The sequence below is a fragment of the Carassius carassius genome, chromosome 26 (genome assembly GCF_963082965.1).
Source record: "Carassius carassius chromosome 26, fCarCar2.1, whole genome shotgun sequence".
In the NCBI taxonomy this organism is placed as follows: domain Eukaryota; kingdom Metazoa; phylum Chordata; class Actinopteri; order Cypriniformes; family Cyprinidae; genus Carassius; species Carassius carassius.
In genome coordinates, this window is record NC_081780.1 from 4,473,156 (window position 1) to 4,545,244 (window position 72,089).

Consider the following 72,089-nt stretch of genomic DNA (forward strand, 5'->3'; position numbering starts at 1 on the left):
AAAATATGATGGCCCTTACTGATAGAAACAAGTAAACCCCATCACTACCTGGATTTGGCACCTAAAGTTACTGTATTAGCTTCTCATTTCAAGATCCTTTGCAAGTGTGACCTCTGCCCTCATATGATCTGAACAACATGCCAGTTAAACACTCTGTGAACTAATCAGCCTCAGAAACACTTTCAAAGGAAATTAATTATTTCTGAAAGAAAACATGAAGTTAGTCCTGCACATCTTGCCTTCGGTTAGAGATTAGAAATCATACTCATACTATATAATTCAAACCAGTGCTAGTTTGCTCTGAAAGAAAGGACCCCAGAAGTTAATTACACTCAGCTGTGAATTGAAACAATATCTAATTGCATTCTGGATTAATTACAAGCATCTGTGGTGTGCATGCCTAAACAAGAGCCCTCATAAATAACAGCAGGTACATCTACACAGATGGGAATTCTCTAGCACAGCCCTCTTTTTACTTGGAAAACACACTACTGTACTCCTAGTTTGGTAAGTCTTTGGCCTAGAATCGTAATACTTTCTAGTTATTAACCCATAACCGAAACTATTTATCCTGGTAGTAATATTTGTCTGGTGATCTGATCACAAGTGTCAGCTAAGACAAATCGCTATTTACACCTGGTATGTAATGCAGACATCTTAAAATCTTAAATTGCCTTCTGTGACCACTTCTGATTGGATTTCAAGGCCAATGTGTGTGTGTATATATATATATATATGTGTGTGTACTTTTGGCAGGTTTTGCTTTCTTTATGAGGGCCAAATGTCTCCAGATGTTTCCAGATATCCTCATTAAGACAGTCAAATCTGAGAAATGTGGCTACCTTGTTGAGCCCATGAGTAAAACCGCATCATAATGGAACTAAATGCAAAACTTTAGAGTGGATTTGAGCTTTGGGTTAGTTAGTCTATAGTGATTATAATTAGCTTAATTTAAGAACAGTAGATGCCAGTGGGAAGACCCCGTTATGTTTTCTTCATTTTTTTCTTCTGCATCTTTTGTAGGCTCTCTGTTTCAGACAGATCATCCCTTCACTCCCCTCCCGGGCACCGATCAACTGGCGTGTTTACATACAACACTCTTCAGTTTAAAGGAATTTGCATAGTCAAATCCCTTCTCATATTATAAATGTAATTAAATCTCTTAACACAGAGGCAACCTCTGAATGTTTTTGCTGCTGAAGCACTTTCCCCCCCGCTGTTTTACAATCAATTAAAATGATTCACAGTCATCGCCGAAGCACTCTGATCAGCATCAGCTGCGAGTTTATGATGTCCGCAAGACAGTCGCAATTAATGCGCACCCCGCCATCCCTCAGGCTGCCTCAGGAGGATCATATCTAACTTTGTGCAGACCTCAGTCAAAACTAAGACTTTGCACGCGTCAGGTTTGCATTAAGAATATTAATGCCCACATTAATTTTGTATTGACCTTTCTTGGCCGGCTTCATCCAGCAGTCCAAACAGAGAAAGAGGCAGTTTTAATTCCCCGGCTTGAAGGCAGAAAGCCTTCGGCTAATGAAAAAAGGCAGTCAAACAGAGCTGCTCACACAACATATTAAAATAGCAAGATCAATAGTCCACTCTATGATTATAGCCAAACATTCCCATATTCCCAAACAGCAGGAAGGGAAGAGTTCAGCCCTTTCTGTTGGATTCCAGCAAATGAAATCAATAGCATGACTTTAAGCTCAGGTACTGAAAGTAATAGGTTTTAAATATTTGTGATGTCTCCGGTGAACGTTTTGTGGTGGTGGTCTATTTTAGGATACTCTTACTGCAGGTATGTGCACATATTCGCAGTATTTATGCCATTCTCAGCAATATTCTGAAAGCTTGGCCTCATGTTGAAGCGTTTCTGTAGGATCGTACATTTCTACAGCAGGTTGGTGCCAATAGCCTCGTGGGCAGCGCACCGACATGTAGCGCCACTGCACTTCAGGTGTCCCGAGTTCGAGTCCTGGCTCGTGGACCTTTCCCAATCCCACCCTCCTCTATCTCACCCACTTCGTTTCCTGTTGACCTGTCCTATCTAAATAAAAAGCATAAAACATATATATATATATATATATATATATATATATATATATATCTACGGCAGGGAATCTTACTTTTTTGAGCTTCCAAATTTTTTGCAACCCATGTAAAAGTATTACCTAAACTCTTTAGCATCTCTGTTATTTATTAATTATATTAATAACTCATTTTGCAATTTTTTTTTAAATTAAATCAGCCTTGTCTTGTTCCATGAGTTGTGCTTTAAATTTAGTGTTTTTTTGTTTTTGTTTTTTTTGTTACTTCCTGCGACAAGCATTATTCATGCTAATGCAGCCCGTCCAACCTTAAGAAGAACACCTATATTATTATGCAGGGTTTCAGTCTGAAATAAAGTATATTTGAATCCAAATTATGTATAAGAAATCACAATAAATCTCAGAAAAGTTTGTGATTAGTTAAATCAATAAGACCTAGATGTCACATGAGTCCAAGCTGAGAAAGTCTGAAATCAACACATTAAATCTTAGCCTCTTAGGTGAATGAACACTTCTCAAAGTTCGTTTCATTAGTTTTCAGGTTTCACGTACGCAGGCCGTTGTGTTTAGTCACAAAATAAACTTCAGCAGTGACAAAGGGTACGAAAGAAGGCACGTTAAGACTTATGTTGTGTTTTTCTAAAGTCGACTTTCTGTGTAAAGATCACTCAGGAGAAATTACATTTCTGCTTTGATTTAATTAAAGCTAAATATTGGCCAATCGTCAATGGATGGCCTGGCAGATGCTTGACACTATAATTATCTCCTGAGGTACTTTGTCTTAAAGGCTGCGCTCGAGCGTGAAACCAATTCCAGCATTCACTCATCAGGGGCCACGGCGTTTGGCTGTCTTTTGCTTACCGCTTCTTTAAGTCGTTTCTGAATTGCACCATTGGATCAAACGGGACCACTTTGTGACTCGCATTGGCCGGGGAATTACAACCACGTTGCTGTTAATGAAGAAAATAATTCAGTCTGTTTGGTGGTCTAGTAGATGGTAATTCTGAGTGCAAACGTGTGCTATATTTTATTGTGAAGTTTGAAAGGGACTAATATCTAGACCCCAATTCAACAAAACAGCATTCACAACCCATTGACCTTTTTCAACTGATGTATTTGTGACTTCTATGAGGAAAAATGTATGGCGAGACATCAGCCATCCACTGGATCATAAAAAGGGTGTGTGAAACACCTGAATAGAAACACAGTTAGTTGTGGAAAAAATAATCAGTAAAAAAGCTTGCCGGGACAAAAAGAAAAAGTAGTTTTAAAAAGTGATTTTGATGAGAGCCAAAAAAAGTTAATAATAATATACGCCTAGAGGTCGTAACAGTTTAGTTTACCTTGATGTTATAAAATAACTGAAGTAAAACGAAAATAAAAACTATATAGACATACAAAAACAAAAAATACAAAATGCTTACTAAAACTTTAACTCAAATGAAAAGGGAAAATATGCAGTACAAATAAAATGAGATATGAATGATTACAAATATTAATAAAAACTACAGTAGTTTCTCAGTATTACTAAAATAACACTGGTGTAATATCTAATGGGGGACTGACTGATCATGTGATCTTTTAAATGGCGGTCTCCATCAGGTGACCTGCTCCATGTAAAATAAATCTGCTTTTATTGGGCTGCTGACACTTATTTCCACATTCAACATATTTTTCAAAGTATTCTTTTTTTTGGTTAACATTCTATCATAGAAGAAAAATTTGCGGATATGCATTTAAGAATCTTAATTTTGAGGTCAACTTTAATTCAGAGGGATTTAGAGGCCATGATTTGTGCTCCGACAGCCAGACGAATGCAAATGTTAGCAGATGTGGCCTCCCAGACCAGAAGTATTGTATTGCAGTGATGTAACTTGTAGACACTGCAATATGTTGCTTTTGATGGCACAGCAGCAGAGTGTTACGACAAGCTGAGAGTATCCACCCATACATGTTCTATACTTTTTGTCATTGACTTATCTACTCCCTCTCTCTTTCCCCCCCTCATTCCTTCTTTCTTTTCTTGAATTATTCAACAATGTCACAGCAGTGACCTGTCCCTTGTCAGCACTACCTGCAGTACCTGCAGCTCCGAGGCTGTGGTGATGTGAGGTCTGTCTCTCTTCTTTGCTTTCTCTCTCTCTCCTGGCTGTAATTTGTGTCGGTGACAGCAGGTTGACGACTGAGCGGCAGCATATGTTTGTGTGTGTGTGTGTGTGTGTGTGCATGCACAAGGCCTCCTAACACACATTTTCTCTCTCTCGCTGCCGTGTCATTGTGAGAAGCCTGGAGGAGACAGGCCACGGGTTTTTTAACCCAGCGCTCTGCCGTTCACCGCTGCGACTTGTCACATTAGTCAACTCAAATTTTAAGAAAATCAATTCCAAAGTTTAATTCGCTCGAATCCCATGCCTGTTCTTCCTCCGCACCTTGGCCACGGCGCCCCCCGCCACCCCCCAGCACCTCATGAAACAGACTCCCAAGGGGCACAAGTCATCAATCTTAAATCACTTCCTCAAAACTAATGGCGGAGCTCTGTGCCGGGCCTGCTAAATTGAATTATTAGTGGATTGACAAAAAACTGCTGGGATTATTTTAGGGACAGGCAGTGAGAGGCTTAATGACAGGAAGTGGCGGGGGAGTGGAAGGAAGGGAGGATGTGGCCAGAGTGAAGTAAGAAGAGAAACGATACAGAAGGGTATTCTCTTCCATCCGCAAATTATCGAGGCATGTTCACCTGTGCAAGCTGCCAGTCTTGGGCCGAAACGCACTCTCTATGCGAGTATGCGAACGCAGACGCTTCACACAAACAAGAATGAATTGCACTCTTGATGCACCACTAGGGGCGCTGGAGCGTGCATTAGCTTAACCTGTCCTTCTATAGTCAGTGTTCCCTTTCAGGTCAACTGGTAGAGAAATAATATGAAGTTTGACACATTTGTTGTTAACTACTGGAATAATACCAAATTTAAAGGCTGAAACGGTTTCACCATTTCAAGCAATTTGAAGCCACGTTATTGAAACAAAAAATATTATTAAATGCATCATCTAATTTTTTGTCTCTTTCTTGTCTCTGTAGATTCATCTTGCTTTTAACAGAGTGCAAACTTCACCACCTCCGCTTTATAATCTCAGGAGGAACAGGTGACTTTTTAGGGAGGTATGAGTGTTTCTTAATCATCATAAATGGAGAAGTTGCTAAAAATTGCATCCTTTTTAATGTGAGCTAGTGTTGAGAAGCAATAGTTGTGCCACTGATTACCACAGAATACTGTAATAAAAAAGCAATAAATACATTAGCATATGTAACATATTACTACTGAATTGACTCTGTCAACTAACTCTCTTTGAAAATGTTGATCATTTTATGTTTTCAAATATATCCAGACAGGCAGTTAGTCAGATGTTAGTTCAGTAACTCCTCTGATGAATTTAGAGAAGAGTTTGAGTCTTTGGATTCATTTAAATATCTGACTCAGAGTCTTTTCTTCTAGACTGGTTTGTTAACTCTTAACTTTGTTAATCTTGTTGACCGATTCATTAAAAAGAACCATTTTTTCATGAACCGTTAGATATTCTATTAAATGATATTGTAACAAATTGTACAATTTTTTTTTTCTAAAAAACAAAAATTATATGCAATGTCGATAACGTACTGTTTGCTTAAGAACAAGTGACTCTTATGAGCCAGTTGTTTTAATGGATAATATTTATCCAAGCACAGTTACTGAACATCTCAACTTCCTTACTGGCAGGATATTTATCTCAGTGTGTAAAGATATTAATTAAAAAAAGCGTCTTGTAGCAATAAATAACATTTTAATAAATTGTAAATGCTGTATAGTTTTAGTATGTAGTTAAAAACTGAATTCCATAGGAAAAGCTTGTGACTCCCATCACAACATGCCAATATTGAGTGGTTTGGGCATGTAAACTGATGTTGAGATGTATTTACAGGGGTTTTCCCTCTGCAGGGTCTTGTGTTGTGTATGAGTGTGTGTGTGTGTGTATAGAGTTACAGTACAGCTGTGCTCCCGGAACATGATGGTGATGGATGAAAGTTGCTCTCTCCCAGAGCGCGGCACTGAATTAAGTTGAAAGGTACTGTTGATTCTCCCCGTTACCGCCTCAGAATCAAGTTTGTTAGAAATTGATTTAAGCGAGGGGGGTCTTTTTGGAAAGAAGACAGCGATTTCCTCTTGATAGAAAGGGATGATTAGATTTGTTTTGTCTCTTTTCTTTTTTTTTTGCCTTTGCTGGTGTCAGCAAATCAGATCAGCTCTCCCTTGTCAACACAAGCTCCTTGTTGAGCAGTCAAAGCTAATTTGCAGACTTGCCACTTGTTATTTTTCGTCTTCCCCCGATACCCCCTTCCCTTTCTTCTCATCTGTCCATTGAGATGTTTTGATACTAAACGTTGAGTTATCCTGTGCCACCATTGAAGTATTGTGAGTGATTTGTATAGAATCACTGTTTAGCCTACACTACAAATAAAGGTTCTTTATTGGCATCTATGTTTCCATGAAGAACCTTGAAAAACATCCATGGAATCTTTATAGATGTTTTTATAAAATGTTCTTTACTCTAAGAAAATCATTGGTTCTTTTAATCTTTTGACACTAAAAAGTTCTTTGGAGAACCTAATGTGGTTCTTCTATGCCATCACTGCAAAAACGCAGTTTTGGAAAATTTTTAAGAGTGTGGATGAGTTAGAAGCAGTAAAGGGTGTCTGTCATCTTTCCTACCTTTTCTACAGGATGGTTTCCCTGGGGAAAACAGAGCTTCTGATTCGTCATTCATCACCGGTGGTTCTGGTCTGTTTTGCAGTCTCCAATGGCAGGAATTTATCTCCATCTCATCCATCTTCAGGCCAAAGTCTCACCTCAGCACTGCAATTAAACCTCAACCTCTTGTGCATTATAAACAAGTGGGCCATGTTAAACCGGGTTATCATATCTTCAGCTGTTCAATTTAATTCAAAGATGAGCCGTTACCTCCACCCTGTTTTTACCTTCGGCCCCATAAGGTGTCAGTCAATGTGTCATCAGGCTTCCCCTGAGCCGCCCCGGGACAGTGTCCTGTTTTGAAGACTTCAGTCCTTCCCATCACAGCGATGGGGACTGAAAGAGACTAGCGCCGTAAACCTTCATGTCTGTTCTGTCCACAAGAGATTTGTCAATACACTGAGCCATATAGGTTCTGGCAGGCTTTCTACAGGGACGGCATTTGCCTTGAAGTACTGTCTTTTCTCATCTTCAATGTCAGCCCGCAGGCTGGAAGACAACATATGTTCTCTTCATGTCCACCAAACACGGCCCTACCAGTCACATGACATATTATTGAGCTTAAACGCATCACATATTTCAGCTTTCTTCACTACTATGAGAACAGATGGCGCAAATTACCATCGCAGAGATACTTTTAACAAACATGCGGTGTCCTGGCACCGAAATGACAAAATCATTAATTGGTTTCGGGTACGTTGGTGATTTTTTGCACAGTGTGAAGGCCTGTCTGAAACTCACAGATGTAAAAGATTAATCTGTTGCCTTCAGGTAGGTGAGATGAAAATCAATGCCCATGATGACAACTCCTGACTGTTTGGAGTTGCTCTCCTCTTTAAACAGAAGAGGAAAGCTTTTCCTCTTCCTCCTGGGGAAGTCTCTTTTTTTGTCCTTGAACAGGCTCTGTGATGGTGACCCCTCTGGCTGTGGTAATTATGACAATTTGAGGAATGGCCTGCAACTATCAGTGCTTTCCTCTCATTTACTCAACGTGGGATTTAATTGATTTTACCACCCAAGAAGCCAACTAAGTATAATTATGTTATAAACCCTTTCTCTGTGTCGAAAGGGATTTTTGTGCTCTATTTCTTTGACATGCATCTTGCTGCACTAAAACTATAAATCATTTTTGTTGATTTTTAACATATTTGCTCTTTTCAGTATTGTGATTTTTATTTTTTTTTTATTTTTAATAATTAATGTATTAATAGGTAATTCAACATTATGTAATTAGTGTCATGAGATTATAAATATGAATCTTTTGTCTTCCATTTAATATTTAAATACTAATTACAGAATATAAAGCTTAATAAATTTGAGTAATAATAATGATAATCATTTTTGTATAGTGATAGTAATTGTTTTTGTTTTTTGTGTGTTTGTTTTTAATGAATTTGCTGTTTTCAGTATTGTGACACTTTTATCAATTAAATAATTTAGTAACAAGTAATTCTACTTAATCAGTGTCAGATCGGTTTCATGATATTTTAAATATGAATCTTTGAAGGTCTATATTTTTAGTTTATTTAAATGCTTATTATTAAATGTTTCATTATTTATTAGTATTACTGTATAAAGTATGTATTTGCAGTCACATTATTAAAAAGTATAATTTATTTTGTTAATGGTTGTTTTTAAAATCTAAATATTTTTTTTAATTAATCTAAAAAGAATCAGTATGGTTATATGATCTGAGAAACATTCAGCTATAGCAATAGTTAGTTTACTGATCATTATGAAAACATATTTGACCACTGAATGACATAATTGACTAATCAGACACTATTAAATAAATATTATAAAGTAATACTCAAGTATTTCATAGCAAGTTACTCCATTACCCACTGTGTATAAAAACGCAGTTCATTTTTAATATTCATTCAAGTATTTCAGTGCAGCCATAACCCAGAGTCCCACGTTGAGAGCTATAATCTTTTGCCTCTCTGGATGTGTGGAGCCCTTGTTAATGTTAAACAGAGATTAGCCCTTTCATTTGCCATACAGCTCAGTTCTCGCCCCCTCGTCTCCTCTGCCCCCTTCAAGTATTCAAAATTAATACTACCCTCAGCTCAGAGGCCACTATCTGATATTAACAAAGTAATAAAGAGAATGAATTTTTTAAAGCATATATTCTTAGAGGGTTAATATTAGACTGTTATCAATGAGAGGTCAAGTGATGTGGGGAATTTTGCTGTCAGTTGTAGGAGCTCTGCAATTTTGATAGCTTAGTCGTTATTCATTTAACTTTATTTTATATGCCTTAATATATGGTATATAGGTGAGCAGCCTTTTTTGCAATTAGCTTTTTTATGGTTGGTAATTATTTTTACCACCAATTTGTGAAGAGCATGCATTGTTTAAATGGATAAACAGATAACTTGGGTATATATAAGGATTTCTTGGTCAAAACGTCCAGTATTGAACAAGAACTTTATTACCCCTTTCTAGATACAAAGATGTGATGCCATCTTTCCTTCTGCATCTCCAGCATCTCCGTTCTTCTCACTTCTTCTTTTCTGTTGTCCTCTCTCTCCATTAATCTTTCTGAAAGGCCTAATATCATCCATCTCCCCAGTCGGCTATTCCCGAAGGGTAAATTACTCCAGAGGCCCGCGTGGCCCCGCTCTGTATCAGGTTGACCCACGTCTTGTTTGCCATTTTGTGTACGCCGCTGTTTATTTAACAAGGAGCAGAGTGAGAGGGCCTTCCAGAGACGGTCCTTTGATAGTAACTTTGACACCCGAGCTGAATAATAACCCTCATTATGGAGTGGCTGACAGCTCCTGAAAGAGCTGATTTATGAATATGCTGGGGGCTGAAGCCTGCTGCCTTTCCCTGCTCGCTCTCCACGGCTCCGCCGGCATCTCGGGCTGCCACCGTCCCTGTGCTTCCACCTTCCTCTCCTCTCCTTTTCCCCATGTTCTAGTGATTACAGGCATGTTACGTCAGGACACTGTAGGCAGATCTGAGAATCTGAGATCGGAAATCAATGGTAGTTGTCCATTGAGACCAAGAAATAAATGTATTTCCTCTATTGGTGTTTAGATGAAAAAGAAAACAATACATAGGATGGATAGATTTACATATGGATAGTGAAGTGACATTCAGCCAAGTATGGTGACCCATACTCAGAATTCTCGCTTTGCATTAACCCATCCAAAGTGCACACACACACAGAGCAGTGAACACACACACACACACACACACACACACACACACACTGTGAACACACACCCGGCGCAGTGGGCAGCCATTTATGCTGCGGCGCCCGGGGAGCAGTTGGGGTTCAATGCCTTGCTCAAGGGCACCTCAGTCGTGTTATTGCCGGCCCGAGAGTTTTAAGTAGAAATGGGGATGGCCAGGATGGCTGGATAGATGGGTGAAGAGATGGATAGATGGATAAAGACTGTAGAAGCAGATAAGTTGGTAGATAGATGGATGTATATAAGTAGACGGATTGGCATAGGGATGGATGGATTGCTGAATAGAAGAAGATTTGATAAAGAAATGGATATATTATCATTCTGATCTTTTATCAAAATGTATCTTGCTCATAATCAATTTTCCTTTTCAGATGACATCACCAAGCCCTTTTAACCCTTCCCTCCAGCCATCTGTCATGTGCAGGCCAGTTTTGATGATCCAAGTCATTTCCTGCTGGATAAAATGCTGTATTTTTTCTTCAATGGATACACTCTGAAATACGTCACATTAAAGTAAAATGAGTTGCAAAGTGTTACATATTTACTTTAAAGTTTTTTTTTCTTTTGTAGAGAGCAGTACTCTGCATTCATACTGTCAGTTCATGTTCAGTCAGTCAGTTCATAATCAAGTTAAGAATCTAAAAAGTGGCATTTTTCTAAACTTGCAACGATTTCTTTTTTATTTTTCAGATAGTTGTTCATGAAATTTTAAAACCACCCACGAGAATGAAGCCTTATACTGTATGTATTAACCCTTTTTAAATATCACCCATATCAAAGCTTGCCTAAATAAATGATGAGATATATATTTCTCTTTTTTTGACACCCCAGCAGAATCAATTAAGTGGAAGGGCAGGGATCTTTGGGAAGACTGCAGGTTTGGAAAGGCCTTGAGCCCGAGCTTTGGACACCGTGGAGGTGGGATATCCAGTGGATATGCATAAACGGGTTGAGGAGGATGAAAGCTGTTCAGCAGATAAAGCCATAGCAGCCTGTCGGAATCCTGCCAGGCTGGCCTTGATTTATGACCATCTCAGTCAGACTCCCTACCAAATCCACCCGCTACCTTTTTTGCTCAGTGGAAATGCTCATGTTTGAGCCGATAGTTCAACCAAAGTGCACACAAACACACCAGGTAAAGAAAAATCATTCATAGGACTTGTACCACTAGACTGCCGGTTTTGTCTTCAGAAGACAATAGCAAGAAGTGAAGTGAAGTGACATTCTGCCAAGTATGGTAACCCATACTCAGAATTTGTAGAAGAAGAAGAAAGACTTTTTTTAATGCCGCTCTATAATCACTGTATATAAGTCTTGTTTACATAGAATCTGCCATGTGTAACATTTATTCACCATACATTTATTTTGATGAATTAATAATATAATGTGTTATTTAGTCACATTTTATTTTAATATATTTCTTAGCAGTCATTAAACATTTTCTTTTCTTTTTTTCTTTTTTTCCTTTTAATTTAGAATTTCATTTCCTTTAATAAAAAAATACATTTAGGCCTTTACATAAAATGCCTGTGGTAAATTTTCAAATCAATCTACTCATTCTTAATCACATTTATATGAGTAATTATTGATTGCACCACAGCTGTGACAGAGCTTTCTTAAATCTTAAAGTTTAAACATGAAAAACTGTTCATGTTTTTCTTCTTTGTCGTTCTGCTTTTCCATAAATACTGTATGAAAACCAAAAAGCGGCACAAAAACTTAATTGACACCAAAGCTCAAACATGATGCCTATTATCAGTAGTCCACTCTGAGCCAAAAAGCACCTCTAGAGTAGCAATGCTGTATTATTTGGTGCTATTTTCGTGTCATTAGTGTAATAATGATGTGTGCACGGTTTCCTCAGGGACATGGTCTGGTTCGTCACACTGAATCTGAGGACACAGCCGATGTCTCTGAGTAGCACTCTGATGTTCCCAGTTTCTCCTCTCTCGCACAACATTAAAAAGTCTGGATAAAAGGTAAGGAATAGGCTTTATTAACTTTAAAAATGCATGATGTTTCTGAGAAAAGTGCGGTACGCCATCGAGAAATGTCCAAAAGCTTGACTACTTATTTCTCCTTATTTTTTTCCCTCTTCCTCTCTCCTTCTCAAAAATTGTAAATAATTGAAAACAGAGAAGGGAAGGAAAGGGGGGGAACACACCACGATTCTGACACACACTCTGCATAAACATCTCCTTATTAGTAACCCTAGATGCCCAGGGAGATCCTGCCGCCACACACACACGCAAGCGCCCTACAGAGAGCTCAGATGTCAGGGGTCAGTCTTCACCATTATAACCTCTACAGACGTGTCTTCCGGTCTTTCACAGGTGACTCATAACTGTGAACGATTAAGCAGTAAGGTCAGAGAGTTTGTGTAGTATTGTGAATATAGTCATGGCAAGGAAGCATTGTTAGGCAAAAGTGTTTCTTTGTAAATGTTTTGTCAGGTAACTTAAAAATTGCTTATATAGTCTATTTGTCGTACAGTATGCAGAGACACACACTAACATTAAAAAGCTTGGAAAAATAAACACTTTTTATTCAGAAAGGACAGGTAAAATTTATAACATGTGACAGTTACAAAAAGAGTTATCTTTTTAACATTCTATTCATCAAAGAGTCCTTAAAAAATATCACAATAAGAAGCGACAACAGTTTTCATCATTGATAATGATGAGACATGTTTTATGTTTCTGCATTGCACCACAGAAATTAATTGCATTTTAATATATGTGTATTCAAATAGAAAGCAGTTATTTTAAAAAAAAAAATTATAATTTTTTTTTTTGTTCAAATAAATGTATCATAAACACTAAAAAATCTTGCCAGCCCCAAACTTTTGAATGTCAGTGTAAATTTTGTTTCTTAACTTGCTATATCAAGTCTTTAGCATGACTAGAACAGCATATTGACCAATCAGATTCAGTTTTACAAGAAGTATTGAAACACACTGATCTGTGATTACATGTTTATTGATTTATACTTAACCTGTGAAGCCAGAGAGGAATGGCTCTAATAATTATTATTCAGTGGCTAAAGACAGTAACATCATGAAAGACACATCATGTCTGTGAAACCTCCCACTCGGTCGATTACAATTAACATAGTTGTATTGGCTGTCTATCATCCTATTTGATTAGGGTGCTTCTTTATGAAAATATACAATGTATTAATAGTGTTAAGACATTCAGATTCAGGCCAAGAGAGATCTTGGTCGACTGTCTTAAAAGAATACTTCTGAAAATGTACACCTGCTCAGGCCATCCAAGATGTAGATGAGTTTGTTTCTTCATCAGAACACATTTGGAGAAATTTAGCATTGCATCACTTGCTCACCAATGGATTCTGTGCAGTGAATGAACATCAAACTAATCCACAAGTAATACACACCACTTCAGTCCATCATTTAACATCTTGTGCAGTGAAAACCTGCTTGTTTGTAAGAAACAAATCAATTATTAAGACAGCGCTCTTATTTTCATTTGTGCCTAATTGAACATGGCATCTCCTTTGACTAAGGTCTGTACCTGGAAATGAAGGAACTGAACTTGATTTGACCTTTCAAGTCAGTCACTCAGTACTTATTCACAGAAAATGTGCTTCTCTGCTCCTTAGTAAAACAAATCATTATGTAGTTGCTATGAATCTTTACCTGTGATGGGAGTCTTTCTTCATCCCCCACACACTCCTCCTTTCTCGTCTGCACTGAAAGTGTCAGGTCAAATGGATAAACAGCGTGTATTTACCCATCGTCACGATACTGTCAAACATGCCTCTGTACTAGCGCTCGCTAGGGTATTTATGACTCTCATTCACTGTCTTCTATTTATTATTACCTACGTTGCCTTTATTATCTCATGGCCTCTCACTAGCCGGTGATACATGGACCATACTCTGAATTTTAATTTCAGAAACGTATGATTATTCCTGCCAGGGCCTTGTAAGAGGACGTCCTTCATGGTTCTCTCTCAGTGATGGATTATCACTCGGCCGGTTAATGAATGGGCCTCATAAGTTGTTAATGCTGTTTTAAGGTGCAGTTTCTAGCCAGTGTGACTCATGTTTTCTCTTATTCAACACTTTTTTTTGTAAGCATTTCTTCTGCAGATGCATTACAAACACACACACACTTTTGGAAATTTTTATCATAAGGAAATATTAACATTTTATTTTAGCTTAATTAAATATTTAAATGTATATATTTTAATTAGTGTCTTATTTCTGTTTATTTTTAATTAAAATATTTGTTTATTTTTAAAGTAATATTTTTTTTTCTGAAATTAATCATCGCATATCTTTCATTAATATATACACACACACACATACACACACTGTTTTAAGCTTTTAGCTAGTGTGATTTTTTTTTACCAGTGTAAAAAAAGTTTTCTCAAGTTTTCTCTTATTCAACAATTTTTACAAACATTTCATCTGCAGTTTGCACTATACCCAAACACAACTTTTTAAATTTTTATTGCTTTGATCATTTATTGCTCTGATTTGATTTTAACATAAATTTTATATTATTGTTTTTTATATATTTTAATTACTAGTGCATATTTTACATAACATTCATATTTGAATTCATATTTGATATGTTGCACATTTTTTTATTAGTTTTTTTGGTATTTGTATTATATAAAATATGTTTTTATATTTTTAGTAAAATATTTGCCTTTGAACATTTTTATTTCTTGGAAAGGACAGGAAATTATCCAAAGATGGCAAAACAAGAAATGTAAATGATGCAAGCCAGACTCGAAACTTTTGTATAAACCAGTTATAGCTGAGGGTGTTAATGTGAATACCATGGAGGATTGAAGGGTCAGTTTCACAATGTATCTACACAGAGCTTGCAACTGTGCTCCGTACTAGTCTCTCAGCACTCTGTCATGCATTTTATTGGCAGGTGCTGTAATCTTAGGATCCCCACAACACACCCAGCACATATGTAAGCTGTCAGCCTTCGAGCCTGGCCTAAATTACAGCATAACAGGCTAAGCTAAAAGCTCCAGTTAGAATATGGGATGCTTCAAAAAGCCCATGCTGGATGGCTAAATTACTGAGGGGCTATGTCAGAGCGCGAGGAGGGGGATGCGATTCCTTCCTGCTCCACTGGGTAGATTATTCTCAGGTATCAGGAGCCAAGAAAGAGGATTATTTCGGTGCAAATCGAGTTGTCAGTTTGGAAACTCCAGATACAATCATTTCCATATCGGGATAATTATGGGATCAGGAGGGAGGTTTGGGTTGAAAAGCTGGCACTGGATGAGCTATCACTCTCTAATGAAGGATTTTACACACTAAGGGTGAGCAAAGTGTCAACTAGAGTTCTCCCTGATCCACACCTTTTTTCTTCCATCTGTTTTAATAACAACGTGCCTGTCTGAGGCTGAGCCGGTGGAGGTCATAATTGTATGCTTTGTCTCTTCTTGTCTATTAGGGGGTTAAAAGTATCAGGAAAGTGGGTACCATTGACCTTTAACCTTTTTCACAGAGCTGTTCACATTAAAGACCCTGTTGTAAGAAAGGGTTCTTTGTTACGGCCTTACGGTGGCCACCACCACTGCACACTGGAGTATCCGCTCTCCTCATGTAAACAGAGCGCCGTTAGGGCATCCACACAGTAAGGTGAGATTTAAATAATGAGAGCATAGCATTATAGTTTTAGGGTAAAATAATGCAATCTATATCTAAAAGGTTGTTGAAAAAGTAGCAAAAATATAGCGATAAAATAGTTACATCTGTTTAATTTTAATAAAAATGCAAATATAAAGAAAAGTTTTATGAATGTACAATTGCTATTTAAAAGTCTTATTTTGCTGCACAATTTTCAATTTTTTATAATGCAAGGTAAATTAATTCAATTTGTACTAAAAGCCATTTGGAAAAGTAGCAAAAATATAGTGGATAAATCTGATAAATCCTTTTAATAAAAATTTAAATATTTCAAAAATATATTTTAAGAAATTATTTAACAAGTGCCATAAAAACCACTTATTTTTTGCTTAATTTTCATATCTCATTTGTATTTCATATTTTAATGAAATTTCAACAAAAAGTCAAAGAGCATGGCTGTGAATTGCTGTGCAATTAAGGTGTTCAGGGTGGTTTTAATATGTGGTTGCTTGATGGGTTCTTCCTGGTCCAGTTTAATAGATGACTTAAATCTACAGTAAATGGTATTTGGGTCTTAGATATATATTTTTCCCCTTTTTAATTAGTTGTACATTGTAAGTCTGCAATCGAAACAAGCTGTTGCACACCTTACCTTAAGGTCCAAGGATTTGAGGTATCATTCATCATTCATAAATATTGCTTAATTAGTTACACAAGTACGTTTCCTATTTGGTGTGGCACTGTACACCTCACTGTAAACCCATCTTCAATTGTCTACAATAATTATGAATCAAAGGCTTATTTCATAGTTGAGTATTGAGCATTCATACCCTCTGGTGCGTAAGACACGTGAGGGGGTTCCTGCCAAATGCGGTGGCTGTATATGTCGTGCCGGGCTGTGCATGCTTGGAAAAGGTCACACATTTGATGGGATGGCCATTATGTTGGTGTCACTGCATGATGATGTATTGTCGGAGCTGGGCTCTACCTGACACTCTACCTGGAGCACGAATATGATTTCAGAGAGCATTAAAAATTCAACAGCATGACCTAATTACGCTGTAATATTCAGATGAAGGGCTGCACATCACACTGGGAGCTTGCTTTTGGAATCCATTTCTAATTTTATTAAGTTTGATCTGTCAATAGCAGGAATTGTAATGCCTGACACGAGACAGTGCTTTAATTGTGGAATTACATTGTTTGTTCATTCCTTCACCTTTGAACTATATATACTATAGAGTACTATGTAATATATATAAAGATACTGTGCCACTTTTTACTTAAGTTGTTCACTAAGAGTACACTAATATGACTAGTTATATTTCAAGACATCTGCTATAAACTGAAATAAGAAGAACTTGGCAACAGAGATTTGGAAAAATGTGGTCCAGTTATGAGTTAAAAAAATATGAACATAAATATAATTTACTAATGCACAAAGCTATTTTAAAGTCTCGTTTTGCTTATTAATTTTCATTTTTTCCTAAATTCTGGAGTAGGTTTACTTTTAGTAATGTTTTTCAGTGTAGTGCAACCAGTGTTATAGTTTTTATTAATAGTTTGTATTCATTTTTATTTCATTTATTTTTTTATTACTTTTTAATGTCTATAGTTTAGTTAGTATTGTTTATATATATATATATATATATATATATATATATATATATATATATATATATATATATATATATATATATATATATATATATATATATATATATATAAAAATAGTTACATAGTAACATCAAGTTGAAATAAATGGAAGTTGGATTTTTTTTTCATCATTTATATTATATTATATTTATATTATATTTTTATGGTTCTAGTTTGAATTTCCTGTAATAACCGTAATAAAGTGCAACAATTGTCAACATTTTGAAATTGTACTAGTAATATTAAAAATATTTGTGATAGTATTTCTGCATTTGATTGGCACAGCTTACCCCAAAGCATCTGACACACTTTAACCCTTGCATCATATTTTGGGAAGAATATTTATTTATGACTTTTGAAATTATTTATTTTACTTGTTTTCCTGTTTAATATATGTGTGTGTGTGTGTGTGTGTGTGTGTGTGTGTGTGTGTATATATATATATATATATATATATATATATATATATATATATATATATATATATATATATATATATATATATATATATATATATATAATTTAAAAGCAAGATGAATTTACTTTAGAAGCACCGGATAATATATTAAGACTTTTTTGTATTTCAAATATACATTGTGTATTTTTTAAGTGTGTGGCAACAGACTTTTTATTAAAAATGCATCATAAACAGTGTTGCTTCTCAAGTAAGCTTTCAAGGATTTTTTTATATTTTAAATGTAAAATCAGATAATTCTCATTAAGAATAACAGTGTTGCATTGCAATGACACCTCAGCATGTGTTGTTTGTAAACGCCAGGTGGAAATCCTTATTTACAGCATCTGTCTTGCTTTAGGCCCATGGTCTCCACTAAAGACGCAGAGAAGCTGGGATTACACTCAAGATAAACACTATCTCTGCACACAGGCAGTCTTAGAGAAAAGCCTTGCGATTCCTTGCATTGTTCTAGAGTTAAATCAATTCCCTAAGGCATTCAACTCCCTTTTCTTACCCCGCTGATCAGGCCCGGTTACAAACAGCTATCATTTGCATGAGAAAAAAAGGAAGCTCAAATGGAGAGAGTGGCATATTATCAATATTACAAAGTGTTGCAGGTAGCTCCACTGAAGTCAACGAGGAGCCCGGCTTTTCATGTCTGTGCGCATTGATTTAATGCTACTTAAAATGAATTGCAGATCAATTGGATTACCCAGAGGCAGATTTAATGAGCCGCACACTGCAGAGGATGTTTGTCAGCTCACCAAGAGAGACTCGTCATTCTCTGGGAACGCTTTCTAGCACATTACGTCTTGAGCGGAGGTCATAACAATAGCACAAACTTTGTGAAAGACTTTGAAAACATGACAAAAAAATAAACATGGTATTCTATCATATACTTTGCCATATACCATGATTGTTTGGAAATGGATATTTAGAATACAATGGCTTTATGGACATATACTATGGTATATATTATTTGAAATACTGTGGAATATTATGGTTAATCAATTTTTCTTTATTATTTTTTACTTGTACCATGGTATTACCATAGTGTTCTCTGAAATACTTTGGAATACAATGGTTAATCCATGTTTTTTGGACATGTACTGAGATACTACCATTATATTCTTTGAAATACTGCAGAATATTATGGTTAATCCATATTTTTTCGGGGCCTGTACCATGGTATTATCATAGTATTTTTTAAATACTTCAGAGTACTATGGTAATCCACATTTTTAGACATGTGCCTAGATATTACCACAGTATCTTTTGAAATACTTCAGAGTACTATGGTTACTTCATGTGTTTTTGGACACGAAGCATGATAAAACCATGGAGTTTTGGACATATAGCATGGTATTCTATATACCATCCTGCCGCAAGTCACTTCAACGCATAGTAAGAGCTCTCTCCCCTCCCTCCAGGACATTTACGGAGCCCGCTTCACCCCTGGCCAGGACCAGCAGACTGAAGGACAGCTTCATTCATCAGGCTGTCATGAAGCTGAACTCCCTTCCAACCTTGCCTCCCCTCCACGCGGCTCCCACATCACCAGGTTCTTCCATTCCCCTCCCACTAACAAACTCTGACCTGCACCAGTCACTTTGTGCAGCATTGGTCTGCTCACCACCTCATTCAACTACCTATTCAGTCAGTTTAAATAAAGAATTGCTCTCTGAGCTTTTTGTTACTTTAAATCAGTCTGAATAAGCTCTATTGCACTACAGTAATTTTATCTGCACTGTTTGTTTACTTCACAGGTTTGCACTCTATTTGCCATGTGCCTTGTGCTGCTTTATTTGTATTTGAAACTGTTTTTTTTACATGCTCTTATTGTATAGTTGTATTTTATATTTAATCTGTATCTGTCTGTATTTTTATGCTCTACTGTTAGTGTTATCTGTATGCACCAAGGGTCTGAGAGTAACGCAGTTTCAATTCTCTGTATGTATGAGCTGTACATGTGGAATAAATGACAATAAAGCAGACTTGACTTGACTTCACTTGACTATATACCTTTGTACCATGTTTTTGGTATTTGTCTGCAAGTGTACTTTATACAGTAAATACTGTGTTAAATGAATATTAATCATTCATTAGCTGGTATCTATAAAAGTACCTTGATACCATCACTATCTGATACCTTCACTGTATATTGGTGCAGTCTTGAAGTGAACTTCTCCAGTTCTGTGCCCGGTCTGCAGTGAGTTAAACCAGTCTCTATTTATACTTGGAGTTAATTTTGTAAGTGATGTAATGCCCAGCCTAATACGTCATTATCCCATTTTTCGTTTCTCTGCCAGCTTTCCATTTCCAGCTCGTTTACCCATCATCTCTCACAGACTGGGTTCATCTTGATACTGGCATAAACTCTCTCTGTTTGACAAGCATGTTTTGAGTGGCTCTATACCATCATAGAGAGATGCAGGATAAATATTTATCCTTGGCTGCTGATCCGCACCTGGGATCAATAAGGCTTTTTCTCTGTGTTAATCAGATTGCCTCAGGATCGTATAATTACTGTTAATATCTTGTTACAGTGAACAGAGGGAGAACGCCTGTCTGCCAGCTCGTGATACCCCGTTCTGTCATTGGAGCGGTGTTTATATTCGAGGGGCTGACCGCAGAACGGCAGGCACTCCGAGGGGCCGCCTGACGCCACCGGTTCACTCAGCACCCGATGTCTTCAAGTTGGACACCGACTGGTCCTCAAATTTAGATCAGGTTCCTTGTTTAGATCAGAGAGGGAAACTTGGGAACATAAGGATGGAAACGAGAGAGTGCAAGAGGGAATTTAAGAGAAACAGGAGGCCTTGTGGAAGTGCTTTGTCTTGAAACAAAGTTTAATTTGCTTCTTTGGATGTGTTTGAAAGGTAGATAATATCAGAATTTTTTTAAACATATATCATGGTAGAAACTGTGAACATTTCTTAAAATAACTTTTATATATATATATATATATATATATATATATATATATAGATATATATATATAGATATATATATATATATATATATATAGTGTCACGGGGTGGAAGTAACACATGACAAGGAGAGCTCAAAATAAATACCCCGGAGGGTGGATTTATTCACAAACGTGCAGTAAAGGTGAGTAGTGGGCGTGCTGAGTGTTCTAGTGCTCTCTGTGCGATTCTCCCGGTGTTTGGTGCTCGTCTGTGCAGTCTTCGCGGGTGCTGATCGGTCACACACTGGTGTCTGCAGAGAAAGGAGTAAACTTACCAGAAACTTACACGCCGCTGTGGGTACCAGCACCATCACCCGATCCCCCGTCTGGAACTCTCTCGGCTGGGCCGACCGGTCATAATGTCGTTGTTGAGCCCGTTGTGCTTTGGTCATGTGGTCCCGGACTAATGGCATTATGCGATCGATCCTCTGCCGCATTTCGGTGACATGTTCGACGACGGAACGTTGGGGAGAAGGCTGCTGTTGCTCCCAAGCTTCCTTGGCGACATCCAGTAGCCCCCTTGGCTGTCGGCCGAACAGTAACTCAAATGGGGTGAAGCCGGTGGAAGCCTGGGGGACTTCTCAGACTCTGAAAAGGACGTACGGTAGGATCACATCCCAGTCATGCTTGTCTTCTGCTGCCACCCGTCGCAGCATTTGCTTGAGGGTCTTATTAAAGCGCTCGGTCAGTCCATCCGTCTGGGGGTGGTACACTGACGTCCTTAGTTGCTTCACCCGGAGCAACCGGCAGAGGTCGGCCATTAGCCTGGACATGAACGGGGTCCCCTGATCGGTCAGTATCTCTGCTGGGATGCCGACTCAGCTGAAGAACAGGAACAGCTCGTGCGCGATGTTCTTGGCCGTGGCTTTTCGAAGGGGATGGCTTCCGGATATCTGGTGGTGTAGTCGACAATCACCAGGAAGTGTTCGTGTCCCCGGGCTGACTTCGGCAACGGCCCCACCAGATCCATCCCGATGCGCTCGAAGGGCACTCCTATGATCAGCAGCGGAATGAGCGGGTTGGGGGGAGGTGGCTTAGGCGAGGTGTTCTGGCACACGGGACAGGCTTGATAAAACTGCTTGACTTCGGCATCCAACCCTGGCCAATGGAATCGGTCGCGAATGCGCTGCGCAGTGTTTGCTGCCCCCAGGTGTCCAGCCAGGGGGTGTGTGTGGGCCAGCTGCAGAACCACCTCCGTTTTCGACCGGGGCACCACCAGTAACCGTTTCTCCTCCCCACTCCACTGGGCAACCCAAAAGAGCAGGCCGTTCTCCACAATGAAGTGCGGGAGAGGATGAGGTTTTGGCCGGACATCCTTGCCTTCTAGTGTGCACACTTGGGCCCAGCAGTGTTTCAGTCTGTCGTCCTCACGCTAAGCTTGGCCAAACGAGCCCCCTCCCGTGACCTGTTGGTAGACATCATAGGACAGATTATTAGTTTGGGAGGGGGACTCAACATCTCTCCCGCTGTCCAAAGCCAGGAGAACAGTACGGTTTATCTGGCCGGCGGCTTCAGGTGTGGCCGATCAGCTCGTGATGAGGCTCTACAGGTGCAAGGTGTTCGTTTCCAGGACAACGCTGATCTGTCCTCGGGACGCTCGTCACAATATTTTAAGCGTGTGGCAACACATTAGTTCCTAAATAGTTGGCATTCAGAATAAATGTAAATGTCCTTAAAATCAAACTGTATTAACCCTTTGAATTACACCTCACTTTTAGGACCAAACCAGGAAAATGTCTTTCTTAAACCCTCTGGAATATGCACACAGTTATGTATGTTTTGAAAAAAGACACTTGAAACTTTATTTTTCAGTTTAAAGAGTTAATAGAAGTAAAAAATAAATAAATACATGCATACATAAAGAAATAAAAGGTACAGAACCTGACTTGTTTTATCAAAAATAATAAATGTGCATTTGACACCTAAGTAGAATATATAAAGTTGATGAATTTAGAATGATATAACAACTATTAATATTTATTAATGTAATTCAGCAACAACAAAAAAGTTTAAAATAGTTAAAATATAGTAAATGTTAGTTTACAGTGCATTATCTAATGTTTACATAAACTTTTGATTTCAATAATGTATTAGTAAGGTGGTCCCACTTGATATTATGTGGTTTTAACAGCTACATATTTACATTTTAAATTAATAATTTGATACAATGCACTTATTCTGTACATACAGTACATGTTTTAAATTGTTCTTATATATTTATATAAAAAAATACCCTCCATGTAAATACCACCCATACCACCAAACCTGTCCCTAACCTTACCCATCTCTCACCTCAATAGTAGCAAAAGTGTTTTGCAAAACTATATGAATTCAGTAACACTGTACTTATTTTTTGGTGTAAGTACATTGTAGTTAAGGCTACCTAATATGAAGTGGGACCACTAAAATAATAAAAGCTAAAAAAGTAATAAATAATTTCTAAAGTACTGTTCATGCCAACTAATGTAGTTACCTAATGTTATCAAATGAAACTTTAAAGTGCTGTATGAACTGTAAAAGTCAAACCATATGCAAAATTACATGCAAAAGCGAACATTTTGCTCATGTATAAACAACAGCAGAAGTAAATTATGGATGGATCAATGATTAGCTGCATTATTTTCTCCTTGCTGACTTTCTAGATTGTTGTGGATCTTTGTGTCCAAATTCTTGACCTTGTTGTTAACTCGAACATTATTTCACCTCAAACAGCTCTGACCTCAGTGTACTGGACCCCGTGGATGCACGTGAACCTTCCCATGAAATGCATGTGCCACCTGAGGAGAAGTCACGCTGCGCGGCCGCCAGTTCAGTTCTTGGAAATCACTCCTCAATGACGCACATCAAAATTCAATCACACACGAGCACCATCCAGGCACCCACCTCCACCCCCTTGTTGACTTGATTAAGGTGAGTGGGATTGCTTTAAAACCTTCTCACACACACACACATACACACACTTGCACACAAACACAGGAGGGGCTCATAAGTCTGATTTCAAAGCTTCATAATTGGGAAAGGATCTTTTAGACCTGGTGTGGAGTCCTGTTCCTTTATTAGCCAAATTTCCACTGTCGGGCCAGTGCGAGCCAGGGCTTAAAGCGGGCCGGGCGGGGCTCATAGCCTCGGGCCAGTAGCACTGAGGCCAGAATAGCGCAGGGTTTCCACAGTGGAGCCTGAAGCTCCGCTGCGCGTCACTAAAACACGCCTTTTACACGCCTCTCAGAACAACGTCATGCAACCTCATCATTTCAAAAACAAAGAGAAGTTATCAGAAAACTAAGAAATAAGTCACTGGAACATGCGCGATCACAAAACGAACATGATAAAAGCGGCCGTTTGTTTGCATGCTTTTTATATATTCAAATTCAAAAGCATTGATGTTTTAACTATAGAATAAGTGATACATTGATCATTGATTTAATTTATCAGGACTCAAAATTAATCATACATAAATACACTTTATTAATTTATTTTTAACGCTTATGAAAATAGCCTGCTTATTCAGTCGAGTCTGTTTCTGTTTATTTGTAGCCACAGTAGCCTATACGTCACATTTAGAATGAATGATAATATCTCTATTTTTATAAAAGCTCCCGAACAAAAACATTATATTTTTTTATGATAGGCAACATGAGCTAAACTCTAGAGACGAGGCTTGTGACAGATAATATAAGTTACTAAATAAATACACAATTGTGATAGAGAATATAAGAAGCTGACGTCTGATTTCTTCAAGCGATTCATATTTACCATGTTTACTATGGTAATGTTAATGCCCAGCGTGCATGGTCTTTTGCATCGTTTATAAATATTTCTGCCTTGTATGGTGATTATAATCCACATCAGATCAAGTTATTTCAAACACTTGGTGCTAACTAAGAGTGAGTTTTGAGCTCAGCTTATTTTAAAAAGTCTTTAATACTGGTGTTAAAGCTGTTATCTTCCTGAAATGATCCACGCTGACGCTCTTCAGATGCAGAGAAACTCCGCCTTTGTTCATAACCCCTCCTCTAGCCCCAGCTGGCCCGCTTTGGCCCAAGGTTTTCGGGAGGAAGCCCCGGCGAGGCTCGATCAAGCCCCGGAAGTGACCGTGGAAACGCGACTGGCCCTGGCACGCACTAGCACACCTGGTTTAAGCTCGATAGTGGAAACATGGCTATTGTTTCCTGAATTTAATGTGCACCGCGCACAATTACGGTATGAGGGTCCATTTAAAGAACAACTCTGTGCTGAAGATGAAGAAACCGCGTCAACAGCCATGTCGTACCCTGCCATTACCGCGTCGGTTCCCTATTCCTATCCTGCTATTTGTTCCCAATTAAAAAGCCTACTAGAAGGACTGCAATTCATTCAGACATATTGTATGTGGTAATGTACACTATTAAGTACCAGTATATTGAAACAAACCTTTGATTAAATGTATTTGAATCACAAAGAAACAGCAAGAATCCTCCCTTGCCTTTGTTAATGAGGGCCTCATTGTGCTACCTGTGCTCACCGACTTTTGTTCCTGTGGTTTCTAGAGGCCTTTTTTTCCTTGCAGATCTACTCTAATATTAAATCAAATCAACTTGGGGAGAGAAAAAAAGGCTTTTGTTCTCGTTTGAATAATTTGTACATATTGTTAGTTATATTGGCTGATCTCGTAACGAAAGGACGTGATTTTCCCCCCAGTATAATTGGCATTAATATAATGGCTGTTTTTTTATTTGTATTTGTTTACATTGTGTATAATTTGTTCATTATGCATTTGTATGATTTATTATGCTAATTTGTGTTCGATGTCATTTAAATAATAGACCAACACAAACAAACAAACAAAAACTCTAACTCATGATTTTTATTTGTGGGGCGGACCGTAAACCGATGTAAACAGCGTCCAAAAGGGTACAAAAACAAGACTTTTAAACACTCCAGCACCTTAAATACACAATACAAAGGCATTGCTCAGCCATACCGAGAAAGCGTGCAAATCTATGTAAGTATCATACTGTTTGCATAATAGATTAGAAATTAGCATTTTTGTTCATTTTCCATGTATGCACAGTGCCCTGGAAGAAAAACGCTCCATGCATATCAGATCAGCCAGCCTTCCATTTTGTGCAATATATTATTTGACAATCTAAAATGTGTAATTTGCATGAAATTGCTTAATTAAAACACAGTCACTTGGGGTATTAATTTCTTTGTCTGCCGACGGAGTGCGGCGTAGGCAGATGTAAAGGCCTGTCAGAAAGGAATGTCAGGGAGTGAGAGGGGGGACACCGTCCCAGCACGCCGCATCTTGGCTGGGGAGGGTTACGGTGCCTGGCTGCTCTGGGTACACTTGGTAAACGGAGGCCCCTGCAATGGAAGGATACAAAAGGGAGGATGGCGGGGTGATGGAGGAGGAGGAAGATGGCTGGCAGCGTGCCATTGGCATGTGAAATCTGAGAGCTGGCGCTATCATGCACTCCGTATAGATGCACTTGCTGTTTGGGCCACAGGAAAGGCACTAGGCTGTAATGTGTATCTATGTTTTAGGACTTTTTTCATCCTGTTTAGTTTGCAATCCCCTGAAAAATATAGTGTTCTTGTGGCAAATGGCTGATAAAAATTGCTGTATGCTGAGAGAGAGAAGGAAATTAACAAAGTTAAATTCAACCAAATCAATTAAATAAATGACTTGGTTAAGCTCAGGATTTGAAGGTGGCTTCTTTTTACTGTATCTTAAGGGAAATAAAACTTGAAACAATTATTGATGTCAATCAATCAACTTGCCACGTTTTTGTAGTTGTGAAAATTTGCAATTTCTAAAAAAAAAAAAAAAATTCCAAACAATGTTTTTAAATGTAGGAAAAAAACTGAGACGTGAGAGAGATTTATGATTTATGACGTGCATTTATGATTTTTTTTAACTGAATCCGACATGACACATTATTAAGCATATTGGTGTGCACATTTATAATATTCTGGCTAAACCTTGTGACAAATGTGTTATTATAGAAAAGAATCACAATAAAATAGCTGTTTTGGAAGAGAATCTGACATGCACAAACATACTAAAAGAAATCAGCCACTCAAACACACGCTTTGAAAGCGTATTGGTAGATCATGACGCGTCAGATGAAATGTCCCGTTTCCAGTTTGTGAAATGTCACTGTAAGTCTCACGCTGTACCCTTTTGTCTTAAATATCAAAGCCAACACGGCACGTTAACATTTGAATATTTTCCAGTTCTTCATAAGTGGAGATCGTACAATAGGGTGGGGGGGAAAGGGCTCGGTGTAGTGAAGTAGCACATATCAAAAAGAAAGAGCCCTTTCTCTTTCTCTCTCTCTCTCTCTCTCTCTCTCTTCCTCTCAATCGCTCTCTCATTCTCTCTCTCACATCAGTGACTGCCTGTGAAGGGCTTCCAAATCACAGTCCTTGTACCATTCAGCACATACAAAAGGGCTGTGTGAGCCGGAGCAGGCAAGGCCTAATTAAAATCCTTTAACAGAGAGAGAAAGAGAGGGGCACATGAAGCTGGGCTGGGATTGTAAAGGAGGCTGTCAGTGAGTTGGGGCGTCGACAGCCACACACAGACTCTGTGACAGCTCTCCAGAGCAGCTACCACATACGCCACTTGCTCAGAGGGCCTTAATTGGGTCTTTGATGTCCCTTAGAAAGGTGGCAAAGAGATGGAAATGTTATCGTCGTCCACTTTCATACCAGCTTAGATTGTTTATGATTTACAAAAGATGTGCTTCTCCTGCTCGCTGTCTTTTTTCACCCACCTCTTTCGCTTTCTTGGCTCAGGATGATCGATTAGTGAGGTCAGCAAGTGAGTTTAGCTGCTTTAGTGCTCTATTTTAAAGTAAACCATTATTGCTAAATATAACAACAATCATAATACTGTACATAGTTGTTATATTTTTGAACGTTACAAGAGATCTTTATTGTTATTATTTTGTTCAAATGCTATTTCATCTTTTAATATTTTTAACTATTATTGCCAAATGTAACAAAAACAATAATAGTGAAAATAATAAATATGTATTATATTTTTACATTTAAAAGAGATCATTTATTATTATTATTATTATAATTATTATTATTATTTACATTTTTTTTTAAAAAGCAATTTCAGTCCTTAATATTTTTTAGCTAAAACATTATTACTAAGTATAACAATGATAATAATCATAATAATAAATAATTATATTTTTAAATGTTCCAAGCTATGTTCTTTTTTATAATAATAATAATACATTATTAGGTGATGTATTGAGATACATCTATTCAGAGAAGGGTTTTTCATGCTCAAGTTGCATCTGTAAATTCATCAAAGCACTGTTTTTGCACAATGTGTATGTCCCAAAAACATGTCAGATCTGCATAATGGACTTTATAATCACGCAGTAAATTATGCAGTCCTTTCTTAAGACTGACCAGCAGACTACTGCTTTATGCAGCCCTTGACTAGCTATATGTCGTTTTTCACATCTCTACTTCCAAAGTCATTATGCCGTTAGCTCGCATTTTAACTCCTGTCAGGGTCGTAGCATCTGTAACTTCCACTCTGTGCTTAATTCTCTCCCCATAAATTCACAGCCATTGCAAGGGGGCAATAAAAGGAGCACGTGTGTATGTGTGTGTTTGCAGGGAAGGCTAGAGAGGGGCGAGTCCCTGCTGCCACTGCTGATCAAATGAAACAACAAGGGCAACGGCAGCTAATGCAGGGAGCTGTTTAGTGCAGGGCTGCCTTTTGAAATGATGATGATAATGGATTCAGTCCGCTCATTAATGGAGTCCGAGTGCTCGTTAGAGTGAACAAACAAGCCAGCCTGTCAGCACTGGAAATGCCAAGTGCCGGCAACTGTCTCTGTTTTATGTGAGGACACCGTGTTCTCGCCATTTACCCACCTACTCCACCCCCAACATCAAAGTCGTTGGCGGGGACCACCGCGACACACCACCACACCACCCTCGGAGGCGGCTCCGGAAAACGAGGGGTTGCCGGGTCAAGAGGGATGAAATCGATTCCTCTCTTTTGACCCGTCCTCCGTCTAAGTACAGAGTTTTAAGCTACTGTGTTCACTCATACATTAAGTAGTTCATGCAGTAACTTCGCTCATGCTGTAAGTTGTGGATGTTTCTCTTTATTTAAAGATAATGTTTGTTATCTTTTTCATTGTTTACTCACCCTCATGTTATTCCAAACCTGTATGCATTGCTTTCTACTGCAGAACACGTGCACACACACAAAAAGATATTTTGAAGAATGTTGGTAACCAGTTTTGGTTCCCATTGACTTCCATTATATGGGTTCCCATTGTCTTTTATTGGGAACTTATGGGAACCAAAGCTGTTTGGTTACCAAAATTCTTGAAAAAAATGTCTTTAATGTTCCTCCGTGCATAAAACAAACTCACTTGCAAACCAAGTAGCTTTCTGCTGGTCAACGCAGCAAATCTGCATGTCCAAATTGCACTGAGAAATCTGCATGGGGAAATCTTTAGCCCTTATGTGAAATTCACAATGGATTCCAATTTAAATGACTCTATACTTTTAAGCCAGTGTATTTCCCTACAGTATATAAGCAGCAACTTGTGGGAGTTTATTTCTATTTAAAGCTGTTCATTTTTTTAATTGGTTTTAAGGTGTGGTCACATCACCAAAATTTTGCAGTAGTGACAATAGTGTAGCGATGTATGTAGTACAGTTTACACAGACGTCACTTTCAAACCAAGCAGTTTTCTGTTGGTCAATGTGACAACTTGAACCGGTTGTGAAATCTGCATGGTGAAGATTCAGAATATCACATGAAATGCAGACTTGCATTTAATCTTGTTGAAAAGACTATTTCACATGCTGAAATTCGCTGAACGACCGTAAATGTGACTACACTTATTAACTTTAAAACTTTTTGCTCATATAAGGAGTAACAGAATTCACTTTCAAATCAAAGAGTTTTCTGTTGGTCAACATGGCAAATCCAACTTGAATTTGGTAATGGTAAATGTGCATACATCTTTAAAGGAATAGTTTACCAAAAATGAAAATTCTGTCATTACTTACCCTTATGTTATTCCAAACCTGTAAGACCTTTGTTCATCTTCAGAACACAAATTAAGATATTTTTTATGAAATCCAAGAGCTTTCTAACCCTGCATAGACAGCAATGCATCTGGCATGGTCAAGGCCCAGTAAGGTAGTAAGTGCATCCTTTTGTGCAAAGAGAACAAAAATAATGAAAGTGAAAAGAAGAAATTCAACAATTTCTTGTTTTCCTTGTCAGCCTTCGAAGCACATTCAAAAAAGATTACCATGACACAATGTGCTATTTTTGTTTTCTTTGAGCACTACAGGTTTCTCGCAGCTTCGTAAAGGTGAGGTTGAACCACTGATGTCAAATGATGACTATTTTAATGATGTCCTTACTACTTTTCTGGGCCTGAAAACATTTCAGTTACATTGCTGTCCATGCAGGTTCAGAAAGCTCTTGATTTCATGAAAAATATCTTATTTTGTGTTACAAAGGTGAACGAAGGTCTTACAGGTTTGAAATGACATTAATATTTTTTTTTTTTTTTTTTTTTGGGTGAACTATCCCTTGAATGTTTCTTTTTGTTTCAGCAGCCCAAGATTGCATCGGCTCACACTATTGGCTCAACTAACAGTGGGGGCGGGACTATTTGTTTGTCCAGACAATGGAAATGGTTGAAATGTTGGCCAAAGAATTGGAGGAGGGACTCATACTCAAACTTCTCTATTCTCGCATATCCTTATGTGTGAAATTCTTACATGTTCTTACGTTCGTCTTTCTCTGAAAACAAAGAAATTATTAACAGTCTTGACCTCCACTGGAACTTTAGCTCGGCACATTCATAAAGCAGAGAAGAATTATTTTTTCCCCCACATCCTTCAATTAAACATTGGCTGAGTTAAACTGAGTCATCTACTGTATGTCAGACGATCCTCAATCTCTCAGCGTCTTTGAACCCATCAAAAAATAAAATGACAACATCTTGTCAAGGAAGTTGAAAGATCAGAGGACTTTGGTTTTAAGAGATAAAATCACTAGGGTCTGTCACCATTTCACAGAAGTTCTAGCTTTCACCAAGAATGTAATGAGTGCATGTTGGCAATTTTTTTTTTATTTGTAACGTACCTTATCTTCCCACAACAGATCTTTGCTAATCAGTGCCTCTTTCTTGAGTAACGTCTGAAGTCTCGTCTTGTATACATAATAATCATACCTCTCCTTATAAGAAATGAACTGTAATACTGATTAAGTTTAGGGATTCGTTTTTTTCTTGAAGTGCAACAAAGTGTGAAGTTTCAGATAACACTCTGTTCTGCATGAAAGGAACATTTGATCATATTATATAGTTTTTTTTTTGAAGCGGAAAGAGAAAAAAAGATCACCAATGAAAAGTCATTGCCCATTAAAGTCAGGCAAAATTACCCGGGTTGCATTAAGAAGCTTTAAAAAAGAGAGCGATATGTATCATGCATGTGGAGATGCATAAACATGACGGGGCAGCTTAAGTAGAAAATGAGATCTGATGCCTTACTGAAGAAGAGACCTTGTGCTCAGAATGCATTTAAATTTAAATATTCATATCATTATAATCCAGAGGAATATGTAACGACTGTATGATATTTTATTGAGGAGGTTTTAAAAATGAATGCTGTCCCAACTCCTTAATAAAAATCCTGCCAAAGCTCTTAGTAGTCACACTGAAGGCGTTCCTCTTTGGTGTCATGCCAGTCAAGTCTGCTACAGGTCCTTGGGTGCTTTGCCCGGGCCCCACACACACTCTCTCTCACAGGAAGTCTTTCTTCTATCTGTATTTACTTCTTTCTTTGAATAGTCAGATTGTTCTTGTGCATGTATATTTTCAGAAAAACATGTCATAGAGTGGATGCACATGACAACCTTGTGTGTGTTCATTCCCACTGTCACACACGCACGTTTACTTTGCTGTCTGAATGGCAACATATCATAGACTTTAATTTAGAGTTTTTTAAATCTTATAATATAAAAGTAATAATAATGGCTACAAAATAACATTAAAATCATTTAAATATTAAAATATTGTATTTTATATAGTGTTTTATATGCATATATATATATATATATATATATATATATATATATATATATATATATATATATATATATATAATGCAAATAAAATATTAGTTTTTCCCATTTTAAACATCATTTTTAGAATCCAAACACCGCTACTTACCATGTTTATATGGCACAATATATGGAATAATTTACATGAATATATTAAAATAACAATTAAAAAAAAAAAAAACATCAAATTGCATACAAAGTATGCATAAATACATATTTATGCATTATTTTTATTTAATTATATATTTTATGTGCTCTGTTTACATTTTTTGGTGAAAGAATAAATAGTTAAATTATTATAAATTAATTATTATTTCAACTACTTTTAGAGATAGATAGATAGATAGATAGATAGATAGATAGATAGATAGATAGATAGATAGATAGATAGATAGATAGATAGATGGATGGATGGATGGCTGGATGGCTGGATGGATGGATGGATGGATGGATGGATGGATGGATGGATGGATAGATAGATAGATAGATAGATAGATAGATAGATAGATAGATCGATCGATCTATCATGTGCTTCTACATTTGAGAGCCTCCACAAAAATTTCAGGTTTACTTCACTTCATTTTTGAACACTGTTATAAAACTAGGGGCTCCATGCATATCCCAGTACAGCTGCCTCTGCAATCATTGTAACACACTGTCTGTTTGTGGTCCAGGTGTGATGTGGAGTCGGTGCAGTGGTCTCCTGTTGTGTGTGAGGTGCGAAAGGCACTGCACACTGCTTGAGGAGTTGAGGACAGATTGAGTTCTGTACTGCTGAACAGCTGTCATTCCCTGCTCACTGTCAGACAACATACAGGGACGCCTGGGGTTCTGACAGCTCTACCACCATCCACAACGTTTATTTATCTGAGGAGGAGAAAGAGACGCTGGAGTGGATGATGGTAAGAGATGTACAGTTACAGTATGTGAAGAATGTCATTTAATGCCTAAATGAAAACGAAATTGGTTTTCTGTCAATGTCAAGTCAACCAGTGTTATTTTAGTATTATTGAGGTACTATTATATACTTAATACTTTTAATTAGTTTTTATTTTTATATTCTCTTTATTTACTTTTTACTTTTTTTTTCATTTTTAGTTCTCTTTTGTAGTTGTATTTATTTTAAATATCCCCATATAGTTTTTATTAATCATTATTTTAGTTTTTTATTTTACATCAACTGAAAATAAATATACTGTAGCTGAAAAATGCTACCTTTGCAGCTAGATAAAATTCATTCATTCATGCTTATTTTATTTCAGTTTTTTTGTCATCTGCAGTATAATTAACCCTGTATCTAACCCTGAATTCAGCACCATCCAAAAGCTATTTAATTTTTCATGCTTATAATTATTTAATGTTCATAGTGCCATAATGTATACTGTGTGTGTGTGTGTGTGTGTGTGTGTGTGTGTATATATATATACAATGTCTTACTGTAGTTTTAATTGAGTAGCAGTTTTAATTGAAAGTGATCTTTTTTGACTGAAGACTTCAGATTTTGCAGATATTTCCTGCCAGACTTTGTCATTTAGTTGACTGTCCATTGTTTAACTTCCTCTTGATCACCCTATATTCACGCTCAGATTCTCACACCTCCAGCTCAGCGTTGATATCTGTTCAGAGAGTGGCAGAGGGAATGAAAGAATGGAAGGAGGAGGTGCAAAGAAGAGGAGGAGGTAAAAATAAATTGCATTCCCCTCCTAACAGGGAGCCTTCACTAATTATGCTGTTTGAGTCCTCACAGAAGCCAAGTCTTCTAAATAGACCTGTGCTCGGTGAACCCTGAGTCGGGGGGTTCCTGGCGGTGCCCAGCCGGGCTCGGCTGCCCTACTTCCTGTCGTTAATTATCTTTTGTTTGCCCTTGATAATCCGTGGCCCACCGTGCCCGTAATGAAAGCTCTGAATCACAGCTAAGTGTAAAAAACAATGGCATTGTCATTACCACATCATCAGTGCATTATAAATAATGAATGAAACGTGCATTAGGCAGACAGAGGGAGAGTTTATGAAAATGACTTGTGAGAATAGATTAAATTACAACTATTATTACTTTTCCTTTTGATGTAGTGCATCAGAGTAATTACAAAAATTGTATAAAAAGGGATTCCATTCTCCGCAAGCGGTATAAAAATCAAATTTATGTTACGAGGGAATTGTGTCTCGAGTTGACAGTACTTAATGTATTATTTTAAATAACATTTTCTTAAAAACATCCCTTTTATATTCAGAAGGACATCATTAGGACGAGAATAAAGCATTCATTTTCCACTTGGCCAAACGTGAATGCGATCCATGTATAAATGCGTGGCGACGAATAAAACCCTTTGTGTGATAAGCAGCCATTAAACATCGGCCTGCTGCATTCTCGTCCCTGATTTTGCTTTACGATCTTCATAAATCTGTCTGCAAAACTTATCAAGTCACAACGATAGATTGCTTTGGGCCATTAGTTTGCCATAGCACCTTGTCCTTTTTGGCGGGAAATGTGCATCGGCTATGGATTAGAGTTTCATAAATCTGATTTTGATGCTCAGGGTCTGGTCACAGATGCAAAACGGAAAAGTCAACACTGTTTTTCCTGATCAGCTTGGGATTATCTCGTCGGAAATGGTAATCGACAATGAGATGACATCCTCTCCAACAATTTGTCATTTGTTCATGGAAGTTTTCACACTGTGGAAATGATGTTATTACTGGTTTGGTGTATTGTGCGGGTGTAATGTGCTATTTGCCATGCCAGGCCTGGGTTTTGCAGATGGAAATTAAAGGGAGAAAATTGCTACTAACTACTCAATTACAGCGCTTGATGGTTACGCTGACCTCGGTTGGCAGCAATGGCAACACCGGGCCAATCATGTGGCCCAGATGGCATTAAATTAGAATAGGAAAAGAGGACGATTGCACATATTCATTGCACAAAAGACATTTGAATTACCTCGGACGCTTCGGCTTGATATCGAACAATTAAGTGCAGTGATAGGATTTTATGGGACAGTTTAGAGGCAACGTGCATACAGGAATCACTGTGCAGCGGAGAATTGGCTTTAGATTTCAAATCTGTCAATTAAAGGCCTTCTTATTATTCCCCAATTGGTAACTTTGGTGTTTACCATTTATTTAATAGCTTTATTTTATGTACTTATTTCAAGATGAGGGAAAGAGCTGGAGTATATAAGAAGGAGTCTCATATGAAACTGGCAGCGACCGTCATACATAACAGATTACCCAGGAGATGGTCCACCAAACTTATTTTCATATAAATCAATTATAGATCTCGGTATTGGGTTGCTTCTTCCTTGGGCCAACAGTTGTTTGTATTCCACCTTTAGTGTTGATTACATCATGATCTGTGTACATAGCATATATTATTTATATTGAAATTCTGCACGGAAGGATTTACAATTACTGAAGGCACTGGACTGATTAATTCCATTGAGTTTTGCTGTCGTGTTGCTGCCATGTGAAAGTCATCATTTGGAGTAATTTTCTCTGAGGCCTCATCTCTTTAGACTGATAAAGGGATTTTATGATAAGTGTTATGATTCTGATATTGTTTTTTACCTGTGTATCTCTTATCTCTCTAGATTGTTCATATACATAAAAATGTACCAATACTTCTTGGTATACTTTTTGATGTTTTTATTTCTGAATTTCACATTTTTTGTCACATTTAGGTAACTATAATCAAAAACATAAGCAATATATAACTTTTTTTAATACTATTTTTCATTTATAGAAATAATTGAATGAAATAGGTTTACGATAATAAATGTTTGAAATATATAGTACATAAACAATAATAAGGCCAAAACAGTATTATAAAAAATTTAATATAATTTTTTATTTTTAAATAAAATGTTATAATAAATATAGAGATAAATGTTGAAATAAAAATAGTTATATATATATATATATATATATATATATTTATAGCATCTACACAGTTACCAACCTTCTATTTCAACCTTGTTAGTATTATTCATACAAAATGTCTTATGATTTCTAGTTTGTAGTGTGCAGATCACATCTGTAATAAATCCTGACTGATGCAACTGGGCTTAGTCAGACAGTCTCTTTAAACCTGTACAATGCTGCCGGGTCATTACAGGCCTCAGGCCTCCTTGAAAAGCCTTGACTCTTTGTTTGTCTTGTGGTCTTGAGGAGATGTTCTATGGATTGCATTCAGCTGTAATTCAAGGCAGCCACTAAACCCGGCTGGTGTCAATAGCCCATAAGTCTCTTGTTTATCACCAGATCAATTGCTCCACTTCACAAGGGAAGGAGAAGACTAATTGTTTTAGGAATAATCTCTCTTTGTGCGTGCGGATATGGCATCGATTTGCAGAAATGGTAAACGATTTTCGCCTCTCAAGCTAGAAGAGAAGGTGCACTTCTGTTTTGCTTATGTTTATAAGTAACAACAACGTTTGAGAGTTTTGTTAATTTGAGATTATTGCAGCGAACAAAAACTCTTAATTTGGCCCATATCATGTTTCATTTACTTCTTAATTTTTGACTCAGTCCTGCTCTTTCTTGACCTCAAATCTTCTTTCAAAAAAGAAAAATACCATTCCAGGCTTCATTCCAACACATTAGTCACTGAACTCTATTTTGATGTAACCAGCAGTAGCTTCAGGATGTTTCATTAATTTTCTCCCTTTTCCCGGTGAAAAAAGGTCAGTGTAGTTGAACTGTACTGCACAAAGGGCTGTTCCCCTGGTCAGTGGGTGAACACCTTTCCTTTTGGGATCAATTACTCGGCATCGGCATCTTTAAAAAATAAACCTGTCCGATTAGAAGTCCACACGGCACCCTGAGATCCCATGTTTGGGGTTCCTGGCCTCGGCACGGCAATTTATTAGCATATAATATTTAAAGGTCAGTTGGTGTTTTACATAGGTGCTCTATTACATGGGTGTCAGTCGGGCCATGTGTATTGTTTCATTGCGAGCATAACATTTATCATTTTTGCTCTTTGCTTTCAAAACATTAAGATTGCATTGCCATCTTCTCGGGGGAGAATGTAAAAAGCACTGTTGATTTTGTATCTGAATGTAGCCTTAGATATATAGTAATACTCTCACATTGTAATGCATTTAGTTCATCATTGTGGCTGAGGGAGTCAATTTTTTGAAGCACCGCACGGAGAATACCCATAGCTCCTTGGGAAGCTGTCTCTATTGGCAAATCATTGAAGAATGCTCAAAAAAAGAAGGTACCGTGTTCGACATAGCCACTGATCAAAGAGGCCGGAGGCTGGTGGAGATGGAGTAGCTCTCCTCCATGGATAAAACTGTATTATAGTGTATTAAACAAAACCAGTGAAGGAGCAGAGGAATCCCGCCAGTGCTTTCAGAAGTGCTAAATGCTGGGTCCCTGTAGAGTCTATTAGACCCCCATCCTGCACTGGTACTGCATTGTAGAGAGTGAGTGAGAGAAGATGAGATATCTTACTTTGTGTCTTCCTAGAACAATATTTAAGCTAGAAACTCAGTATAGAAGGACTAAGGTGTTCTTCCAGAGACTGCTGGTGGTAATAAAAGGTTTGCAGTGCAAAAGTTTATGGTGGAAAAGTTTTTCAGGAATATTGTCAACCTCGCCATTGCCGATTGCGTTTAGATTTTTCACTTTTCCCCTTTTGTTGGGTCAGTTATTTAACAATACATTTTTCTACACTTTTTTTGCTTTTTTCCCCCCTGAAGTCCATTTATGTAAATCATGGTTTCTTGCATGGTTTCATGTTGTAATATACAGTTTCCTCCAACAATCTGAAAACACACTAGGCAATGTGGGGTTTTGCAAAAAAATCATAAATATTTATTATTAGTTGGCATAAATGCAAGTAACAGGATTATTTTTTTAGACAGTTGGATCAACAAACCTTTATAGATTTATAGATGTATTAATTATCGTTATGTCATGTCATGTTATGTTATGTCATGTTATGTTATGTTAGTTTTTTATAAATGTAAGGATTTATGTTTATATTGTGCAAAAGTGTTGCTTTGGGCATTTTCAAAGTTTTCTGAGTGCACTGTAGTTGGTTTTTAAATTCCATTTATTAATTATGAACATATGAGTATTTTGATTTTCTACAAAAAAAAAAAAAATCATTTTTGGTAACACTCCACAATAAGGTTACAATTGTTAACATTAGTTAACATGAACAAACAAAGAAAAATACTTCTAGCATCTATTAATCTTAGTTCATTTCAATATTTACGAATACATTATTAAAATCAAAAGTTGTATTGGTAAACATTATTTAAAGGACCTGAGCAGTTCATCTGGACAGGTCAGTGTGTTCATGGTAAGGATGGCAGTACTGTTACAATATTTTGAACATGTTTTGACGTTTTAGCAGCTAAGTGTTCAGAAGTTATGCACTGGAAGGAGAGTTTTGTGTTGTGAATGTTGGCGTATGTCTACTAAAACACATCAAACTATTTTTAAAAAGCAGCGAAATCCTGTTTTCCATGTTATGCCCTCTTTAATAATCAGTGAATATCTTCACAGTATGTTGCATTTATTTATAGACTTGCATTTTTTAAGTAGATCACTCAGAATCAGAATAATTGGAGCTCTTGGTCAAGCAGGAAGAAAATGTACGGCACTCTGTTATTAGTTCTGACAGCAGAGAGGCTTGATTAGATAGTTGCAGCGTAAGATAATCAAGAGTCAAATCACATACATTTTCATTTTTGGTGCTGTATGATCTCTCTCTCTCTCTCTCTCTGTACTTGTTTCTGCGACATGTTCTTGCTGTAAAGCATGTAATTACGACTTGCCCTGGCTGATAAACAGCTCCTGAGCTGCACTCCACCTCGTACAACAACACATGCAACATACTCCAGATCATACGTGTAATCATGTTGTTGAGTCTGATGGACGCAAGTGCAATTACAAGAGAGGCGGTCAGGTGGGCTAAATTAGAGCTGCCATGCTGCTGTTTGGTCATGGAAGCAGTAATGACTACTTAAAGCTGTTTCTGACTAGGACTGTTTACTCAGGAAAAAAAACAAAATCGTCTGATTAGAGCATTCAGGGCCAATAAATGTATCCTATCTCTCTCTTTCTCTCTCTCTCTCTTTCCCCGGCTCCCTTCTGTTCCTATACTGTATGCTGGAGTAAGTGAATATGTACAGTGCTAATTTAAACTCCCTTTCCCAGTAGAGCTGTGAATAACTGGTGTGATTAAACAAGGTGATAAGCTTCCGTTTTTCTTCCTGAATGTCATTCCAGGTTTGCTTTATCGACCTCGCTCTAATTGGCAAACCATTTCCTTGTCGGGTTCAGAAATAATGAATTGATTTGGGCCTCTCTTCTTTGTCAGCTAAGTTCGGTCTGCAAGGATGTGTCTGTATATTTGCTTATTTTCCCCTTTAATGAGCACATCAGATGCGTTCTGTAGGCGTATGTGTGTGTTTGTGTGCATATGGTGGTGGATGTAATCTTTAATTTATTGAAGTTTTCATTGATGATGGAGACTGAGCTTCAATTTGAGTTCTCCTCCCAAAGCACAAAGTTCTCCACACAAAGCTCAAGGCCTAGATACTGTTTCAGGCTATTTGCACACTTTTTTATTTGGTTCTTTGATGACTTGAGAGGAGAAAACATTAGCTTTATTGTTTTCTTTTTGCTTTCATTTCCACTGGTTTAGGCATGGAAAGGCAAGTGTATTTATATAGCAAATTTTATACACAATGTTAAAAAGTGCATTTTTATGAGCAAAAATTAAGGGAAAAAAAATTAAGTCTATTTTAAAATATTAAATCAAGATATAAAAAAATAACAGAAAAACATTTAAGTTAAATAAAAAATTGTATTAAAATGAAGAGTATAATGAAATAAGCACGAACTGTACCCAAGATCCACCAAATCTTTTTTGTAAGATGAGGACTTAAAAAATTATGTAATTTTATAATTTATCATAAATACCAATGTCATCATTTTATTTATTTATTCATCTATTTGTTCATTGTTTCGTTCATTCTTATGAAATGATTCATAAGAATCATTTGTTCATGAATTAGTTCACACAGGTTCTGGTGCATGTTATGCTCAACATCAAACTTGTCAGCTTAATTTGAGAATTTTCTTTATTCCTGACATAAACACAACACCATTCTCACAGTTTTTTTACAGCAACTAAATGAACCAAACTCCATCAGACAGAAAGAAACCTATAGTATGAAAGCTCTCTCAGCTAGACAGAGAGATTGTGATTTAGTGGAAAAGGCAAAAAAAAAAAAAAAAAAAAAAAAAAAGAGATGGTTTCCAGGACAGGGATCTACTGCATGGCCAGGCACTCAGCCACATCTGACTTTGATTAATTACAACCTCTCCATCCCCCTCATCCTAGTACCTGACAGGGAAAATCCAGCCCTGTACAAGCACAGCAGACCAGGAAGCTCTGCCACTTCACTTTCTCACACCACACTTGTTTTCTCCCTCAGGATGTGCTTTTCAGAACACACTTGCTGAGAGATACAGGGCAGCGCTCTTTTGTCCGTGAGGATGTGGAGCTCTGCCCAAAACAGATCATGCTGCATTAATCAGAGCTGGAAAGTACACAGTTGCCTGGCGGCCCTTCCATCGGATTACTCGTGCAAGGCTTTAAGCGTTCACATCTCAGGCCTTTTATCAGCCATAAGCGTCTAATTTATGAAGCGCTCCGGCCTTTGCCTTCAGTCAGCGTGAAACCACTAAAAGTGAGAAAGGACAGACCACAAGCTGCATCGTTTTATTTAATGCAGATCATTTTGCAGCATTAACTCCCGAAGAGCTTTTTGCAGCCACTGTGTGGGAGAAAGCAGCGCTAATGCAAGAACTTGAAGTCCATAATAGAGCTGGAATTAGCCTGTATTAGAGTTGCCGAATGAAGTTTCTGGACTTTTCGTTTGTTAAACCCATCGTCTACCTCTTTGTCTTTGGTTTCCTGTCCAGAGTGGATGATGTGCAGGGTTTTAGAGGCTCGTGGGTGAAATTAGCCAGACGTGAAAGCATATCGTTAATCAGAGTCGGCCACGTCACTTTGATTTCCTGTCGTAAGGTCGGAGACATTTGTTTAAGGAAGACGGTCAAGTGTTAGCGAAGGACGTGTCTAAATTCACCCAGAGCGATGACTTCCTATTAAACTAATGCGGAATGAGAGGGAAAAGGGTTTAGGGATGTTCTTTGTGGGTGTTAATTAATAACACGGCCCGTAGCTGAAAGGTTAGGATTAAGTCCGATCCAAATATCAGGCAGATAAAAGCCACCAACTAGATTGTTGTTAATAAGACCTCAAACTACAGCAGAACTGAGTGCCGGTCAGCTTCTGTTGAGCGATTTGTTTGAATATAAAATTGACCTTCAGCTAAGCTGCGGGCACATTATTGTAATAGCTCAGCAAAGGTGCGGACATGCGGCGCTCGCATGCTGTGAATTCGTCCCTGTTCCTTAAGATCGCCTGGGTTCCTGGGTGGGAAGAAATGAAAAAGCGTCATTGAAACGGGGCTTGCCGTTCCACTCTCTGGGTGTTTAACCAAGCACAATTTGCAGCGTCAATGAGACAAAGCTTGTGATCAATGCATAATAGCTCCTTATTAACCTCAATTACCACAATTAAGCCTGACTGCCACTGGGCTGCTTTGATGACTTAATTAATCTGATTCAGTGAAGAGGCCACAGTGCCCCCCCCCCCCCCATAGATCCAAGCCTTGACCGACCATGTGGCCCCTGTTAAAAGCACATCTGGTGGAAAAAAACATCTCCTCGTTGGCAGACAAATGCCTCCACTCTGTGAATGAAAGGCAACCCTCTGCTCTGTGATGTTCGTAATGAATGGTACAAGCCCCTTGGCACAGTGCCTTATTGGGTGGCTTGGATAGCTGCCCAGTTTGTTCGCGGCTAATTGCTTAATTGATGCATTGTTTTTAGCTGCGATATGAATTGCTCTCATTTCGACAACAAAAGGCATTACATGCCATTAGCGAGTCACGGCTCTCTATGTGTGCTTGTTTTAAAGATTTAAGGTGCCTTTTAAGATTTTGCACATCAATGTGATTAGTTAACACCCTCTTGGAAGACGTCACGCTCTGTGGATAATACCCCTGTGACAGGGTTGTTCAAAACTTGGAATTGAAGAATTGGCTTCTTTTCAATTCCTTAGTTAGAATGTGAATTGAATTAGCCACAATACATAGGAAGTTGAATTGGATTGAATCATGCTTTTTCAAAACTTTGAAACAAGTCTTTCTTGAACCAACAAGAAATTTAAATTCAAATTCTGCATTCAATTCTGAATGGCGCACAACCACGGCGAGCAGATGCTTCTGTGGTTATTTTGTGACCCAAAGATGCATTTACTCCCCCTGCACCAACACAAAAACACTGTTCGTATTTACAGTTCCCTCTTCGCAGTTAAAGGAAATGAAATGGCATTTGACTCAGTGTTGGAGCTGTTTAATTAGCAGGCTAAGGGTTAATAAGTTCCTCCTCCGGCGCTGGAGTGTCTCCTCAGGAGAGTTGACACTTCCATAATGCATTCCCTTTCCTGCTAGAGTGTAGCACTTCCACCCCCTCCTCCATCTCTACATATTCCCACTGAAGTCTGGGATAAAGAGCTGTTTTTCCCTCTCTCTCTGCTGCATGTTTGTCCCCAGACCCTCAGAGAGTATTCCGGAAAGCCGGCAGCCTCTATGGAGCGTCTTCTGCTGCCAGGGGAGCTCGTGGAACTCGCAGGGATGAAGAGAGCGCCGGCCACATGGAGACACACTGTTACTTATTCATCAGTTCGCAGTGCTCTGAGAGAGGAAACAAGGCCTGTGTGCTGTAAACACACTGTCGCACAACACAAAGACTGAAATAACAAGAGCTCAGCCCGGCATCTGAACTGACAGAGATGGGTGCCAGGCAGGTTGTGAATTTGGTGTGTATGTTTTGAAAGGGAAGAATGTGCACAGACTCCCTTGATCATCTTTAGTTGCACCAGACTAGTTGTGGGAGGAAATGTTGATGTGTGTTGCATATACAACACAAAAGCCATCTCTCTTGTGACCAGACAAATACCGGTTTTGAACATTTTAATACGAACTGATTGGGGCCAAACGCACCGGGAACGTGCATAAGGGACTCTGTTTTGGCGAGATTTGGGATTTCACAGGGTATAAAAATAGATAGTTGGTGCCTATTATCTCAACAAGACAGCGCCATACATGCTTTTCCCCCGTGGTGCGAGACATACATTTACATCAGCCTTGCACGGCAGATAGGAAATTACCTGCTTTGTGATTTGCTTGTCTGCCGCGATTACAGCATTATCATAATGTTACGGTGGGAGAAGCGTACCTACGAGGGTGTCTGGCCTTCTATCCACCCCCCTTCTCTCTCCAAGCAGAGGGGCACAAGCCCCAACCCATACCCCCCCCCCCCCCCCCCCCCCCCCCCAGAGAGGAACCGAGGGCCCACACAGACGTGTGTCGTGCCGGGCAGGTGGAGGATGCGGTCGGAGGCATCCCCCCGGGGAGCTGGCGGGTGCAGATGCTTGACAAAGCCCCCGTGTAGGCATTCTGATTCAATCAGTGCTTTCTGCTGCAGCAGCATACAGCGGCTCATCCTACTGTTACCACAGCATCTGCTGTCATAAGACTACAGTTGCAACGAGGAAGAGTAGATGGATTACATTAGTCCTTTTTATATGTTTTTTTTTTGTTTTGTTCTGTAAACACATCAAGTTCTTTGTAACTTATAAGTCAATTAGGTTGCTCGTTTATGTCATGAGAAAAGCTCATTTGTTTTTTTGTTGTTTTTTATGGACACCACTGGACAGGTTCTCATTGCATTAGTGATACAGTTGTGAGTTTGTACAAGGATCAAAGGTCATGATTTTTTGTGAAATTCACTACAGTGATGCAGTGATCCCAGTCTGTCTGTGTTTGACTCTCAACACGAAGCATCTCATTCATTGCTGTTCTTATGTCTCTAACAACATACAGGGAAGTAATTGCAAAGTCACGCTCTCATTTCCTCACCTCTTTTGCTGCTAGAGAAAATACACTGCTGCGTGTCTGGTCACAAGGTCAAGTGGGCCCGAAAAGCAAGTTCTTGCCTAATAACTGGACCATAATTTGTTGTAAGATATAAATGAAGGTCTGCAAACATGTTTTTTTTTAAGTTGAACTTCTTTTATCTCGAGCACTGCTTGTTAGAATGCAGTGCCATGAGTGAGACATAAGAGGTAGGCCCAATGGTCAAATTGGTATTGCCAACAAAACATGTTTATTTACTATTCATTTACTAACAGTAGGTGTAGTTACTATGGTATAATGCCAAATACAGTGGTAATTTTGTGTACAGGTGGGCTGTTACAGGCCCTAGCTTTGCACAAAAATCATCATGTTAAAACCAGCAAGCTGCGAGCCGACTATCATCTGCTTTCGTGGTTCAATGCAAGCAACACGCATTGCATTTGTGTGTTTAGGAAGCCGTCACAATCAATTAGCTAACAAGATGTTACAGGTTACATTTAGTTGTGGATTCAGCGTTTAGAGCATCAGAAGGAAAATCTTATGAATGGTGAAATATTCATGATGTTTGTTTAAATGCTTGGCGCACGGCCTTAAACTGTTTATAAATTCTAATAGGCTGCTTTGGAGTCCTCGCACTCGAGTTTTCTAGCATTTAGCAGTGATAGGCGGGGAGTCTATGAAACATATAAGCAAAGGCCTGCCAAGCCTGTTATGTTACACCTCTGAAGTGCAAATGAGCGTTTTTCTCCCCAACCAACACTAAATTATGTTTTTATGAAACGGCAACATCAGCAGCCGCGTGTTTATTTCACTTCAGATTAGCATAGCGCTAAGAGTGAGTGTGACAACATAAACAAAATTATGTTAGTGCCTTCTTAGTGGATTTAGCTTTAGTTTTTCTCTCACATATCTGTAGTTTTTTCTCAAGAGTGCTCTGTTATTTATTGGTCGATGAGATCTGAAGCTTCAGAGAACATTGTGTGTTCAAAAGTACAGGTAACTTGGCAGCTTCTGTCTCGTTAAAGTTAGCCTGCTTGTTTATATAGAAAGCTGGTATTGACCACAAATTGAACATGTTTTTGCACCCAAGAGGCCAAAAAATGTGTGTGGGTGTGTTTTTCTGAGTTAGTTTGGTGGTTATGTTTCACCAAGGGGTCGTCTGTCTTTCTATCTCCAACAGCTTCAGTGTGGTGTATTTCTTATTAAAATAGCTTGAATCAGACTTTGATTAAAGGACGGGGAGATCGTCGTCTTTCTGCCTGGGTGGTTGAAGCTGCAGCCTGGGGAAATTTGATTTGGATCTAACTGATGTGACTAGATTAAGATCATAATTAGTGGCGTGCGGGATGGCGCTGATAGAGGCTCGGTCCAGCATGGGAAGAGAAGAGGATTAAAACATTTCCAGAATGGCTGTGTGTGTGTGTGTGTGTGTGTGTGTGTGTTTGAGGGCACTGTCAGCTGACAGGGTGGGCAGTCCGTGTGTCAGTAAGACAAGAGTGTGACTGCTAAACATTTCACATCATGTCAGAATGAATACCCGGCATCACGTGTAATGGGCGGGTTAGATTTAGGAACCTGCGCCTGAAGCAGGCCCTGGCTGATTAGCGCAAAGGGGTTTAATTATGCGAGTAAGGCTTCATTTAGAAATAAAATGTTCTGTCGGCCCAGACTGTCACCCGAGTGGAATACATCATCCGTCCGATTGTGCCTTGCTTGGAATTGCTTTCTTGTCAATGCAGTGCAGAATGAGAACGAGAGTGAAAAAAACATTTCCTGTTATCACTCTTGAATGCATTATTAAGAAATTTGTGATGGTGGGATGCGGGTGATGTGGTAATATCCTTTGACAAAAGCTAATATGATGGGGGGTGATATTAGCAGTGGCCTTGTTAGGACAGGCTGTTTTTTTCCCTCTGGCTGTGTTTTAGGAGAAAATAACTCCCCTCCATGACATTTTTGACTGGAGCCCTCGGGGCGCGAAGGGGAATCGGACAGGGTAATTGCACTAGGGTTTCTCCTTACTAAATTAACCTCTGCTTGGAAATTTATTGGCCTGCTGTTTTTGAAAATTATTTAAACTTGCGCGTTTTTTCTGATTCAAAGCATTTGGTGTCAGACCTTTTTATTTTCCAATAGAGGGTTGATTATACCAGAGAGGATGTTTGGAAGAGGAGACGGTCTGGATAATTCATTGTGGACAGGATTTGGCCCGGCAATGTTTTTAACTGCTCACCTGTGGAAATATACATATGCTGGGATAGCCATGACGACTGGGTTAAGTCAATACATGTTTCCGGGTCATTGGAGGCACAGCCACTACTCTGCATTAGGGTGATTCACGCTTTACGGGACGTCATCCAAAAAGAGTATGTCTTTTACATTGCTCTCTGGCAGCACTGTAAAGACATTACATCATGCTCCAATGCTAGCAATAAATGAAAAATTGCTTAATTTGTAATCTCGTGTGAGATATAGTCATGTTATTTGAAGTTAATTCCCATTGTGTCAGAAGGAAACTAGACCAGGTGTATTGACTGAATTTGACCTGACATTCAGATATTAAGATTTAGACTTTATAGGTACAATAGGGGAAAAAATTATATATATATATATATATATATATATATATATATATATATATATATATATATATACACACAGTACAGACCAAAAGTTTGGACACACCTTCTCATTCAAAGAGTTTTCTTTATTTTCATGACTATGAAAATTGTAGATTCACACTGAAGGCATCAAAACTATGAATTAACACATGTGGAATTATATACATAACAAAAAAGTGTGAAACAACTGTCATATTCTAGGTTCTTCAGAGTAGCCACCCTTTGCTTTGATTACTGCTTTGCACACTCTTGGCATTCTCTTGATGAGCTTCAAGAGGTAGTCACCTGAAATGGTCTTCCAACAGTCTTGAAGGAGTTCCCCGAGAGATGCTTAGCACTTGTTGGCCCTTCTGTCTGCGGTCCAGCTCTCCCCTAAACCATCTCGATTGGGTTCAGGTCCGGTGACTGTGGAGGCCAGGTCATCTGGCGCAGAACCCCATCACTCTCCTTTTGGTCAAATAGCCCTTGATGCCTTCAGTGTGACTCTACAATTTTCATAGTCATGAAAATAAAGAAAACTCTTTAAATGAGAAGGTGTGTCCAAACTTTTGGTCTGTACTGTATATATATGCATTTTGTAATACCACATCCCATAATATATGTTTTTCTGAATTATTTTTGCCATACATGCCAGTAGATAGTGAATTGAGTAATTTGGAAATTTTAATAATTAAAAAAGTTATATGTGCAGTGTATATATATATATATATATATATATATATATATATATATATATATATATATTGTAGCGGGGTGAAGAAGGACACGACGACGAGTCCCCTGAAGGGTGGATTTTATGTACAAAGAGTGGGCCCGAAGGCGGTGGCGTGAGGTGGTTTGGTGCAGGGTGCTCGGCTTCCTCTTCGGTCTGTGCGCTGTGGCGGTGTGGGTCCGTCCCTTATGAAAATTAACCATGGTTTTACTACAAATAAAACCAAAAAACCATGGTTACTATAGTTAAACCATGGTAACCACAAATTAACCATGGTTTTGCTAAATTAACCATAGTTTAACCATGGTATTTGTAGTAAATCTGTGGTTATACAAATGGTAGTCAACACGCCAAAAAACCATGGGTTACTACAGTTTTACTATAATAAAACCATGGTTATTTTTCGTAAGGGGTTGTGCTTTCCCGTGAGCGGTGGGGCTGGCGGTCACACACTGCTCTCTGTAAGCAAGACAGATAGTTTGGATTAGCAGAGTCTCGTGGAGACATCTCTCACCTCTGTGTTTGTTTGCTGTGCTTAAGAAGGTAGCTGTTGATGGGGCGCAGGTGTGGCCGCTCAGCCCGTGACGAGCAGGAGCAGGTGTGACTGCTCGGTTTCCAGGGCGACGCTGATGAGAGCTCGGGACACGTGTCACTCCCCCCTAAGCGTCGTCCTAGTCCTGTGGAGAAGCAGGGAAACTGGGGGAGGGCGGGGAGTGGACCCTGACACACCTGCGAAAGCTGCCCAAATCCGAGAGAGTCCATCGGCGTTGGCGTTGGCCGTCCCCGCTCGGTGTTGCACGTTGAAGTTGAAGTCCTGGAGCGCCAGGAACCACCGTGTCACTCTCGCGTTCATCTCCTTGGCTCGGGCCATCCACTGTAGGGGGGCGTGATCTGTAATGAGAGTGAAGGGGCGGCCGAGGAGGTAATACCTGAGCTCTAGGACTGCCCACTTGACGGCCAGCGCCTCCCTCTCCACCCTAGCGTACCGTTGTTCCGCGGGGGTTAGCTTTCGGCTTATGTAGATCACCGGGTGTTCCTCGCCGTCATGGTCCTAGGAAAGGACGGCTCCCAACCCGGTGTCGGATGCGTCCGTCTGCACCAGGAAGGGATAGTTGAAGTCGGGTGCTCGGAGTACCGGCTCCGTTGTGGCCACGTGACCTTCTCCGGTTGCCCCTTCCTGGTCAGATCTGTCAGGGGAGAGGCTAAGGAGGAGAAGTTAGGGATAAAGCAGTGGTAATACCCTGCCAACCCCAAAAAGGCTCGTACCTGTGTTTTAGAGGTGTGCCGCGGCGCGGAGAGGATTGCTGCCACCTTCTTCTCCTGAGGTCTAATTAGGCCGTGACCCACCTGGTACCCCAAGTACTTAGCTTCAGAGAGGGCCAAGTGACATTTCCGGGGGTTGGCGGTCAAGCCAGCCCGGCACAGTTCCGATAGCAACCTCCGCAGCCGCTCCAGGTGGTCCTCCCAAGTCTTCGAGTGTATGACGACGTCGTCGATGTAGGCCGCCGCGTAGGCCTGGTGTGGCCGGAAGAGGACGTCCAGCAGCACGGTAGGGCTGCTGTCGGACGATGGTTCCGGGTGGCGTGCGGACGTCATGTTCCAAGACGTGGGTCCGCCCAGGCTGGGGGGAGAACACATCCGGAAACTGACTAACCAGGTGCTGCAGCTCCGGTGTAGACCGAGAGCTGAGGCCCAGATCCGACCCAGCACTTCAGGAGGTTAATGTGATAGAGCTGGTCCTTCTTCCGTCTTCCGGGCTGCCGCACTCGGTACGTAACGGGGCCGACCTTTTCGGTGACGGTGTATGGCCCCTGTCAGGTGGCCAAGAACTTGCAAGCGGCCGTGGGGACCAGAACCAGGACATGGTCTCCTCGCTGGAACTCCCGTGGTTGGGTCGCCCGATTAAAATGTCGCTGCTGGGCCTGTTGTGCCTTAACGAGGTGCTCCCGGACGATGGGCATCTCACGCACGTGTTCCACGGTGGTACGGTGTATGGCCGGTTGTTGTTCCGAGGCCTCTCGGGCAACGTCGAGCAGACCACGGGGCTGGCGGCCGAAGAGTAACTCAAACGGTGTGAAGCCGGTGGAGGCCTGAGGGACCTCCCGAACACCGAAGAGGACGTATGGCAGCATCTTGTTTGCTGGGTTCCGCATGCCGGCTGCCTGATGAAGCGGGCGGGGAAGGGCCCGCAGGAGGCGATCCACCACGACACGCTCCGCTACCTGGTGTGCGGTGGGACCCCCAAGTGCTGCGCGAGATGGGAGAGGTTGGCCGCTTGAGCTCGGGCCGGCTGCCGTGGATCGAAGGCCCACTCATTGAAGAGCTGGGCAGCGCTGATCGGTGAGAGCCCCATCCGGCCCAGCATTTCCTTTTTCAACTCCTCATAATACTCGTTGAGCTCTGGGGGAAGCGTGAAGTAAGCCCGTTGTGCCACTCCCGTCAGCAGCGGGGTGATGATCCGGGCCCACTCCTCCTTGGGCCACGCCTCCCGGGTGGCCATGGTCTCAAACATCTGGAGGTAAGTGGTAACATCATCGTGGGACGTCATCCTCGGCAGCAGCTGTGTGGCCTGGACACGGGGGTCAGGCAGCGGAGCACGTGCACCGGCAGCCATACGGAGCGCGGCGAGCTCCCGTTTGGTTTCCCCATGCCAGGAGGCCATGTGCTCCATAATTTGTTAATGGCGGATGCTCACCTCGGTGAGGTGCTTCAAGATTTCTTCCATCGCCGGGGGAGGAGCGCCACCTGGGGAAACCAGAGAAGACACGTGAGCCAACAGGGCATGTGGCAAAAGAAAAACCACAAAAAACAACCAAACCAGTCCAACTGGGGAAACACCGCGTGGGAAGGGGTCGTCGGTGTCTTCTTCACTGTCCTGCCCGCATTCTCCACCAGTGTGGCGGGGTGAAGAAGGACACGAAGAGTAGGTACAGGTGAGTTCCCCGAAGGGTGGATTTTATTGACAAAGAGTGGGCCCGAAGGCGGTGGCGTGAGGTGGTTTGGTGCTCGCCTTCCTCTTCGGTCTGTGCGCTGTGGCGGTGTGGGTCCGTTGTGCTCTCCCGTGTGTGGTGGGGCTGGCGGTCACACACTGCTCTCTGTAAGCAAGACAGATAGTTGGGATTAGCCGAGTCTCTTGGAGACATCTCTCACCTCTGTGTTCGTTTGCTGTGCTTAAGAAGGCAGCTCTTGACGGGGCACAGGTGTGGCCGCTCAGCCCGTGACGAGCAGGAGCAGGTGTGACTGCTCAGTTTCCAGGGCGACGGATATATATAATTATTATTTTTATTATTATTATGGGTACTCGAAATGCATGGTACTTCTAGGCATTTTTCTAATTAGTCACAACATATTATTTTATTTTTGAGGTAGTTTGTAAATGTTTGATTTGATTCACATGTTATACTTACAGCTGTGAGGGTTATAATATTATGTATTATATTTTAATGCCTAATTAAGTTAATGAACAACTGTTATAATCACATTTAGGACTTGGTGAGTGTTACTTTTGATCCAAACCACTAGCCCTTAACAGACACTGTCTGATTTGATTTTATCCACATATTTTCAATATCCAGCCACAGTGTGTTTTTTTCAGTGCTGGACATTTTATGCATTGTTGGAGTCGTCATCGTTTCATAATAGTCTTTGCTGTGGATGCCCTGCTGTTGATGCTTCTCCACTGGTCACATACAGTCTGAGCGATTGCTTTTTATGGCACATTAAAAACGATCATGTGTAAATGCAATGTGGCAAATGCTAACACTTAAAAAGGATATTAAGATATCCTGAGCCATTAGTTCCCTGAACCCGAGCTCACTAAACTTCCACGACAACCCTTTAAATATGAGTTAGATAAATCTCTCAAGCACTTCCATTCTCCCCTCCTCGAGCATATTAAACCAGAATAGGTGGACTAATGATGAGGTGTCCGTTTTGATGGTTCCGTTGCTGAAATATGTTGGCTGGCCATTGAAGCGAGACGCTTTGAATAAACATCAATCTCAGGCTCTCTCTAAGTTGAAGACAATTGTCCAAACCGTGCAGCGGAGACGGCCGACAGGAAACTGACAAGTAGCCGGGGAAACGGTCAGCCGATCATGATTTACATGCTCTCTGGCATTTTGACCAGCTGATGGAGAAAACTATCAGTCAGCTCTATTTGACTTTTTCCCCTCTGACAGGCCCTGAAGTCATCCTTGTGTGTCTATATGTAAAGTGCTCCTATTTCTTTCCACTTGCGTTCTTCCTTCTCCTGTTCCTGCAGTCGTTTGCCGACCATCTCGACGTAGTGATGCCAATTCGGTGCGTTGCCCGTGACAAGGAGAGAGATGCATGTTGTCTTGTTCCGGCCGATAAACTATAGGGGTTCTTGTCTGCGCCCTAGATACCCACCAACAACCCAGGCATATCGATGAACAAACCCTCCCCTCTGCACAAAAAAAATAAAAAACTTATATCCTACCTCGCATTTGACGCCAATTTGTTAATAAGCTTGCAGGCTCATAATGAAGAGCTGATATTAAAATGGAAGCGTGTAGTACCACACTGACCTTTCAACGGGAGAATAACGGTTCCTCATAATCAGCTCTGTTGAGTAAGCAACCTAGAAGGCAAGGTTATAGTCTGGGAAAAATAAAAGGCTGTCCTGAATGCGATTTCACAAGTCAATAAACTTCACGGGCGTGCACGTGTGGGGCTGTGGTGGTTATGCTGATGTGCAGGTTTTTAAAGAGTCAGGACAGCGGGTTCCCTCCAGACATTTGTAACGCATCAGATAGGAAAGCATCAATCTCTTCCTCCAAAGTGCCCTGAATTTAACACGGCCAGAGGCTACGCGGGAAAGGAGAGCAGTTAAATGTTCTTTATTTATCTCCCTCGGAATTCTCTCGGTAGGCTGGAGGGGTGAAATTGATATGGATGCGTTCCAGGGTTTTTATTTCGCATCGTGCTGTGACTTTGTGGTGTCTTGTTTTGTATCCACTTATTTATTTATTATCTGTTTTCCCTGCCACTTTCATTTGCAGCCCCGTTGCCGGTTTTGTGTCGCTGTAAAATGAATTTCCATGCATTGCCTTGAACACAAACCCAATAACCGGAATGATATTTCACGGAATGTGGTGAGCTGACTCTGTAAATGAAATGTTAATATGAGAATATAGTGTAGGCTCTGGTAGAAGAGGAAAAAACCTTGTCTGACAGTCCGCGTGAGTGTGTGTGAGAGAGAAAGTAAGTCAGAGTTTTCTGTTGGAGCGTAACAAGCTTTCCCAAACAGTGGCACATTTTTTTTTTCGCGGTCTCGCTGTGACTGCATCGGCAAGTGCATCTTCCTCTGCTTCTCTGCCTTCCTCCACGCATCACAAACTTCTGCTGACACCAGCAGAGAAACATCTTCTTTCACCCCTTAACAATTTTAGCCACTGGTCCATCACTCTCGTCAAACCTTGTGTTTTAAGTTTTTACCTCAATGCAGTTGATAGTTGACCGCTGCATGTGACTTCAGAATGAGCAGCTCAGAGTTGAAGAAAAATTGTGGGTTTATCTTATTTTATTCACACCTGGGATGAGTTGACTAGTTGATGGTGTTACTTTCATTAGTTAAACAAATGGTCCTGATTCAGTGCGAGTTAAACTCTATCAAGAGCATTGAATAAATGTTAAAGTACACATTATTTTAAAGTCTTGGACAACTGTAGCTCAAAAATGTGTGATTTATTGAAGCTTTAATGAAAGCTTATTGCTGTTTTTAAATGTTACCTCCAGCCTAACCACAGTTTCTTGGTGGTTAGGGATAATTGATTTAATATGATGATCAATATTATGCTATAATTGTTGTTGTTAGAGTACAGTAACTTGAACTTATTGAACCTGGAACATTCCTTTAAGGACAAAACAACCCACCAGTGAACAGCTTGCGTTGCAAATGACAGTGATTTTTGCATCACTCTTTGGTTTTTCTCTTACTGTGCGTGTTTCTTTGTGCACACACGGAGGAAACAGACAAGGGATTATCAATCTTCATTTTGTAATTCATAAAGGCCTGCTTGTCAGGTATCCAGCGGTGACTGAAACAACTCATTCTAGCGTGCTGCGGTAGAAACCCAAGGGAAAGGCAGCCTCCTGTATCTCTCCTCTACCTTACCGCTGTCAGCTCGATGCTCACCGTGCGGGATTAACCCCTCTGTTCCTCACACAGGTGCATGGGCTCCAGCGCATCCACACTCATTAAGATGGAGGGCAGACTGGCACTGCCTCAACAAATGGGAAAACAAGTGCGACCAGCGATGGCGGGTCCAGCTTTGCAGAACCACATCCCCATCGATGGGAGTCTCTCCACGGGCCTATCCGCTAGCCCGGGACACTCAAAAATGATTATTATTCAAGCACTAATGCAAACTCACCTGAGACGCCATCAAAGAAAGTTTTTTTTGCTTGTCGAACACTTTTCATAAGCAGCATTTTGGGGAATTGGGGTCTTGCTATTATCAACTCCCTTTTCCTCCATGTAAGAAAAACATTAAGTGTCAAAATTATAAAAAGTCAAAACTGAGATAAAAAAAAAAATCAATTGTAACAGAAGTTGAAATTTGCAACAAAATAAAAGAAGTGTTATAGATATGGCAAAAAAATTATCTAAAAGAAAAAAGAAAAAAAAGATTTAAAGATAAAAAGTAATAATTATAAGAAAGAACCATAAGTATGGCAAAGTCAAAATGATGTCAAAAAGTTGTCATGACATAAGTTGAAATTTATAGTCATCATTTCAAAATTCGAAATCAGGAGAAGTCATAATTATGACATTTTATGAGTTTGTTGAATCAGGGCATTTTCATTATAAGGATTTTTGTCGTTTTTGGTATCTCTCAATTTCAACTTTTTATCTTATAATTGACTTAGTATCTCATAATTTTATTAAATCAATTATGTTTTCTTTTTTTGACCACTTTTGACAGATGAAACAGCATCAGGAAGCGTTGGTAAAGTTGGATTGACCCACACCAGCACCACAGCTCATGGTGCTGTGAATTTACCACTAAGCAACAGCATTAACATCAATATTTAATATTTTACTGGAGTATAAACGCACGTTCTTCATCTCCAGCAAACTTGAAGTAGTTTTGGTTTAGTCTTTTAAACTTTAGTACGTAAGGACCACTAATGTAATTTGAAAGAACACATTTAATTTCCGCCTTTTCATTTATGCACTCTTTTTAGGAGGGATGTGGTAGATCAGAAGCAGTTTTAAACTAGTTTACATCATCAAAAGTTCACTTACTGTGGATTTCACCATCAAGGTGGAGAGCAAACTTAATTACCCAGCCAGCGAGGGTGTAGCCAAGGTCCGCTCTTAATAAATCTATCATTAATATTTCGAAGTGCATAAATCTGCAAATTTGAAAATCACTTTGATCGCATCTCGCTCTTACTCTCTCTCCATTTGCAGTTTTTCCATGCTTCTTTTTTCCCCACTTTCCTCTCCTCTCAAACCATTAAAGATTGAAATGTACTTTTCGAGAAGCGGGCCCAAGAAAGAGCGGGTTCGGTTCATTTCAGAGGAGTTAGTTTGTGGCGAATTTTTTTTGCCTGTGAATAATTCACTCTCTTAAGGAGCTCAGTGGGCCTCCTCCCTGAGCTTTGGTTGGGGAAAATGTACTGATTTGCAAGCAATAGCCCCAGGCACCCACCCTAGAGCAGCCTTTGGGCTTGGGGGGCCTCCGTCCTGCCCCCCACCTCCAATCCCCATCCTGATCAACCAGTCGGCAACGCTAAAGTCTGGCCTGAGAACGCTAACTAAAATCCTTAAGGATTAGCATAGAGCGGTGAAACTCTTTAGTGTGTTTGCTTTCAAACCCCCCCCCAGGATCGTGGCCTGATCTAGGAGCTGATCCTCAGAGAGACAGCGAGTGATAGCTCTCCTGCGCTGGCCGAGAACCTTCCATCACCTCAGGCTGCAATTTGTCGCTTGACCTGCCAGGGGCCTTGAGAAAATCCTCACCGGAGGAGAAGAGCGGCTTTTATCCAGGTATTTATGCATGTGGAAAACTTGACCACCACAAGCGTTTGAAGAAAGCTCTCAGCCTGCCCATGAGTGTGTTTAGGTGCTGTGTTTGCGTCTCAATTTTCGACTTAGGGATCCCTAAGGGATACAGGCATTCTTTCATGCTCCATGCCTCTTTTCTTCTGTTCAGGGTTTTTATTGTAATCTAAAACCTAAAACTTAAGACAAAGATTGTTTTCGAAAACACTTTTGTAAGATATACACCTCAACCCAATTCTTAAGACTTTTCTTCGCCCATAAAAATCACTGTGCATCTTAGCTGTACAACAAGCGGCCATGAAATTGAACTAATATATTGTCTGCAATTAGTTTTCTTCAGATTTAAGATTTAAATCCAAATTCTTGTGACGTATTTGTTAAGGTTTACTATTACTAATTACTAATATAATTATATTAATAATATATTCATATATATTTTCAGGGTCATTTCTAACCTTTTATGAGGGATTTTGTTTTTTTTTACTAGCCATATAAATATATCTCAGTGTCATTCTTTGTCTTCAGCCAACTCATCTAATATACTGTTTCCTGTGATTGTGATTATTGTGTAAATACAAATAAATAAATAAAATTATATGTTTGCATTTGTTACCTCTGAGGTTTTGCTTATATCAAATGTAAATCCAAACACTTTCAATGTTCTTTTAGTTACGGATTAGTTAATATAAGTATAGTATAAGTATAGTAATCTAATATATATATATATATATATATATGCAAAAAAAATTAAATCTTAAAACCATTACTAAAATAAACTACAACTAAACTGTATGTAAAGTGAATTTAAAAATGCAAAACAATAATAACTGTGTGTGTCTTCTGCTTGATATCCATTTGTTGCAATTTATGGAGTGGTATGAAATTGCCTCTAATTGCTGTTGGATTTGCTGCTCCATCACAGTAGTTGCATGACAAAACAGGAGTCTCAGATCTTGGCTTGACTCGCAGACTCAGCCCAAATAACCATCCATCCAAACCACCATAAGTAACAGGATGTCCAGCCAAGGGCTTTTGCAGGGAACATCTCATTTCTGACTCCAGATTCAGGGGTCTTTAGAGTTGCAGGCACATGATGACTTGCAGTGGTTAGAAGGTAAGAGCAAGAACAAATACGCACACAAGACGCCAGGCCTGTTCAAATCTCACCGCTCGAATCTAAATATCACCTGTCCGTCTTTCCCATGAACATCAGCACTTTTCACATCGAAATTAATTTTTGGTTGGATGTGGCTCCTCCGCTCCGCTTTGTTTGCCCAGAGTCTTTGCATCTTCAGAAAGATGGGAACAGGAGGATAAAAGACACTTTTATAATCAACATTTTGTCCTTAAGCAGTCTTTTTCTTCTCAAACGAGTTTTCATTATTTATAAGTACTCTGGATGTGTAACTGGGCTGGGATTTCACGCAAAGGTTTGATAGGAGTTAGATGAAGCTTACAGAATTGATTTGAGAAGCATGGAAATTATTATCTGCTCCTTGCATTGCACCGTTAACACATTTCGCCTTGTATCCCAAGAAAAAAGTTGAATGTCTTTGTGTGCAAGTGAGAACGCAAGTGTCCACTTGAACACCGCGTGACTTCAAAGATGAAATGAAGTGCTTAGGAACTAGAATTGAGATGAATTTTGTACTTGAAGAGGTATCAAAATATCAAAGAAATCAGCTAATTTGATTCCAAGTTTCATTCCCTCTCATCCAGCATCTTACACAAAGCTTTTTAACTATTGAAAAGAGGATAAATTCAGGCTTAATTTTGGGGAAAGGGAAACGCCATCTAAATGCATACACATGCACGCACACATTTCTCTTTTTCAATATGATAAATATTTCAGTACTAAGGAAAGCAAACTGTTTCCAGAGCGAAGAATCAAGGGTCAGTGAATCTAGTTTTAAAGTAACTTCTCCTTTCTCTCTCCTTTTCTTTTTCCGTCTCTATCAGTCCTATATGTCATCGGCGGTTTCTTCCAAGAATGTTAATGGCGAATAAAAAATGACAAGAATGACTTAGACATATGTGTCAGGAAAAGAGGTCATCTCATGGCAGTGGGATGTTAATTCTCCTCTATTAATGAAATTTATCCTCTTCACTGTCTAGTCGATTCAAAAGCAGGGACCCTCAAAAAAAAAAAAAAAGAAGACGAAAAAAAAAAAAAATATATATATATATATAATGTGTGTGTAAGAGGGAGAAATAAAGGGAGAGGGGCTAAAATACTTTCTTTTTTTTTTGAGGCCACCGGGGGCAGGGCAAAAGGAAGAGACTGACAATCGTCATGTGATTAAGAGGACTTGGAGGCTAGGTAGACCTACAAAATGAATAACCGTGGACCCAAAACCACGCCATAAGGCTCAATGGTTTGTGATTTGCAAGTTGATAAGACAAGAAGATTAATAATGCTGCCTGATAATGGTTGCTGGCGACTCAGCTGGGGAGATGGTAATGATGTGATCCTGCTGTAGGAGCAGTTCAGCATGCCGCAGCGGTGAAGAGACTGCAAAAAAAATAAAATAATAAAACGCCAGGAAAAAAAACCCACTCATCCCAATTGGCCCTCAGGATATGGAGAGTTTGAAAAATGAGAATACAGTTATCATTTTAATTAGATATAAAGTTTTTTTCTTCATATAATTTTGCTGAAATGAGGACTTCAAAGAATGCATTTTGCAGCATTCAGCCCGCTGTAATTCCTGAGTGACAGTTTTGTTAATTTGTGAGGTGCCCCCCCCCCCCCCCCTTTGAATCAAACTTTTCCTTCAGGCGATTTGAAAAGGGCATTATAAATGAAAATCAGGAAGGTGTGTGTGTGTGTGTGTGTGTGTGTGTGTGTGTGTGTGTGTGTGTTTCCGGCGAGGACGGGAAGACTGAAATCTCGGCTGTGGACACATTCGATCTGATATCGTTAAACTTATAGCAAGTCTTTTTCTTGCTTAATAGGCAGGGCTAGATATGGATGGATTTAGTGATTCTTTAGCGATTCAAATGTATTCATATCCTACTTTACTTTGATTATATCTGATAGTGATGATTTAATCTAAACCGATCCAAACATCGATATTGATTAGTATCTTAATTGTTTTGATGGATGGATGGATAGCTAGATAGATAACTAGATAGATAGATATATAGATAGATAAAGATTTATTTATTTGTTTGTTTGTTTATTTATTTATCTTAACTGATCATTTTTCTTTAATCCACAGGGACCCAAACATTAATATTGATTATCATCAATCTTTTATTTATTTTTTTGGAAGGGAAAACAACAACAGTTTACTTTTAAAAATGTTATATTTTTTCATATCTCAATGTCTGCAGTGCTGTTTCTTTGACCTTTAACCTTTAGTTTGTTCATCTTGGAGTGATCATGAACCCAGAATATCCCTGCTGTATTTGCAAACGACTGCAAACGTGTCTGTTGTTTTGTTGTGTCACTTGACAGCAGTGGTGATGCAGATGTGTTGATAAACCACTTAGTGTCTTCGAGCAAACAAATTAAACGTGAAAAACAAGTTGTAATATGTTTGTTCACAGGATCCCGGAGTGCCGACATGTGATACGGCACGTGTTGAAACTCCACATTGGTATGTGTGAAACAAGGGGTGAGAGTTTGTTTGTGTGTGTGTGTGTGTGTTTGGAACGAGAAGCGCGCTGGAAACTCATGCAGAGCATCAGATATCGTCTTCAATACTATGATTCTGATACCTCTCTCATTTACAAAACAAAGTATGCAGCTTTTGCCAACAGTGCCGGGTTCATTTAAAACAATTCAAACAAATGAAATCTCATTTTTCCTTTCTTTTTTCACGCCATGGCTGACACACAATCCCTCCATTTATATTTTAATTTGAGGCACTCTAGTTAATTATTGCAGCTGGGTTGTAATGACGAACTCCGCATTTGCATAGGTCACAATTAAATGAATGAATTTTCGGGAAATATTCTACCATTGAAGTGTCAACTTTGCTAGAGGTCACAGTAGCTACGAATGCTTCCCCTATGCCCGTAATGAGTTAATAACTGCTATTAAACTCTAATTAAAAGGCCAGCGTTGGGTGAGTGAAACAGTTAATAGAGCAATATCTCAGATGTTTCTCTTAATGCATAGCCAAAGCAGAGATTGCCTATTCAAATTAAACCTAGCAGGGTTATTGTCTGCGAGCCTGGCCGCATTCTGACACTTTAATTACGACGGGGGAGGAAGTTGCATTTTTCACCACGACACTTTGCCTCGGTGTCGCAGGAAGTGATACCTTACGTAAGTTATTATATGTGTCAAGCAGGCGTTTAAGAGCGCCAGCCTATAAATGGAGCTCTCGCTCAGTGTGTATCTGTGTATCAGGCCACTGTGTTAACATACTGCGTCGGTCACGCTTGCCGCGGTGGATATTTGTCCTGCGGTGGGATTGACATCTATTTGAGCGTGTTGGGCTGTCAGTTTGACATAGAGCGAATGAGGCATATTAGACGCACGCACACTCCTCCGGTTTACGGCCTTTAAGTGGCGCGCCGATGCACTGATAGCGACCAGTAAGCAACGATAAGTGCCGAGAGAAGTGACAATGTCAATAGTCATAATCTCGCCTGACAGGAAATGATGAAACACACGTGGCGTATCTGCTAAACATGCCCCTCAATATCCACTAATAAAATGAAGGGGAAAATTTCTTTGAAGAAGAAGCCAGAAAAAAAGAAACAATCAATAAGCCATCGGATGATAAATATGAAATTGGCGTGTAGCATGAATATATTTGCTCCCGCGTGAATGGCCGTCAGATCCGTATGAAGAGGGCTAAGAAGCCTATTTGTATGTAAATGTGGGATTGATTATATTTATTTGTAGGCTCGTGGTGAGATGCACTAGTCTCGCGGCTCTACCTACAGGGGCTGTGAAAAAAAAGCACTGATACAGTGAGAAGTGCTTCAATTAGCCTTTTGTTGTCAAAGCTGTGGCTTAGTGGTTAGCACAGAGGGTATAGATGTGTTGAGCTGTGGCGCTCAACTGGGATATGCAAGTTTGAATCTGGCTAATGATTATCTATAAATAATATAATAAAATGAAATTACATGAAAATAGCTCTTCATTTTAATAGGAAAATTGACATCTAGCAGTTTGATGTGCTATATTCCATCTAGAACTATTTTAAATTGCATTTTGCTAATTAATATTAATTATTATGCTTTTATGACATTTCATTAATTGTTACTGTACACTGAATTGGGTATGTATTTAAAATAATTTGTCACACTGAAAACCATTTAAAATAAACTTGTAAAGGCAAAAATGTGAATAAAAATGGTAAAAAAAATAAAAAATAAATAAAAAGACTTAAAAGAAATGGTCAGCAGTAACAGGTCCTACAAGAAAAAAAAAAAATTTTAAGTCAGAAATTAAGTCAATTTCACAATTAATTACAAAGTAGTGGCAAGAAATACTTTGAGTTAAACACAACATTTTAAAGACTGAATAGTGTCTTTTATTTTATTTTTAAAATGTAACCTACACTTTTTCTTTATATATTTTACATAACATGCCTATGCACATGTCAGAGTGTGTTATGTATTATCAATACAGATAATTATTATTATTATTATTATTATTTTTTGTTAAAATTATCATTCATATTTTTGATATAATAGTATTAATTATTATTATTATTATTAGATAAAATTATATATTAAATGTAGTTTTTTTAATAATTTTGTATTATGTTGTCATTTTTATTTTAATAAAAAAAAAAATTAATGAACAGCATCATGATATTTACATAATTTGCATGCATCATAATGCATAATATCCTTCTCAGAAATATGAATAATGAAACAATTCTCTATTTCAGCAGTCACGTGATTAATCCGGGTCTGGTTCGGCTCCTGGCAGTAACCCCCAGACCTCACTCCAGCGTGCCGGTAGTTTTCACCTCTCAGCATCAGTGCAGAGCCGGTTGCCCAGGGTAAGCTCACTATTCCAGCTCTCCAGAACATTCTAATTACCAGTCCACCCTCATTATGTTTGCCATGCCATTGTGTGCGGACGACCGAACGAAGGGAGGGAGGGAAGGAGGGAGGAAGGAGAGACAGAGAGAAGCAGAGAGACTGCGAGCGGTTTGGACTAATTTTGTAATTTCTTAATCACTTTTTTGGCAACCTTTGCATGTGTCTGGGTTAATACCATAAATTGAATATTGCTTTGGTTTTCTTCTAAATAGGCTATCATGCCACTGCCGTGGTGCTTAGCGAAATCTATTATTGTAATTTGCATAGTCCTTTTTAGTGCAAAGATCCTACAAAGGCTAAAAGAACAAAGAGCTCATGAGGGAGAAAATATGACAGGAATGATCCGGCTCGTGCCTCAAACGTGACGTCAGCCCCCTAATGAAATCCTTTGACTGAGACCATAGCAAATGCTGAAATTCATATCTGACACTTAATGGTTTGCATAGAAATTAGAAAGCTCCCGTGCTTGATGTGCCTGATTAATTTACACCACTTTTGTTATGTCGGCAGTGCCGAAAATAATTTGTCGGGGTGGGGATTTTATTTTTAATAATTGCAATAATAATAATAATTATACAAAAAAAATTAAATGTGATTTAAAAAAGGGATTATATAACATGACTAATTGCAAAAAAAAAAAAAAAAGCAGCAAGCACATTGCATGTGTGCCTTTTGGGAGAGCTGGCCACTTGATTTCCTATGAAAATTAATCGGCTATCAAACAATCTTTGTCTGCCGAGGATGATTATAAAGCCAGAAGAGAGAGTGAGAGAGATGGAGAGAGAGAGAATGCCCTTTGTGTAGGTGAAATGTGTCAGAGACTGTCATCGTAATATACCTCAGTGAAATGAAGGTTAATTCTGATGTACAGCCTGCATGGCAGTCATTATCAGCGAATCATGAAAATAAATTAAGCCACTGAAATAGATACGTCCTCCTCGCGCACACAGCAGGGATCCTGTGAGCGATGGATGGATGAACTTTACAGATTATTATTGGAAAATACTGCCCAATTCAATTAATGCACCTAAAAGACACCTTTATAGAGGGCAGCCATAATTTAAATGACAGCGGGTGTAATTTTGCTTGTTATAAGTCAAATTTGCAGAGTTTCATGTTCCACACATTTCATTTTTCCCACGTTTTTCTTCCTTTTTTGTTCTTCGTTCCTGAAAAAGTGTGATCTCTTTTCCTGTGCGTTCGCGGTTCTGTCTTAACGGAGACATCTACAGCATTTACAAAATAAAATCCTCTGAATTTATGCCTGGGTCCGCTCCGTAATCCCTTACGGCAGACTCCACACATCCTCTCTCCTGCCCCAGCCCCGTTCCAAATGAACTCGTACGTCGGCTGTATGCAGATCACCTGCCTTCTTGCCTCTCGTCGAGGGCCTGCCGATAGAGCTAAATGGTTGACCTCTGACCTCGCGACAACGAGAGGAAGAGAACGGGAAGCTTCAGTGTTAATCCACGCAGGCATCTGACAAGCGCCGAGGAAGGCTGGGAGTCCATATCAGCCTGACCCCGGCGCACGGCACCGTTATCTGTTAATCTACAGCTCTCTTTAACAGCTTGCTGAATTAACACCCAGGCAGGGCAAGAGGGCTCCCGATTAACACACATCAGCCCCTCTGCACCGAGCACAAAAGAAACTCTACCTCGTCTTCCTGCTTGTGTATGTAAGACGTCGTACCGCCCGCCTGCCCGCCCTCCCGAAGAGCCGCGCTCTTCCTGGTCGCTCAGGAAGTTAGGGAAAGTTGCACTAATGTCCTTTGAATATGACGATGGTGGGATGTTAAAATAGGTTAGTGTGACAAACTGCTGCGTGTGTTAATCTGGAATATAATTATCGTCTTTTTGGCGATGTGTGTGCTAAATGCAAGACATACAAAAGATGTTTTTATAATATGTTAAATGTGCAGAAACAAAGATTATGGTTAATGAAATATAATTGGTTATAAAGTGGTAAAATATAAAGTGGTTTTGCTTAAAGATTTTTGTTAGTTGCGATTTGCGACCCAACATAGTACTTAAATTGCCTGCCATAAAAATATACAAAAAGGTAGATTCAAATGTATTAATATTACAGTATATCAGAACTGAACCCCAATTTTGGGTCGCAACCAGTGGTTGACAACCACTGTTATGTAGTATGATATTTATGATAAACTTATTTCAGTTATGTATATTATATAATGTATGTCATAATTTAATATTGACATATATAATGTATGTCTGTTATATAAGTGTGTGTGTGTGTGTGTGTGTGTGTGTGTGTGTGTGTGTGTGAAATTTGACACATTGCATATTCAAATTAAATGTAAAATATACTTTAATTTCTCACTTTATGGCTTTAATATATATTTAACCTAATTTTAGATCACAAACCAGCAGCTGACAAGAGCTGATGTTTAGTATATTTATAATGTATGATACATTTATTTTAATTATTTAAACCTTTTTAATTTTTCACCTTTTCGTTTATTTAATATATATTTTAAAATATGCATATTTGAAAATGTAATGAGTAATCATCGTTTATACATTTTTGAATATTATTATTAAATATTATTTTATTCCCTTTTTTTGAACACTATAAAGGTTTTTTAAAGGTTTTTGTAAAAGAAGATAATGGTTTGACCCCCTTTTCTTTTAGAATTGTTATCATTTATGTATAGATCATACTTTCCATTTCCAGTTTCTGCTAATGAAATATAGTTGCAGCATCCGTATGGATATTGAACTCATCTTTGGGTTGTGGAATTGGACGTGGATGATCACTCATTGCAGCAGATAGTAAAATCAATAGGTATATTGTGTGTATGTGTGTGTGTAGCAATGATATCTTTAGTACAGTAGACTGTGTTTGGGAGAGAGGCAGTGAGAATAAAATGTGAGGGAGTGGGGCCACCTTTTGACGACAAGAACGCACAGACAGCTGCGTTTCCCCCGCACATGCACACACATCCCGTTTCTTTCTCTCATGCACACACACGCGCACACTCAGGCAGGGTCCTTAGACAAAGCAGGGACGGCTAATTCCAATGAGAGCCAAATCAATCAGCTTTTTTTAATCACAGCACTACTTTTATAGTCTGGCAGTAATGATGAAATTCTACATTGGGTGATCCCCTAAGATACACACTCTCTCTCACACACACACACCCCGTCAATTTCAGTACTCCAGACACTTACTGTGATGATTTTCATTTTTCAATTACATTATCTACTCAGCCAATCAATCGCGGGCTTATCAATAATTAATGCTTCAATGACTATTAAAACTCCTAAATAAAACAGCAACATGGCCTCTGACAACATTTAATGATTTTAGCTTCGTGACATATTGCTGGGGCAAAATAATCTCCATATTTATTTTTAAATTGATCATTTCAGTGATTCATTACATGTGGAATGAGACAAACCGCGTATCTTTATTTAAATGATGAATATAATACACGGCAGATGATTATGAGCCCTCGCCACGCGCACACAACACACAAACAGCCGTGTTATCCTGTCTAGGCTGAACAGATTGAGCTGCTGGTAATAGAAAATGTTTTTTTCGCCACAGGCTCAGCTCCACTCAGAGGGGTGTTAACGTGTGCGGTTATGGGTCGGTGTTTCGGTCTGATACTCTCGCCTGTTGCTGCCACCTCTCGCCGAGCGTGGATTTGTCTGTGATCCAGCTCAACAGCCAGAAACAACTGTTTATAAACAGCTTTAGAGCCCACAGGCCTTGAACTAACCCAACCTCACAGCAGATGCAGCTTTGATCCGGTTAATCAGAGGCCTGAACTCTCTCTCTCTCGCTGTATATGAGTGTGTGTGATGTCTATTTTTCGGTTTGTCAGGATGGCGGTTGTTGGTAGGCAAGATTAGACTAGTTACTTTCAGTTTTCTGGAGCTACAGACGTGATTGTTGCATGTAGGAGAGATTTACAATATTGTTTTAATGCACAAGCAGTTTCACCGTTACTATAAAGTCAACATGAAATTAAATTCACAACCAATTTTACTGTTATAAAAAGCTGGATAGTCAATATCAAAAACCGCTTAATTTTATCCATATATTTTAATTTATTCATTTGGAAAATGCCTTTATACAATTGAAGCATTTAAAATTGCATACATGCATTTCATACTTTTTACCAGAACTGAACATGTGACCTTGGTGTTGCTAGCGCCTGTTTGAGCTACACTAGAAAAAAAAATATTTTTTGAGGAATATTGGAGAACATTTTACAAAAAATAGTCTTTTTGCTTTTAAATTCACTGTAATTCATTGTGCAACTTGGCAGTTTTTTGCAGTTATTTGTGATAATCACTAGCAATTTCTGAGTGAAATTTGTTTTACAAAAATTGTTCTTCATCAGAAATTGTTTGGTTCATAAAAACCATCATTCTATAGCATATGATTGGTAAACTTATTTCTAAATGGCAATTTGAATATTAGTTAACAATGTCCTAAATCCTGCATGACCTGAATAAGCACAAGAATGCATTTAAATGAAGGATTATTCAAAGTCACCACCTTCTTTCTTTAAAATAACATGCACTGATGAATTGATCACCATAAGACCAGGAACATGTATCAAGAAAGTCAGTTTTGATTTCATGTTGACTTTAAAGTGAAAAACTCTCAGAATCGTGTATAAACGTCTGACGCTTGCAGATGTTGGATGTGGTGTGTCGTCTGAGGGAAGGGGGGAGAAAAGAGCACGAGGCGAGGCAGGAACATCTGTCAGCACTCAGGCCGGTGTGATGAGGAGTAGTGCTGGTATGCAGAAATCAGCAGGGCCGGTGAACTTGGCACAGCTTTGTTGTTTATTTGGCCTGAACCAGCGTTCGCCGCGAGGCTGCGGCAGCCGCTCACTGAAAGAAGCTTTTGTCCTGAAGCAAGAAATCTGTTACAAATGTTTACCATGGGGGGAATGCAAAGCCTGGCCCTCGGCCAGCCAGACTGCGGCTATAAAATTCACTGCACATTCTTGAATTAGTCGTCCTTTCAAACTGAGCAAAATTTATACCCTCCCTTTATTAATGAGATCACGCTGTCATAGATTATTGGCCATTTACGCTGTCAATGTATGGATTTCACGATCCCACTCAAACAAGAGCTGTGCCATAATTTAATATCTTTGAATGAAAATACATATGTGATTCTCTGAAGTCTGGACACGACTAAAATTTGAATGTTTCCTAGAAAAATGTGTAATATTTCAAGCCGTCATTCATATATATATATATATATATATATATATATATATATATATATATATATATATATATATATATATATATATATATATATATATATATGAATGATGGCTTGAAATATTACATATACATTATAATTTTTTTTTTTAATTCAGTGTAAAATAATGGATTATTTTGCTTTGTCTTTTATTTTGCACATTGCACATTCATTATCTATCCATCCATCCATCCCTCACAAGTTTTTTGGTTTCTTGTTATTACTATTACTACTATTATTTGCACATTCTTTATGTATAGTTAATTTTAATGTAATATGTTGTGTTTGATTATAATATATTTGTTCCGTTTTAGTTTTTTGGTTTATGATGTTTATTGTATTAAATTGTGTATTTTTTATGTTATTTTATTTGTATTTAATGTTTTGCACATTGATATTCAGTGCATTAAACACATCTTTTTTAGCCTTTCTTTTTGGACATCGATATTTAATGTATAAATGATGGATATTGTTTTCCTTCATTATTTCCTAGAGGAAGAATCAGAAGAAATCCTTCTTTTTTCTTTCTCAGGCTCACACTTGGGTCAGTGGTAACAAACGCCATTTCAAACACTGCATAATATCACACAGAGAATGTATGCATTTCTGAGGTAAAAAAAAAAAACACTCCTTTCAGCTTGAATACATCTGCCTTAACCGCCGAGCTCATCTTTTACCCTTGTAGCCGGACCTTGCCAACAGCTTCTCCAGCACATTGACATGCAACAAAGCTAATGGTACCCAATACGGGAGGGTCTAATCTTGACTAACTGACAAGATTTAAATCGAGGAGACATGTTCTGCTGATTAGCTTCCACACCCACAATTATCCAACTGGGGTGTCAAGCAAGGTTTAACATCTCCACTGATTCTTCTCTCTGGAGAAATCCGGCAGGAAACGCAATCGCTTTTAATAACTGCAGCCACCTCCAGCAACACCATCCAGCGACTGCAGCGTTCCCAGCCATTCAAACTCCCTTCAAAATTAACCTTTCCAGCAAAAATATAATTTCCTGCAAAATGAACCACCGAGCCCTTTTTCTCGCCCCTCTCTTTCTCTTTCTAGCACCAGTCGCCCCCCTCCTTCGAATAATTTATTCAAATTGCCCAACTCAGAACAGTGGAGCAATCTGCTGCCCCTGAGAGGACCTGTGAATTCAGATTTTATTCTGGAAAAAGAAAAAAAGTTTATATACCTGGCCGTCTCTTGACAAATAAAGGACTCATTTGAAACGTCCCCTCGGTTGCGTGCGAATGAGCGTGGCTCGTTAAAATTCAGCTCATTTGAATATTCCATGCAAAATATTATTTGATTGTGGGGTGTGTCCCATGTATTTCCACGCATACGAAGCCCCCTTGGTGCAGCATATGTCACCAACGACTTTGAAACAGAGTTTGACCCCGTTTCGCGCAGGTGTGGTGCCCCGGATGCCATCGCGTCAAAGAAACGTCACCTGACGTGACGGACAGCTGGGTTAATTCCGCCCCTCCGAAGCTCTCGCCGCATCAGTTCGATTTTGGTCTCCACTCAATCACCTGCCCGTTTCCCACACTAACAAACTGTTTTTCTAATGCTGATGAAACCGGGACACAAAGCAGTACGATTAATAATTTACTGTTTAGTTTTACTAATTGATCTGTTTGGGGAATGAGGATAAAAGTGAAGCTGCATCCTCAGATCACAATGCTTTCATATGGCATTTATACACAAGCCGCAGCAGGTTCCCACAAGATGAATAATGAACTAAACAAGATCAAATAATTATCACCGGGGACTTGAAAAGCACACCGTAGACAACAAAGTTGCCAAATAGCAAAGGTTCAGTCCGGAGGAAGGGTGTGAAAATGAGCATTTATTGGTCTTCACAGTAACATCAAAGCGTGTCGTCTTTGTTTTTTTTATGGGTCATTCTATAATTTAGGGTACATTTCATATCCATTTATGATAATTATGTTTTTCTCACAATTTTCTTTTGTGCACCCTGTTTTTCATTTTTCATGCAATTGCCTTTGTCTCTTAAATAACAGTGTTTGCAATATCCACTATTTGAAATGAGGAAGCCTTGAGTTCAGAATAAGGAAATAAAATGTTAGTTAATTAGTTGTTAATGTTAGTTAGTGTGTGTGTGTGTGTGTGTGTGTGTGTGTGTGTGTGTGTGTGTGTGTGTGTGTGTGTGTGTGTGTGTGTGTGTGTGTGTGTGTAAAAACTCCAATAACCAATTGTCATGGAGTATATTAATTGCCTGTCAACAGTATTAGGTACACAGTTATGGTTTGCCACATTTTAATGATTTTAAGTCAAATATTACAATTTGGGGTTAACCTGAAAATATCGAACAATTGGTTGGCCAGACAAGGTGAAATTATGAATCAAAATGGTGAAATTGTCAACTTTGTTATTTGTCAACCAATACAGTTAGTAACCTAGTTGACAAGCTCACCAGTTTCTTTGTAATACCAAATTTGTGTTTAATGATAAAACCGAAACCAATTGTTTTATTGAGAAAGCATATTGTTTTTGCACATTTCTCTTTTTTTTGATGTGAAATGTATTCTAAATTATAGAAGGACTCTCATTCCGGCCTTGGGTTTACTGAAACATTGTCAAAACCATAATAAAAGGGTTTATATTCACACATCCAAGATTAGCTATTTTTGAAACTGTGAATGGCTGTGAATAAATTAGGCAGATTACTTCACTTTGAGTCAAAGCAAATGTGAGCCATGTTTAAGACTAAAGAAATTAGCCACAATCTATTGCCAGATCATTAGTCCGCGCAGGACTGTTCTGGCTCGTATCTTATGAATATTTGTATGTGGATTTACATGTGCGTGCTTCTACCATTATGAGCTCAAGTTTGTGTCGCGGGCCTGACATCCGTCTCCACAATAGCTTAATATCGTGTCCCAAGGTCAAAAGTTAAGCCGTCGTCTGGCTGATCAGAATGGCCCCGCCATCCCGAGGTGCTGTTGCTATTAGCAGCCAACTCCGAGACATTCAATGTGCTAATTTCGGAAAAAGGAGGAGGAAGGGGAGGGCGACATGGAGATATGAGCTCCTTAGTAGCATCGGCGTATGGAATGGGATTAATATGGAATGGGATACATTTCCGTGGTCTTAAAAAATCTGGATGAGTGAAAGAGATATTCATCTCAGCTCGCTCACAGATGAAGAACTCCAGCTGCATTACTCCAGATGCGTTCGCAATGTTTCAAAACATTAATACCTCGATAGATTAAGCCTACTTTGTATTCATTAACTAGTGTACAATCCATAATTGTGTCTGTGATAAGCCCAAGCCAAGCAGTAAGTGTGAAGCGAATCAAATACACCCTACCTAATACTCCAATTCCCTCTTGTATTTAGAAAATAGGTATAAATTTGTGTCAGTGTGAGTGAATTTGGCTCTTTTTCACATTTGCAATCTGTTGATTGGATGGCGACGTCTAATCACTCGACGTGCCATTTATTTGCGACAGCTTTCTCCACTCCCTCTTTATCTGCCACATTGAATGAATGGGCTAAGAAGACATGTGTTCACTCCTCCAAATATAGCGTTAGCATACAGTTGTGCGATATATAACTGCTGCGGTGGGCTGTCATAGTTGTACCCACATCTACATATGAAACCAGACAGATCTATTTCCAAAGGTGAAACTGAGGCTTAAACAAACCCTGATGTCAATCACAGAGGCGATTCTTATTTTAGCAAAGTCAAGCACTTCTGAATATGCATTATTTATGATGGAAATAAGCTTCTTAGGCAGTTTAACCCGAGCGTGCTGGCAGATATCAGGAGGAGACATACTTTTCATCAGAGCTCGGTGTTTGAAGTCTAAATAACGCACGTGTGATTAGACCTAAGGTAGCTACCGCCCGTCCCGGGAAACTCTTTTCTGAGCTGGAACAAAGAATTCTGTGTGTGTCAGGAATTTTGGGAGTTTCGTTCAGCAACAAACTCTCTTTTTCATGCGCTTTTCCCTCTGTTGTGGATACTCGCTTGCTTTCTGTTTTCTTTCAGATCACCTTACCGACAGACAGCGTGGCTGATATATGGAGAGTTTGTGGAGAAAGCAAAGGGTTGTTGACCCATGTTGTTTTAATGAACAGTTCTTGGTGAAAGGCACTCTCTGTGGCCCTGTCCTTTGTCTCTGTGTGTGTGTGTGTGTGTGTGTGTGTGTGTGTGTGTGTGTGTTTGCGTGTGTGTGTTTGCGTGTGTGTGTGTGTGTGTGTGTGTGTGTGATTTCTCTCCTGCCTCTTTGCCAAGATTTATTTCATTCATACTAGATTTGTGGAAACTCTGGCTTGTGTCTTCATCTGACATTTTTAGAGTTGTTCTTTTTTTTTCTTGCCCTTCCTTATCTGTAATATAGCAGAAATGCTCCTGAGTTTTTCCACTTGAGCTGGATTTCTTCCTGCTCTAGAGACAGAAGCTGCATAACACAAATTTGAAGACATCTGTACTAAAACAAGTATTTACCTTGGGTTGTTTTGCTCTACATGATCTTTATATGTTTTTAATTTCCACACGTGGAATTGCTAATTAGGAAAGTTATTATTTTATGAAATATTAAACTGAAAAGGAAATATATTATAAAAGTAATTAGCAGTTTTGTGATGTAACTCTGCCAATATTAATGCAACTAAATTAATCATGAATTTTCTCAAGTTTTCTCAAGTCATGAACTCAAGTTTGTTGATTTTTTAAATGTCTATGAAATATGCAGTACTTATTACATACGAATGTAGGTAATCTTGGACGGTAACTTACACTAATTTCTTCTGTGATAATTCTACATTTTTTATATATTTGATTATTTGATCATATATTATGATCAATATTATGATAAATAAATGGATATATACATAGAAATGCAAAAATGAGTGTGTGTGTGTGTGTGTGTGTGTATATATATATATATATATATATATATATATATATATACATATATATATATATTGCTGTCAGATGATTAATCGTAATTAATCACATCCAATATATGTATGTGTACTGTGTATATTATGTATATATATAAATATACACACATACGGTATATATTTTGAAAATATTTGTTTCTACACTTATATATTAATATTCTTATATTTGATATTATATATACATATATTACATATAAACATGATATATATATATATATATATATATATATATATATATATATATATATATATATATATGTATATGTGTGTGTGTGTGTGTGTGTGTGTGTGTGTGTGTGTGTGTGTGTGTAAGTAGTTTTTTTTTTTAGAATATATCACTATATATGTGTGTGTGTGTGTGTATATATACATTTATTTTATTTTTTGTCACAAAATTTGCAATGCATGAAAACTGATTTTAAAGCATTTATCATGAAACAAGTCCTTGAATGCAATAGTGTTGTCACGGTACCAAAATTTCAGTATTCAGTACCAGTACGAGTGAAAATCCACTGTTCTCTGTACCAAAGCAAAACACGAAAACATGCTAATTAAAAAATTTGACTAATTTACTCCAAACTGTGTACATATTTAATTTAAAAGGGCTTTTGAATCTTAAAGCCAAGAATAACAACTA

General features: G+C 38.9%; 1 long non-coding RNA gene across 1 annotated transcript; it reads left to right on the forward strand.

The window, feature by feature from the left end:
* Positions 1-10,897: 10,897 nt before the first annotated feature.
* Positions 10,898-23,648, forward strand: LOC132106243 (uncharacterized). Its single transcript, XR_009424084.1, has 3 exons — positions 10,898-11,173; positions 11,903-12,017; positions 23,457-23,648. It is a non-coding gene; the product is annotated as an uncharacterized LOC132106243 (long non-coding RNA).
* The last annotated feature ends 48,441 nt before the right edge of the window (positions 23,649-72,089 follow it).